This window comes from Gadus macrocephalus, chromosome 13, assembly GCF_031168955.1.
Source record: "Gadus macrocephalus chromosome 13, ASM3116895v1".
NCBI lineage: Eukaryota > Metazoa > Chordata > Actinopteri > Gadiformes > Gadidae > Gadus > Gadus macrocephalus.
Window position 1 is genome coordinate 5190643 of NC_082394.1, and position 67987 is coordinate 5258629.

Sequence of the window (67987 nt, forward strand, 5' to 3'; positions counted from 1 at the left end):
GTGGCAGTAGTAATGCAATATACTGTATATTATATAAAAACAAGTACTTCAGTACTTTTACTTAAGTAGACATCTGACTAGTACTTTTACTTGTACTTGAGTAAAATTTAGCAAGGGGTATCTGTACTTTTACTCAAGTAAGGAAGCTTTGTACTCTGTCCGCCTCTGCACGTTAAACACAAACATAAGTATAAAAAGGTTTTCTACCCTTTTGGTTCCGTTGTAAATGTACCAGAGATCAACCAGGTGGCGCTCACCCCAATGAACCAGAGAGATCCACCAGATGGCGCTCACCCCAATGAACCAGAGATCCACCAGGTGGCGCTCGACCCCCGCAGCCTGGATTCCCATTAACCACCGAGGAAGAACCATGTTGACGGCTACTGTAAGATAGCAGTAAATAGCAGGAATAAACATGGACAAGAAGAAACCTTTCAAAGTGACATCTTCTTCCGTGAGTGCCAACATAGATCTACTGCTGTAATATCTATACATGTCTGAATGTGGACAGAAACACTTGTTCTCTTAACGTGAGCGCTATGTTAGCTCCGTTAGCCTCAGAGCTCCTGCTGAGTGTGTCTCCTCCTGATTCCTCAGCTGGTGGACCTGAAGGCTGAACTCTACAGGAAGCAGGAGCAGTGCAAACACGAGAAACTTGGCCAGGAAAATGGAGCAACTGGCGTCAAAACCAAAGTCACTGTCAAGGTAGGTTCTCGGTTTAGACGACAATAAGCCCAACAGCCTCAGACCTGCTCTGCTAGTGTAAGGTGTTCTAAGATGATCTCATCTGGACCAGTAGAAACCCAACGTGTGGACCAAGCAGAACGAGGGTGTGTCTGAACGGAATCAGAAAGATGTGGAGCAGGCGTCCGAAGTGGAGATCAACCTGGATAAGTCGAGGTGAGAGTCACACAAACCTCCACTGTACACTAGATTAGTATTTAATCAACTAAATCCACTGTACACTAGCTATATTTAATAAACTACTTTCTATTGAAATCCATCCGTTTTTATGTTTGTGAATAGGAGCAAATTAGAAGAAAAGGCCAAACTCTACGAGCAAATGATCAAAGGAAACCTTCCAGGTGAGTCCATCCCCCATTCTAGAATGGAAGGATTTACATTAATAGTGTTTCATTAAGGGTTCAAACTGCTTGTGCTGGAACAACACAAGGTACAACTGCTTGTGTCTCCTTGTTTGTCCCACGTCAGATGAGGAGACGGAGGCCATGTTTCTGGTCGATTTCACCCAGAAGATTATCGACCGGAAGAAAGAAACCCGGGACCAGATGGAGAGGGAAGAAGAGGAGAGAACCATGGCCGCTCCCGTCCCGGAGCCCCAGAACCCGGGGGAGGAGTGGTGAGTCCAGACCAGCTCTCTATGAGCCGTAGCCGACCACAGTCCGTAACCTCCTTCCTCTTTATGGGGGTTTTCACATGCATGCATCAATTATATTCATAGCATTTACCTATCACAGAAAAATGATAACATTATTATAAAAATTAGAAGATGACCCTATTGTAATGGTTAATATAAACCCCTTGAAGGCTAAGAATGCCTTTTTGTTTCTCTGTAGGGTGGATTATGTGGACGGTCTCGGGCGCTCTCGGAGGTGCATGAAGAGAGATCTGCCGGGCTTCAGGAAGATGGATCAGAGTCTCACTGGCACAATGTAAGCAACTCCGTACAGCAGGTAGTGTGAAGGCCTCGTCCCTCTTCTGGATGGTCCTGAAACGCTGTGTTCTCTCCTCAGAAACATTCAGTCTTTACTGAATTCCAAAGGCAAGTTCTCAGGTGTACAACAGAATGGTGGATGTGAAAGCAGCCCGCCCACAGAATGATGGCAGCCAATAGAGTGCCTGCTTCACACAAAGCCTCCAATAGAAATACTACAAGGACCGACCAGAATAATAACAGTATACAATGAAACTGTTCGGTGCATTGAATCTTTCAGTGAACAGCAGGGAGTTTAAAGCAGACATTGATGATGGTTAGTGAGGTCCCCCCCTTCAATGTAAAGCGTCTTTGAGTGTCTAGAAAAGCGCTATAAAAATTCAAACAAATATTGCCGTTCATATGACTGAGGATAAAACCTGCTTTCCTTCTGATTGATCTTGACCTTTAACTCCTCCGCCCCGAGACCTGATGTCTCAGCAATGCTTCAGAGTTAAACTTAGGCTTGCGTTCTTTCCATTGAACCTATCCCTGTGGTGTTCTCCGTAGAAACACGTCCACAGAGAAGACCCTGCTGTCGGAGGACATGCGACGCGACCTGCAGCGACAGCAGTGGGAGCGGGAGGAGGAGGAGGCGATGAGCAGGCCCATCGGGCCCGTCCACTTTGAGGACATCAGGGAACAAGGTGGGTGGGAAGCCGCGCAATCGCGGGAACCTCTGGCTCCCTGTCCCCTTTGTGGTGACGTGTGAAGGACATTGGCATGGCGTGGGGACATGAAAGACGTTTCCTTTCCCTCTCAGAGGCTCGTGAGCTCGGCGTGGGCTACTTCGCCTTCTCTCAGGACCGGGAGCAGCGCGACAAGCAGAGGGAGACCCTGGACATGCTCAGAGACCAGGTAGGGGCTGGGGACACCGGGAGGTACCGGGAACGATAGTCCCTAATGAGTTCATTATTAAACACTTATCTGCTAAGTCCTGAGAGTCACATCCTCCATCCGTGCGTCAGACTCTGACGCACACGTCGGGTGGTACCGGTGTGTGCGTCAGACTCTGACACACGTCAGGTGGTACTGGTGTGTGCGTCAGACTCTGACACACGTCAGGTGGTACCGGTGTGTGCGTCAGACTCAGACACACGTCAGGTGGTACCGGTGTGTGCGTCAGACTCTGACACACGTCAGGTGGTACCGGTGTGTGCGTCAGACTCTGACACACGTCAGGTGGTACCGGTGTGTGCGGCAGACTCTGACGCAAACATCCGGTGGTACTGATTCCCGTGTCAGACTCTTGACACACCGTCAGGTGCTGGCGCGTGCGTGCTGCTGTGAACCGTCTCCCTCCTCGTCTCCCAGACCACAGAGCAGCGCGGTAAGCGAGAGCTGCTGAAGGACAAGAGGAAGGCACTCCTGCAGGCGCGCCTGGCAAAGGTGAGGCAGAGGAAGATGAAGGGGAGGCCCGAGGACGAGCTGAAGACGGAGGAGGTCGAAGGTCAGCGTTCAACACCCCTCCCGGCGCCCACACGTCCCCAGCTCGCTGTCGTAGCCACTAGTAAGGGTTCGCTGATTTTTTCCCGTTTCTTCCAGACGAGGGAGAGGACGCGATCGGCCCCTCGCCCGCGGCCCCGGAGACCCCAGTCGTCAGGCCGGACCGCCGAGTGGAGGTGGAGGTCCAGGAGAGGAAGGACACCAGGCCCGGGGTTCCCCACGTCAGGGAGTGGGACCGCGGCAAAGGTGAGCAGCTCCGATACGAACCGAGTTATGATGTCGAAGACTGGGGCGCTGCACCCCTCTTTAAGGGGTGGGGGGGAATTCTCCACCAAACCTCAGGTTATTGTTTGGTTGGTGGATGAAGTTCTGTTTGTGGTCCAGAGTTCATGCTGGGTGAATGGACGGACCGCCGGCGGCAGGAGAGGGACTCGGAGTTCGCTCCTCCGTCCGCGTACTACGCCGAGAAGAGGCCGCGGCAGGAGAGGTCCTCCGCTGGCGGGAGGTCCTTCGCTCAGGAGAGCACCTCCCGGATGTCCTTCAAGTGGTCGGGCGGCTCAGCAAAGAGCTCCTCCGGCCGGGAGGAACCGGAGCCTGAAGGACCCCCGGTCGGACCCCCGGCCGCCCCCCCTCAGCTCCGCCCCACGGCGCCCGTTGCCACAGCGCCTGTTGCCATGGCGCCCGCTCCAACGCAGAGCCGAGCGGCACCGCGACATGAGCCCCCCAGGCCTGCCGCTGCACCGGCCGCGCCGTCGAAGCCGCCGCCCCCGGCGGTACCCTACACCCAGGGCCCCGCCCCCTTCAGCTTCCCCTTCCCCGCGCCCCCACAGCGCTCTCCCTTGGAACCTCCAGCCGGACCCCCGGCCTACGCTGCTCCGCCTCGCCCCCCTCCCCCGTTCCCCCCTCAGTACCCTGGGCAGTACTCCCCTCTCTATCCCCCTCCCCCACAGAGTCTCCCTCAGCCGCCCCCCCCTGGGGAACAGCCACTGTACCCCCCTGGGAGTCAGCCACTGTACCCCCCTGGGGCCCAGGCCCTGTACCCCCCAGGGGAACAGCCACTGTACCCCCCTGGGGAACAGCCACTGTACCCCCCTGGGAGTCAGCCCCTGTACCCCCCTGGGAGTCAGCCACTGTACCCCCCTGGGGCCCAGGGCATGTACCCCCCAGGGGCCCAGGGCATGTACCCCCCAGGGGAACAGGCCCTGTACCCCCCAGGGGAACAGCCACTGTACCCCCCTGGGGCCCAGGGCATGTACCCCCCTGGCTGGCCGCCCACGGCCGGCTCCCAGAGCCTGGATGACATGCTCTCCTTCTACAAGAGCTCCTCTTAGAGTTCACCACTGAGCCCTTAGAGCTCATTCGAGTTCAGCGCTCTGAACAGTCAGAGCTCCTATAGAGTTCAGCGCTCTGAACCATGAGAGGTCCTATAGAGTTCAGCGCTCTGAACCATGAGAGGTCCTATAGAGTTCAGCGCTCTGAACCATGAGAGGTCCTATAGAGTTCAGCGCTCTGAACCATTAGAGGTCCTATAGAGTTCAGCGCTCTGAACCATTCGAGCGCATATAGAGTTCAGTACGCTGAACCATTAGAGCTCCTATAGTGTTCAGCGCTCTGAACCATTCGAGCGCATATAGAGTTCAGTACGCTAAACCATTAGAGCTCCTATAGTGTTCAGCGCTCTGAACAGTTAGAGCTCCTATAGAGCTCCTACACTCAACAATCAGTTCAAATGTGGACTTGTGCTTCTAAGATGCGAGTTGTTGTATCTTACCGAAACCTTCCCATAGGAAAGAGATTGAGTCTTCCTTTTGCTGTTTGAGCCTTTATTTAAATCTAACGGTGATGTTTACACAAGTGAAGTCCTTTGCAACTAAACATGTATATTATACATTTAGTCTTGAGGTTTTTGTTTCTCAAGTTTGCCCCACATTGTTTTTCTCATTAAACCTCTTCTCACCTACTTTTTGAGTATTTATTAATTGAATTGAATTGAAAATGTTTTTATTTCGAACAAGTAAATTATAATAATAGAAAAAAAGCAATAATAAACAAAATAAATGATACAAGTCGACAGTCACAATAAAGTAATATTTACACGCAATGAAATCCACAAAAGAAAATAAACTGTCTTACACTCGCTTTACCTGTTTATCTATAATGAGCATTAGCTTCCTTATTAATGATATAATAATCATAAAATAATTATTAATATATATTTTCAATATGATACAATTCATTACCAATTGTGTATTTATCTAATAATATCGTATTTATCTAATAATATTGTCAAGTTCTCTTTTAATATCTATTAAACATTCAATATTAAATAAACGTCAAATATATACAAATACATGCATGTAAACATGTACACAACGTTAAACACCTTCATCCCTGTACCTCGTAAAAATCAATTCTTTGTATTTTATTTTAATCTGGTTAATATTTGGACATTCCTTGATCTCCCCACTCAAACTGTTCCATAGTCTTACACCACACATTGAAATGCAAAACTTTTTCCTGGTCGTACAGACGCTGTTCACTTTGAAATTTAATTTTTCCCCTTAAATGATACCCCCCCTTATGATCACTGAATATTTTTTGTATGTTTAAGGGTAATATGTTGATTTTTGCCTTAATATAAGCCTTGTAATGTGTGATTTCCAATTGAATCTGTCGTCTATTATAATCCCAAGAAATGTATTTAACTCTTTCAATTTCAACTCCATTTATATTTAAATGTATTGGTGTGTTCAGTCTACAGTTACCAAATAACATTATTTTTGTTTTGCTTAAGTTTAATGATAGTTTTTTTTTATCAAAGCACGTTTTTATTTCGCCCATTTCCTTAGTGATGATTTTTTCTAGTTTTAAATTCTCCCCAGAACAGAAAATATTAGTGTCATCTGCAAACAAAACCAACCTCAAGATGTCCAAACATGTTGAAGTACTTAACTTCACAAACTGCTGCCTTTTGCTCAAATAGCTTTTAACCCAAACCAATTCTATCCCCCTTATTCCATACCTTTCCAATTTATTGAATAAAATGTCATGATTGATTTTATCGAAAGCTTTTCTGATATCAATAAAGGGTATCAATAAATAATTGAGATGAGAGAGTTCTGCGTTCGTCCACAGCATTCAAACATCTAAACCTTAACATCACGTTTAGCATCTGAAGAGCCGATCAACAGCAGCTGAAGAAGTATCTCTAAAATGCTGTCCAGGAGGCTGATAATTCAATATGGGTCTGCTAGTTTACTCCTTTCCTGCTGATTTAATTATTTGAATGCACGGATGAGTAAGACCTCAGCATTCTTGTCAGACGTCAGACCTGCAGAAGCTAAACCCACCTCCCAGAGGTATGGATGACCTGGGTGACCTGACCTGGGAAGATCGACCTCATATTCCTGCTGACGCGAGCCGGCCTCCTTCAGCTAGAGCCAGCAGAACTTCTAATCTCCAATCCTTCTCCGGAGCCCCTGCACGTACCACCTTCAGCCACCAGGGGGAGCCTCTCCTGTTGAGCCCGACGTGAGGTCGTCGCTCGGCCACGCTGAACCGTGTTCACACGCAGGAAGACTCATCTACTTCTCCGCACCAAGCTCGTAACCGCTTTGTGCGATAGCCGAACCGACATTAGTCTATCAAACCAGCAGTGGGATGGAGTGGTGGGCGGCCTAAAGCACGAGGGACAGGCGACTTGAAACACTCTGATCTCATCGCTGCCTGCTTCTCTCAAGGTCTCACTCCCCTCGCCCTGTTCCTGACTGCACACGTCTCCCGTCTGTCCACCAGAACATGGAAATCATCCCAACCCGAGGAGGGCCCGGTCCCACTCCCTCTTTCTGGGGAGACCCAGTCCCTCTGTAGACCCAGAGCCCGTCCCAGTCCCTCTGTAGACCCAGTCTGGTCCCAGTCCCTCTGTAGACCCACAGCCCGTCCCAGTCCCTCTGTAGACCCAGAGCCCGTCCCAGTCCCTCTGTAGACCCAGAGCCCGGTCCCAGTCCCTCTGTAGACCCAGAGCCCGTCCCAGTCCCTCTTTAGACCCAGTCCGGTCCCAGTCCCTCTGTAGACCCAGAGCCCGTCCCAGTCCCTCTTTAGACCCAGTCCGGTCCCAGTCCCTCTTTAGACCCAGTCTGGTCCCAGTCCCTCTGGCCGCGTCCCAGTCCCTCTGTCTGGGGAGGCAGTTTCCCGGACCAGTCACCTCTCCACGCCCGGAGCTGCCATCACACAGAGGTAGGGACAGGCTAGTTGCCATAGCAACAGTGTTCATCCCTCCTCTCATCCTCTCTGTATCCAGTCGGTCTCTCATCACCAGCTCCCGCTCTGGCCCTCGCCACTGGAGTAAGTGCCCCCCCCCCCCCCTCTAACGCCACGCCCCCGGAGCACCACGCCTCCTACTGCCACACCCCCTGACGCCTCCTCACAGGTGGTCCTGGGGTACAACAGGTGGGCTCAGCAGGGTGCCGTGTCCTGGTGGTCCTGGGGTACAACAGGTGGGCTCAGCAGGGTGCCGTGTCCTGGTGGTCCTGGGGTACAACAGGTGGGCTCAGCAGGGTGCCGTGTCCTGGTGGTCCTGGGGTACAACAGGTGGGCTCAGCAGGGTGCCGTGTCCTGGTGCCCTGGGGTACACATCCTCTCTGTATCCTCCACCCTGACGGCTCCACGCCTCTACCAATGGGCTGTGGGCAGAACACAGCAGACCAATCATCAGACCTCTGGCCCAGCAAACGCCACAACACAGCGGGTAGGAGAGGAGAGTTGGATGAACTGGGGGTTGAAGGGACGCTTTGGTCTCATTTCATAGTTCATATTTCATAGTGGTGATGACAGACCCCGTCTGTGGTAATGTAACGTCTGTCTGTCCGTGTAACACCTAGGGACATGGTCCCTTATGGTGAGGGGGGGGGGGTACTTCCTGTTGGGTGGCCTGCTGACCTCGTGACCTTCGTCTACTTTGTTTTTTCCCCTCTTTGTTTTTCTGGCCTTGGATGTGACCGGACAAGCATATGTAAAAATAAACACAGAGTTTGTGTGTGTGTGTGTGTGTGTGTGTGTGTGTGTGTGTGTGTGTGTGTGTGTGTGTGTGTGTGTGTGTGTGTGTGTGTGTGTGTGTGTGTGTGTGTGTGTGTGTGTGTGTCCCGAGTGCGTCACACAAAAGCAGTGGGTGATAGTGCAGGGACTCTATATCAGTGTGTGCACGTGCACGTGTCCCACAGTGGGGACCCCGGTACTCACAACGGTAAAGTAGCGCTCGATTGAATGAAGGTTACGACGGCGTAACTCAAAGCTCTCCGCTGTCCACGGTGGGCAGATGGCCGCTCATAGTTCACCCATGGAGGCCTTTCTAGAGCCCTGTGTGTTCCTGTAGTGAAGCGGGCCGTAGTCAGCGGCCGAGGGCGGGAGGACGGCTGGGGTCCGAGGCCCTTTGGTCACGAAGCCGCACTCAGCCTCGCGGACCTCCGTGTGAGCTGTCACGCGGAGGTCCGCGTGACGGCTGAGGCAGGTTGCCTCACGCCGCGAGGCAGGTTGCCTCAGCCGACCTGTGTGCGTGTGTTTGTGTGAGTGTGCGTGTGTGTGTGCGCCGAATGCCTGTGCATGTGTGTGTGTGCATGTGTGTGTGTGTGTGTGTGTGTATGCGCTCATGCATGTGCATGTGTGTGTGCGCACGCATTTGTGTGTGTGCGCACGCATTTGTGTGTGTGCGCACGCATTTGTGTGTGCGCACGCATTTGTGTGTGCGCACGCATTTGTGTGTGTGTTTGTGTGGGGCCATGCAGGGTGTCAGAGCTGTTCCTCCGAGTTGCCCGCTGTAACTCAGGCCCGGCTGTGAATCCTCGGTAGAGCCCCCCCCCCCCCCCCCCCAACATGCTGACTCGCTGGTCCCGGGGTCTAATCCGTCTCCCAGGACAGGGGGCGTGGCCCGCTGGCAGGCTGACCCCCTCCTGCAGGCCAGCCGGGATGAGAACCGGGATGAGGAGGAGAGATACGTCTTGAAGGGGTTCAGTTCTAATGTGAAGGGACGCATACTGCATGCTGATGTGTTTGGGAAATGATGGGACATTGATGTTGTATTGTTCAGAGTGGTTTATCTCCAGTAATCCAGCAGAGAGAGAGAGAGAGACACACACACACACACACACACACACACACACAGGTTGTTAGGATGCCACGCAGGCCGTGATCTGATCTTTCACAGTCAGGGGGGAGGATTTGAATACGCTGGTTGACATTTCTCTTTCGATACCCCTTTGGCTCCTGGGTGCCAGATAAGTCCTCCCTCTGTGAGGCCCCAGTCCAGGTCTCACCGCCAACAGAACACAAAGGAATGCGAGCGGTGGGCAACGCGGGACTAATCGACTAGGAAAGGACAGAAATGAAAACTAGAAGCGAACTCTCTTGCTGAGCAACTGGAAGTGAAGTATCATCTAGCATCTATATCAGCTGTTTTATGAGCTATACCTCCAGCGGGGTGGCATGGTGTTTAGAGTGCCGTGCTACGTTCTGGGAGCTTCTTACAGCTGCATTCAGCTGGTAGCTGCTCTGAGGTCAGCTGGTACCTGGTCTGAGGTCAACTGGTACATGGTCTGAGGTCAGCTGGTACCTGGTCTGAGGTCAGCTGGTACCTGGTCTGAGGTCAACTGGTACAGACCGATTTGCAGTCAGCTGGTACATGGTCTACAGTCAGCTGGTACATGGTCTACAGTCAGTTGGTACATGGTCTACAGTCAGCTGGTACATGGTCTACAGTCAGCTGGTACAGACCGATTTGCAGTCAGCTGGTACATGGTCTACAGTCAGCTGGTACCTGGTCTACAGTCAGCTGGTACAGACCTGTCTATAGTCACCTGGTACAGACCGGTCTACAGTCAGCTGGTACAGACCGGTCTACAGTCACCTGGTACAGACCGGTCTACAGTCACCTGGTACAGACCGGTCTACAGTCAGCTGGTACATTGTCTAGAGTCAGTAGTGGTACCTGGTAAGGAGCACATGGACGTTGGACAAACTGTCTTCACATCTTTATTGTAAGATTGAAGATAATTCGAGCCACATTGCTTTGGTCACCAGGTTGATTGTAGGAAGGAGGCCGCGTGCTGCTGGCCAAGGACAAGTACTGAAATAAAGGTTTGCTTAATCGCATGAGAAACATGCCAAAATGAACTGTGTGTGTGTGTGTGTGTGTGTGTGTGTGTGTGTGTGTGTGTGTGTGTGTGTGTGTGTGTGTGTGTGTGTGTGTGTGTGGGGCGGGCCTTCGGGCGGAGTCTCTGAAGGTTGGTGCGCTGGGCAGTAAAACTGATGGTGTGAATAACACATTCCCCCTCTGAAAAACACGACTGCTGTCCTCATCATGACGACCAGCAGGGTTACTGGGGGCGCTCACTGGGAGGCACTGGTCCGTCACAAGCGGCAACGATGCCTGGACGTCTGTTTACTTAATAGACCCTAACTCCAATATAGTTAATATACCTGACTTAATGATTCCTGCAGGGCTGTTCCTCCTTCTCCTGAGAGACTGGCAAGCAGTCGGGTCCCTGGGTAGGGTTGGGCCCCTGGATGGGTTGGGTCCCCTGCATGGGGTGTCGGCCCCTGGATGGGGGGGTCGACCCTGCATATACAATCCACCCTCCGGTCCTTGTGTTGATGGTGCCACTGTGCACACCTCCCTCACTTCTGAATCATGTTTCCATGTCCCTTGGCCACACAAGACATGATCCTCCCGGACCACGTCTGTTGTTCCTGGACCAATCTCCTTCCTCACGCTGCTTCTACGTATGATTGACGAGGCCGCTCACTTGAGCAGCCATACCATGTTCATGGTATGCCCCCCCCCCCCCCCCCCCCATGTGGTGGACCATCTCGACTTCATCTGGTCTTCAAAGCATATTTAGTCTGTGCAAATAAAAAAGACAGCCATTTTGACAATATGTAAGTCAGCAGAAACGTCGTACTTCAGCCATTTTCTTTCTACGAGTGGTTTAATTCGCTCCGCGCGACACAGTGGTCGGTTCCGTCTAGGAATCGGCGGGCCGTAAAGAGAGCGAGGGGCTGACACTTCAGCCCAGCCCAGATGTCCTCTCCCTCACTCTACCGCGGGCTGCTGCTGATCGGGGTACCGCGGCGGAGGCTGAGGGGCCGTTTGCACGGCGATGGGTCCTTTAGTGCGGGGCAAGGCGCTGCCGCTGAGGCGTTGGTCCCACCCCTCCGTGGCTCTGCACTCTGCCAGGACTCGGAAGCAGTGTTCTGCAGTGGAGTATATACAAGATAAACAGGTCTACTCCACTTCAACCCCAACAACCGCAGCACCACCACCACCACCACCACCACAACCACCTGCACCCCCCACCACCCCCACCCCACCACCAGCTACCTCCACCACCACCACCTCCAGCACCAGCACCACCACCGCCCCCCCCTGCTGCACCGTCATCACCACCTCAACCTCCACCACCACTATCAAACAACCACCTTAACACCCCACCTGCACCCCACAAACACCACACCGCCACCAACCGTGCAGCTTGTTACAGAATATATAATGATATGTACCGTATGCATGCATGAGCATATATGTGGTCATGATTTAAGGGTTCTTTCCTTGCTCTTAATGCAGACGTGCTCACTGCTTGGGTGCGTTGGGAGTTTGATGGATGTGTTTATGTCAATCGGCTTATCCCTATTCATGTTTGTTTTTAGGAGCACCTTGATTCGGCCACTTTGAGTAATCCTTCTCTGATAGAACAGGCTTCAGATGCACGTTTCCTTTCATTATGAGCTCATGCTGAGCCCGTCTTAGAGCTCTGCTCCTCTAATGACAGTATGGGGCGTTCGTGGTGTCACAGTTGTCCGCTGTGGGGATCATTACACGAACCAGCAGCACATTATGGACCCAGAACGACATCCATCACAGTGTCACTCGAGGAGCGTCTACTGTCAGAGTAGGAGGATGTGGGAGTGGTTCTCCACAGATGTAGCTTTAATCTCATCGGTTCCAACAACGCTACTACGACCAAAGACCTGTCTGAGTTAAACTAACGGAGCTTGCTCTGAATCAACAGCCGTTCATCATATGGAGATAGCATCCATGTGATGGCCAACTCAGCAGAAGGGAGAATTATTTTTGCCTTTGAGCAGATCTCTTTGGCTGATATAAATGCATTTAAAACGTAAACATTGAAGTTCATCCAGCTGGGCATTTTGTTTCATGAAGAAAATCAAAACGACCATTACCGTAAGATGTTTAAACTGAATATAGACAAGGGGGATTTCAAAAGAAGCAGACAAATTGTGTGTCATGCTTCAGTAATAACATCTAAACCACAGTACAAACTGTTCTATAGCTGTTGGGTTTAGGGTTCCGGTGAAAGGAATGCCTGCAAATACATGACAAACAACTTCCACCATATCCTAACATGGAGGCTGGAGGAATGTCCTTCAGGCCTCCACCCCTGGGTGGAGATGACCAGATCACAGCCCAGACCGGAGGACACTCCTGGACCCAGAGGGTAGGTCTCTGAGCTCCTGGGTTCTGAGTCCCCATAGGACTGATCCCACCGGACCGTCCGTGTTCGGACCGCCGTGGGAATGGAACAGACTTCCAAACCACCAGAGGCGGACACGGGAGGCTGCTGACGTCCGGCGCTGCTGAAAGCGTTCTCACAGAAGACGAAGAGGCAAGCGACGGCCGGACGGCTCTTCCCATCTGTGATGTCAGATGTGAGCAGGAGACGAGTCCTTTTCCTGCTCCCTGGGGGCAGGAATGATCGAGGAAGGAGGTAGCTTCCTGGTCCCCGATAAAAAACCAGCCCTCCCTGACTCTCCGTGACGCTAGAGAGATAGAGGAGAAGAGGGACAACAACATCCAAAACCCCAGAAGAACCCTGGAGGTGGTGGAGGCTCACAGGAGAACGCAAGCCCTTCCCTGGTCGCTCCCGAACAGTCACAGGAAGAGGTCCATCAAGATGGGCTGTTGTTCTACGTCACCTCATTGTTTAGAAGAAGGAGATCTCTTCCTAGAGCCCTTCTGTAGAGGCTCCTCCGAGCTCGGTCTGAATAATAAACGGAAAACGTGAAAGGCTACTTCTGAAATGATATTTTCAACCATCAGATGTATATCAGGAGTAGTTATTTACCTTCATCGTGTGTTCGTGGTGGACCTGTTCAGCTCGAGATACCCTTCATCATCCTCTCGGTGACCATCCTCCCCTTTATTGATCCATTATGAGAAGCAAGAAAGGGTCAAAGGTTTGGCCACATAATGTTTCTTTAATGAGCTAAACAATCTGCCCTGGTCACGGATGAACAACCACACCCAGATGGATTATCTAAGTGTAAAAGTATGGAGAACAGGAGGTATTATCGATTCTAGTTGGCCAGGAGGTATTATCTAGGGGAACAGAGGGTATTATCTAGGGGAACAGAGGGTATTATCTAGGGGACCAGGAGGTATTATCTAGCGGAGATCAGTTCAAGCCTCATCCCAGAGTCTGGAGAACCCGTTCTGAGCACCATGGCCTCGGGCTGCATGGGGAACGATCCCCTCTGGGCAGACAGGACGGGACCAGGATCAGGACCTGAACCTGGTCCCGGGGAACAGGACCTGGGGACTGGGACCTGGACGTGGGGACAGGGGGCTCGCCTGGCAGAGGGGCTCGCCTGGCAGGGGGGCTCGCCTGCCTCTGACCCATGAGCAAGAACACCCTCCTAATCCAACCCTTCGCTGTGTTTCCAGCAGGTTCCCTGGGGAGTCCAAATATCCAACAATGCTCCCTGGTCTGACTCAGCCCCCCTGGTCTCCCCTTGCTCCCTGCCCCCCCCCCCCCCCCCTGGTCTCTCCCCCAGCCCCGTGCTGAACCCGGGCCAGAGGAGGAACCAGCTCCTCTAACATGTTTTAATCCCTCTGCCTTTATTTGTTTCCTTGTGAGCAGAAGGTTAATTTGCTGATCCTGACTCTTACTGTGTGTCTGCTGGCTGTGATTCAGAGCCGAGCCCTGTGCTGCCGCCGCCGCTGCTATAAGTGACTACGGAAGTGGAGCTGGGCTGAGCAGGAAACTGGGAGGACAACTTCCTGTTATGTAAAAATACATTAAGGGGCCCGGTCCTCCACCAATCAGCCGTCAGGTGAGAGGAGCGGAAGGCGAGGTCTCTGCTCTCATCAGGCGGAGCGCGACGCTAACCTACTAGGGGAGATAGCGTCTCCCAGTTAGAATGTCAGCAGCGATGGGTGCTGATGTGCTCCTAGCCTCCTCTGATGGCTCCTAGTCTCCTACCCTCCTACCCTCTGATGGATCCTAGCCTCCTCTTGGCAGCAGTACATGAAGTGGGGGATTCCACACTAATGTGAAATGCTGCTGCATTGTGGGTTTTGCACATTATTGAGGATATAAATGCCAGCGTCCTGTCAGGGAGCAGAGAGCAGAAGGTGCTCTAAATATTGTTTACTTTAAAACTCATAAAGACAATCCTTAATTTAAGACTATTTGAGAATCCCCGATGATGGGTTAAATAACGTGGACTCAACTATGAACGGAAAAAGAATTAAAAGCAGTGTTACATTCCTTATTAATATTATATTATGTTGAGTTCATAGAGACTATCTACAAAGTAGATTGAATCCAGTGAGTTCTCAATCCCGGCGGTTAGCACGTACATCGCTACGCACGTCGATGGTCACTCACAGAGCTCGGCCTATGGTAAAGTTATGCTTGGACGTCGACGCAACGCATATGCGGAGCCGGGATGAGGAAGCGCGTAAACACTGGAGCTCTGCGCGTAAACACTGAGCTCTGCGCGCAACCAGGGCGCCAGACGCGCCCTCGGCATCGGACGAGGCTGACGCGCTCAGCCGATGAGAAACGCTCTCATCCCCGCGGAAGGATCATTTTCGGATCATCTTTTCTCAACAGGTTGTTTGGATATTTTCTCCCGTCAAACATTGTTACTTATGAATCGGAGCGGATGTGGGCAGTGATCCGTGGCTCACAATGAACACAGGTAAGATTTCGCCACTTTCAGTCCACTCGGATTATTCTGATCCACCGGCATTCTCCTGATCCGGTACCGGTGTTTATCGGTGTTTAGCGGTGTTTCTTGGTGTTTCTCGGTGTTGGCCGGTTGTTGGTGGTTAATGTTGGATAAAACGTGTCTTCGTGTGTCTTTTCGAAACATATGGAGAAGGCTGGGAATACTTGTACTAGGACGTTATACATAATGATCAAGCGGTTCCCATCTATGATAGTTATGTCGAGCAAATGCAATTATTTTATGGTATTACGTTATTATTACAGAGGTACTTGTTTGTATTTATTGTCTTGGTGAAATGTTCATGCATGAATGAATATTCATGATTTTGTATTAAAATGCCTGCATTTGTTTTTTCAGTTATTATTATGGGTTTTTAGTAAGCTTCATCATCGTGTTTGTTTGTGTATCCTCTAAATCCATATAAACGAGCTTGTATTGTTTTCTGACCTTGTGCTTTACTCCTTTCCCATATTGTCACAGGCTAGTTGTAAAAATAGTCTGAAAAGGTCTCCTCTGCCTGAATCACAGGAAGTGAGTCAGGGAAATCCCTTAAAGTTGAATGTTTTGTTCTTGGGGTTAGGTACTTTAAACCAAAGTACCCTAAAAGACAAGTATACTTTTTCATTTGAACAAAAAGCATGAAAAGTGCTCCATAAAAGCATTTCCATTATAGCCCTGACTGCCATATAGGTTAACACATAATAATGAGGTTAAAATACGGAAAAAGCCCAAAAAGGCTGAAGAGTGAAATGATTAACTGATGATTGACATCTGTTTTGATTTGATGTTTTTTTGTCAAACATGACCTTACTACCTCTTCCTCTTCCTGTGTGTCGGCTTCAGGCAGCGCCAAGCCTCCTGTGGCTCCCAAACCCGCGCTCCGTGGTGCGGCCGGATTCGGACTAGCCTCTCCCCTCATGCCCAGAGCCGGCTCCTCCACAGCGAAAGGTCCCAAACCGGCGGTAGCCCCTAAACCCAGGGTTCGGCAGGACCGCGACCCCAGAGAGGCAGAGTGCTGCCCCGACCAGAAGACCTGTCCTAATGGCGGCCCTCGGGCCCTGGACCGGGGCAGCGGGTCGCGGCACTGGGCTGGAGCCGAAGGGGAGGTCCGAGCGAAACCGGACCCCCGTGTCCAGGACCTCCTCTCAGAGGTCACGGACCTCAGGGAGAGAGACCCGGGGAACGCCTCCCCGGCGCTGGACGCAGGCGGGGAATCAGCCGAGCGAGCGCCGGAGGGCGGTACGATGCGGGGCGGCGGCGAGGGACGGCGGTCGACCGACGCCAGCGCTCTCCGGGACGAGCGGGGGTCCCCGGACTCGCCGGGGGCCAGCCACGCCGGCCTCGCCGCTGGCATCTCCGCCGCCAGCGTGGAGATGATCGACACGGACACGACGGAGGACCTGACCTCGGAGGGCTGTGACGCCGGCGAGGCCCTGGCCGACACGGACGGCGTCTCCCTGGGGGACTGTTCGTTCTCCGTGGGGGACTGCTCGTTTGAACTGGGGGACGCTTCCTTCGAACTGGGAGACGGTTCCTTCGAACTGGGGGACGGCTCGTACTCCGTCGGGGACTGCTCCTTCGCCAGCGTGGACGAGGAGGAGCTGGCCCTCTCCTCTGTGAGGGGACCGAGGCCTCGGGACGAGGAACCGCTTGAAGACGGCCGGGAGGACAGTGAGGTTCGCTGTACAGCAGACCCTTTAAAGGTCAGGGCAGCACAAGACGTGAGACCCGCTAACGGCGACGGCGCTAAGTACATAGCTAATGTACCCAGCGTGGAGTGCAGCCACGGCAGCTTACAAGGAGCTGGGAGCAGGGGATCCGCTCGGAACCAGAACCGGGTTCTCCTGGAGGTACAGACTAAGCCCGAGCCCAACTACATTTCCTCCGAGGACGTTATTGACGCACGGCAGATACTGATGGATCACAAAGTTGCTCTGTTGTCAAGAAGTCCGGTGATTCAACATAAACACTTACTGGGCGACAGCTCAGTGGTGTTACCCAGTAAGTACCGGTGCATCACAGATAAAGACTCCCCCTTCAGCAGCTGTAGGAACAATGAACCCATAGAGTCTTCCGAGGATCCCCTGGACGTAGATGACGGTGTCGAGGAGGACAAAGACGAGGAAAGGAGACACAACAGGATGAACGTCAAGAGTGAAGACCATAAAACCTGGCTCATGAACGCTGCTCTGGACTGCCGCCCGCAGTTCAGACTGGTGTCGTTCTCCGTGCCTCCAGACCCGGACACCTCCCTGACCTCCTCCGTCTCTGAGGGTCAGCTCACGTCCCCACAAGCCTTGTACGGGGTCCGAGGCGAGGACACCGGAGACCGACACGCGGTGCCGTTCCTGGACGACACCACGGACACGGAGCAGGACCTGAGCGAGGAGCACGTCTACGAGGAGACGGGGCCGGACCTGGGGGAAGGCCCTCCCCTGGAGAGGAGGTCTGTGGGGCCGGGCCCGCCGCCATTCTCAAGGCCCCACCTCTTAGACCCGGCGGCGCCGGCCCTGACCAGCAGCCCCATGCTGGGCCCCGTGCGAGCCAGGTGCTACCCCCGACCCCCCGGCCTGTCCCACTGCCCCCGCTCTGTCTCCGTGGAGGGGCAGGAGCTGACCCTGCGTCGGTGTCAGGAGCGAGACGCCGCCTCCAGGGAGCCGGGGGACGACGGGCTCTTCCTGTCCCACGCCTTCGGGTCTTCCGGGAGCTTCTCCCGCTGCCCGCCTCGACCAATCAGCGGCCTGGCCACGCCCACGTCCCTGCTGGACATCCCTCCTCCGTTTGAGCTGGCCTGCATCACCAAGAGGCCGCTCACCAAGAGCTCCCCCTCGCTGCACACGGACGGGGAGAACAACAAGAAGAAGTCCTCCATCAAACGCTTCCTGATGCTCAAGTTCAGGAAGAAGTCGTCCGACAGGAAGCCCGCGGCGGACCTCCCCTCGCCCTCCTCCAGGTCCTCCTCCGAGTCCATCAACCACCTGACCGGCCGGTCCCTGGAGACGGAGCGGAACGCCCTGAGCCACTTCTCTCTGGTCAACGTCTGCTCCTCCGGCTCCCCTCGCAGCGCCGCCAGGCTCCTCCCCCCGCTGGCGTCCTACGGCGAGGGGCAGCGCGACCGCCGCTCGCTGGCGTTCCTGAGCCGCAGCGTGATCCGCGTGGAGTCCTTCGAGGAGCGCTCCCGGGGCCCCCTGGCGGCGCTGGCGGCGCTGGCCCTGACCAAGCCCCGCTCCATCTCCTTCCCCAGCGCCGACTCCGCCTCCGACTACGAGAACGTGCCCCCGCTCTGCTCGGACTACGAGAACGTCTCGGTGCCCCGCCCGCCGCCGCCGCCGCTCGGCCCCGAGACCTTCCCCGAGTTCTTCGAGCGGCCGTGGCGGGCGCGGTCCACCGCCCACGACACGGACGGCTACGTGGACATGAGCAGCTTCCCAGGGTTCGAGAGGAGGACCCGCGCCCCGCCGGAGGAGACGGAAAGGTACCCTGAAACCGGCCTCTAAGGGGTATCTGATACAACACACTAACAGAGAGGGAGAGAGGGAGGGAGGGGGAGAGGGAGGGAGGGAGGGAGAGAGGGAGGGAGAGAGGGAGGGAGATGGGGAGGGAGAGAGGGATGGGGGGGAGGGCAGAGGGGGTGAGAGAGGGGGGGAAGAGGGAGGGGAGGGTGGAGAGAGGGGGGAGGGAGGAGGATAGGGGGAAGAGAGGGTGAGAGGGGGGTGAGGGAGGGAGATGCTAGGGGAGAAAGGGGGGAGGGAGGGGGGGATGGAGAGAGAGGAGGGGGGAGAGGGAGAGAAGGAGAGGGGGGGGGGGGAGAGAGGGGGGGGGGAAAGAGGGAGGCAGAGAGAGAGAGAGAGAGAGAGAGAGAGAGAGAGAGAGAGAGAGAGAGAGAGAGAGAGAGAGAGAGAGAGAGAGAGAGAGAGAGAGAGAGAGAGAGAGAGAGAGAGAGAGAGATTGCTGACATAGAGAGATGTGGCTGGAGCCCATATCGCTGATCCCTTCCTCCTTTTACACAGAATAGCAGCGTTTTATGATGGGTTTTCCACTATGTTGCTCTACTACCCTCGGGGGTAAGGGATTTACAACACGTATCATGGATGCAGGGGGGGGGGGGGGGGGGAGGGAGTTGCATCCCTAGGGCCCTGTACCCAGGAAGAGGAGTTAATTCTTATTTATTTCTAGATTACACTATTCTGACACATTTGGTGGCCGTTAAAAGAGGCTCCATCTCCCCTCCACCAAGCTGCTCTTACTCTGAGCCGTGTAGCCCCCCCTGCTCTCAGCCTGCTGTGAAGAGCAGGCCGTCTTCGCCTCAAACCATCCCCCTACTGGTTCACTCCGCCGCTATCATGCACACCTCTCAGGATGATTAATAGTCACACAGGGTTCAGAGTTGAGAGTCGCTCCTCCGCTCTCTAACCAATCAGAGGAGCCGGCGGAGATAGGATCTCTGTGTTGTAGTCAGCAGTTGCTTGGACCAGCGTGGCCGGCCGTGGTTAACATACGGGCGAAGGCTGGACCCACAGCAACCCACCAGCACACGACTGGGAGAGGTCCAGGCAAAACGCCTGGCCAGAAGTGGAGATATGACACTGAACCATCATGAATTGGCTGTCATATTTAAATATGTACCTTTATTACGCTTCAAATGTCATTCATATGTATTACATCAATTTTAACGCAATGCACCCAAGATTAATATATATGAATCCTCTCCATTCTGTCGCTGTATCACTACATCAATCCTCTCCATTCTGTAGCTGTATCACTGTATATAATCAATCCTCTTCATTCTGTAGCTGTATCACTATATATATATGTCATTCCTCTCCATTCTGTAGCTATATCACTTTATATACCAATCCTATCCATTCTGTAGCTGTATCACTATATCATCCTCTCTATTCTGTGTCTGTATCACTATTTCTGTATCTATCAAGTCCTAGTCAGCGACACTACCACCCTGGTGATAAAGCGCTCCACTCTTGGCTTACTGGTATTACTAGATTGCGATTGATGATTGGACAGAACACTGTTGAAAGAGGCTATCTTTGTAGTGCTCATAGAGCTGCGCTGCCTCTAACCAGTGAGGAATCGTCCCAGCAGCTCTACGCTGACAGGGTGAACGGGGCATCAAAGACATGAGGCACGGTGTACTTCTGTGTGTGCTATGGGGCTAATGCCTTAGCCCTTCTGCCCAACGGAGCGCTACACAGCAGCAGGCCTGTGTCCTGTTCCTCCTGTTCCTCTGAGACCCATAGGTTAACGGGTCTGTAGGTTCCTCACGTGGAAGAGGCAGGATGGATGGTGATTGGCTAACCGGGAACTCCCTGTGGTTGTGCTTGGAGGCAAACTATTTCCATATAGAGTTATCTTATAGCTCTGGCTGAGACGTGTTGTATGAGGCTAGCAGATGAAGCTATTAGCATACTCATCAGCCTCTGCTCTGCCCGAAGAGGTTCCAGTGGATCCTCTTCGCCTGGCTGATGAGCATGCTAATATGCTAATCGAATATGCTAATCTGTTAGCATGCTCATCAGCTTCTGCTAACTAGTGACCTGCACTGGAGATCATGTGTCTTCAGGTCCTTCTATCAGCATCTCCAGCCTCAGTTTCTTTATATCTTGCTGTAAACGTAGAGTTATTAGGGTGATAGGAATACAGAGGAACATAACCCTGGAAGAGATTTATATGATTTAATTTGCTCTTCTCTGAACCAGCTTTATGTGAAGTATTATTAAATCATTATGCGCCATAACACTGAGCCACTGGGCCGACGGGTGAGGAGGTCTGAGACAGTCTTTGGACGGACAAGGACAGCGTTTGATTGTGGAACATGCAAAATGAATGCTATCACTGCTAGCTGTTCCTTCGTAAGGTACCTGCTGCTGCAGAGGTTTTACCCACAAGGCATTGCTTTAATGCTAATAATTCAGCAGCTTTCGAAGTTTACCTTTCAATATAATGGCACTGCCTGGCTCCGGTAATACATGAATAGATATATACAATTTTAATCTCAGCAGGGATTCAGTATTGTATGTATATATTATGATAATTTTATTGTACGGTTGCAGGACATTAAAGTACAAACTTAATATCGATATATAGCGGTCCAAAAGCACATGCCAACACATGCAAATCATTTCTTTCTCACCTACAGTAACTACATTGGAATTTAAATATATATATTATAAAATGTGTTCATTTAATTCAAATGGAATCGCTACATTAATTTACAATACATATATGTTTATAATTCGTCATACAATATGATGATTAATCAATTAGTAATCACCCATCCCGAGTGGTGTGTGTGTGTGTGTGTGTGTGTGTGTGTGTGTGTGTGTGTGTGTGTGTGTGTGTGTGTGTGTGTGTGTGTGTGTGTGTGTGTGTGTGTGTGTGCGTGTGCGTGGCAGACAGTTGGTTTGACCTTTGACCTTTGTGTTTCCCAGTGCCTACACTGAGGCCTACAAGGTGTGCTCCATGGCTGTGGGCCCCCCTGCTGGACTGGAGGGCCTGGGGGGCGCCGAGGGACCAGACCCTGGACAGACGTCTGAGGACGAGGACAGAGGGGCCGACGGCAACTATGACCGACCGGTTTGTACTCAGCCTCCACCTGTAGAGCAGTACTCAGCCTCCACCTGTAGAGCAGTACTCAGCCTCCACCTGTAGAGCAGTCCTCAGCCTCCACCTGTAGAGCAGTCCTCAGCCTCCACCTACAGAGCAGACCTCAGCCTCCAGAACACCAATAGAGCGGTACTTATACTAATACTAATTAAACACCCTTTGTTTAGCCTGATGGCCGCTCCAGAGCCTTCTACATTGCCAAAGAGCTGATGGACACAGAGAGACTGTGAGTAAATGCTTACTTTCCTTCGACTAATTAAAACATATAGTATTCCACTGTAGTGGAAGCGCTGTTTGTTGATCCCTTGTTCCTCTGCCCACAGGCACGTGAAGGCACTCAAGCAACTGCAGGAAGTAAGTGTTGTGTGTATGTTCTTTATTGTTACTGCCTCAGAGCTGCGTTGAGAGAGGCGATCCTCACCAACGATCGAGGCTGAGGTCTCAGTCTGCAGCCCTCAGGGCATGTGGGGCAGACCCTTCTCTCCACCAGCTTGTTGTGGTCAGGACTAAACCATGTGGCCTGAAAGGAACGGAGACCAGTTATGGAAAATAGGCTCATTTGAATGAGTGTGTTTGTTTGTCTTTATGTGGGCTCAAACGTGTGTGTATGTATGTGTGCATTTGTGTGTGTGTGTGTGTGTGTGTGTGTGTGTGTGTGTGTGTGTGTGTGTGTGTGTGTGTGTGTGTGTGTGTGTGTGTGTGTGTGTGTGTGTGTGTGTGTGTGTGTGTGTGTGTGTGTGTGTACCTACGTGTGTATCCATTGTTCATGCATGTTCGTGTGTGTGTGTGTGTGTGGGGGGGGGGGGGGGGGGGGGGGTTGTGTGTGTGTGCGTGTGTGTGACAGCATGAACATGTATGTGTGTGTGTGTGTGTGTGTGTGTTCACATGATGAACAAGTCAATTGATATCATTACTCAAGTCATCCCTGATATCATCTGATTGGCCCACTACATGCAGTGGGGGAGGGGAAATGACTTGGGCTCATCACATGACCGCCTCCATTTTGGAAGCACAGGAGCAGTGGAATGTTAGTTATTATGCTGTAGTAACAGTTTGGGACTTTGTTCAGTATTATGCCAACAATCCAGAACCCCAGAACCTTAGAACCCAGAACCCCAAAACCCAAGAACCATAGAACCCTGAACCAAGAGTCCAAGAACCTAGAACTCTAGAACCCAGAACCCTATAAACTAGAACCCCTGAACCAAGAACCCTCAACCAAGAACCCTGAACCCTGAACCCAGAACCCAAGAATTCAGAACCCAGAATCCTAAAACCCCAAAACCCTAAAACCCAGAACTTAGAACCCCATCAACTAGAACCCAGAACCCAATAACCCAGAACCTAGAACCCCAAAACATATAACCCATAACCCCTGAACCAAGACATCAAACCCCCAAAGCCCCAAAACCCAACACCCTAGAACCCAGCCCCCCAGCCCTGTACTCACCCCAGATCACCCTCTGTGCGTCAGGACTTCCGGGAGGCGGTGTGCTCGGCGGTGGGGGCCGACGGGGAGAGGGTCCTGGGGGACGAGAGGCTGAGGGAGATCCTCACCGAGCTGCCCGACGTCTACAGCCTGCACCGCAGGATCCTGGGCGAGCTGGAGGACCGGCTCAGACACTGGTACAGCCTGGACACCCACCGCAGAGACACACACACAGAGACGCACACACACACAGAGACAGAGACACACGTGCACACACACACACACACACACACACACACACACACACACACACACACACACACACACACACACACACACACACACACACACACACACACACACACACACACACACACACACACACACACACACACACACATCCATGCACATACATTCATTCAGGTACACACATACACACCACATGAAATACACACAGACATGGAGGGACATAAATCATCCCACGCCACAGTTGTCTGCCACGTTTATCTTTTCACACGTTCCAGTGAATAAACACATTAATGCTTCTCAGCTAAGCTACATCTGTCTCACCCACTCCCCTCTCCCTCTCCCTCTCTCACTCTCCCTCTCCCACTCTCCCTCTCCAACTCTCCCTCTCACGCTCCAGGGAGGAGAGCCAGAGCATTGCTGACGTCATCCTGTCCAAGAAGGCAGACTTCTTCGTCTTCACCACCTTCATCGGTCACTACGACCGCAGCGTCAGCCTATTGGAGGACAGCTGCCGGAGTTCTCCCGCCTTCGCTGCCGTCGTGAGCCAGTTTGAGGTAGGAACTAACTCCTCCTCCCCTTAAAGGGGCAGTGTGTGGGACTTAGTGGCCTCTAGTGGTGAGGCCGCAGACTGCAACCAGCAGAATCCCCCCCCTCACCCTCCCTCTCCACATCTACGTTGTCCTGTGTTGCGTGAGGTGTCCTGTATTGGGCTGTACAGTGGAAGGTGTCCTGAACTGGCCTGTACTGGCCTGTGTTGTGTAAGGTTTCCTGTAGTGGCCTGTATTGTGGAAGGTGTTCTATAAGGTGTCCTGTACTGGCCTGTACTGGTCTGTATTGTGGAAGGTGTCCTGTACTGGCCTGTACTGTGTGAGGTGGCATGTACTGGCCTGTACTGTATTGTGCAAGGTGTCTTGTACAGGACTGTGTTGTGGAAGGTAAAGGCCTGTACTGGCCTGTACTCTATTGTGCAAGGTGTCTTGTACTGGCCTGTGTTGTTGAATGTTCCAGTAGGTAACTCCAAAATGATGTTATTGTGTATGTGAGCATCGAGTAGCCAACTGTGGAGTGATGAGGTTCCTTGATGGATTTATAAATTGCCTTAGTTATTTAGTCGGTAAAACTATAGTGCACAGCTAACGATCAAACGTCTTAAATGAACAACGGTTCCTCTCAAGGGAAGTTGGTTGGTTCCGGGCTGCCATAGAAACATCCTCCCCATGTAGACATAAAGGCTCATTCTAATTTACCGAAAACATCATTCTTATTTTCAGGGGATTATACACTAATTAAAACAAACATGAATATTTTAATCCATATCTGCCAAGTCTCTAGATGCAACTAAATACTACACACTGTTAAGATATTCAGCATAGGAACAATTACTTTGGACTCAACCAAGCATGAAAGGGATATGCTTAAATGATTGAACAAAGATCACATATCTCTATATCGCACTTCTTCTCTTTTCCAATTCCCTTTGGTTGTAAAAGCTGTGTGTGCATGCAAGTGTGTATGCTTGCATGTGTGTGTGTGTGTGTGTGTGTGTGCGCCCATGTGTGTGTGTGTCTGTGTGTGTCCGTCTGTCTGTTCTGTATATCTGTACGAGTTGTGTCCAGTTATCTGTTGTGTTGATGTCAGCGTTGTGGTGATGGTGTTCTCTTGGTCAGCAGCAGAGTGTGGCGTGTGAAGGCGTGTCTCTGAAACATCAGCTCCTCAGAGTCATCGTCCGCGTGGCTCAGTACCGCATGCTGCTGACCGGTGAGTCCCCGTCCATCACTGTACAGTACACCGTAACCACGGCGACCAGTCCACACCCACTGTACAGTACACCGTTACCACGGCGACCAGTCCACACCCACTGTTCAGTACACCGTTACCATGGCGACCAGTCCACACCCACTGTACAGTACACCGTAACCACGGCGACCAGTCCACACCCACTGTACAGTACACCGTTACCACGGTGACCAGTCCACACCCACTGTACAGTACACTGTAACCACGGCGACCAGTCCACACCCACTGTACAGTACACCGTTACCACGGCGACCAGTCCACACCCACTGTACAGTACACCGTAACCACGGCAACCAGTCCACACCCACTGTGCAGTACACCATAACCACGGCGACCTGTCCACACCCACTGTACAGTACCATGTAACCACGGCGACCTGTCAGTCAACTGTACAGTACAACATAACCACGGTGACCTGTCACTCTCAACTGTACAGTCCAACGTAACCACGGCGACCTGTCACTCTCGACTGTACAGTACAACGTAACCATGGTGACCTGTCACTCTCAACTGTACAGTACAACGTAACCATGTTGACCTGTCACTCTCAACTGTACAGTACAACGTAACCATGGTGACCTGTCACTCTCAACTGTTTCTCTTGTAAATGGAGTTCCGTTTCCACTTCCTCTCCAGATTACCTCAACAACCTGCGGCCGGACTCGAAGGAGTATGAGGACAGCCAAGGTACTTGAGGAGTCCTCTGGTCCTAGACCGTCACAGGGTGTAAACGTTGTCTTGGTAACTGGCTCGGTGTTCATGGACCATAGATGTTCCCTGTGAACACTGTGTAAGAGTGTTGTTCATGGGGACAAGGACCTCGCCAGGACAGCAGACCCCAGGTCAGATTCAGCTCACACCTCTGAGCAGAGACCCAGCCACACGCTGGGAGGGTAGACAGAGGAGCTCTGTTCTCCAGTGGGGAGAACCTTCCTCTCTGAGAACCAATGAAGCATCAACTCCTCTCATGTTGTCTCGTTCTGACTCTCTCTCTCTCTCTCTCTCTCTCTCTCTCTCTCTCTCTCTCTCTCTCTCTCTCTCTCTCTCTCTCTCTCTCTCTCTCTCTCTCTCTCTCTCTCAGCTGCGGTGGCAGTAGTGTCCGACATTGCAGACCAGGCTAATGACAGTTTGCAGAATGGAGTGAGTACCTGAAGTACAGCCTGTGGTTTAACACATCTGTCCGTCAGTGTCTCTGTTTCAATGTGACTTCTCCCTACCTCCTCCTGTCCCCCCTCTCTGATTGGTTGATGTCCCTCCTCCCTCTCTGATTGGTTGATGTCCCTCCTCCCTCTCTGATTGGTCGATTTCCCCAGGAGAATGTTCTGCGTCTGGTCAACATCGAGTACAGCGTCCGCGGTCAGAAGGACCTCCTGCGGCCTGGCAGGGTAGGTCTGGACCCCCCCCCCCCCCCCCCCCCCCCCTCTCACTGTACCCCCCCCACCCCCCCAGTGTATCTGACAGCTCAGGAGGGATCGTGGCCCCTGTCTGAGGTTCTCTCGTTGTCCCCAGGTCTTCATCAAGGAGGGCACCCTGATGAAGGTCAGCCGGAAGAGCTCACAGCCTCGCCACCTGTTTCTGGTAAGCTCACTTCCTGTCTGCCGTCACTTCCTGTTTACTGTGGTCCTCCTGTCATCCAGCGATGCATTCATGGACAAGAAACACACTGTTTCTGCTTTTATCATTCCCACAATATAGTTACGAGAGTTTTGTAATGCCTGAAGAAGTGTGTTTGTGAAGTCTGTTCACAAACTCCCTCACTTCACACGCGTTCTGGTGAAGGGTTGTTAAGCCTTTTGTTTTCATGCTCCTTCAACACCCTTATGACCTTTATCACCAGCAGACGGCTTGTGAAGTTCACTCAGCTTCCAGGAGTCAGCCCTCGATGGGGCCCGAAAATGCAATTTCAGAAAATCATATAAAACCGTCTCCTAAGGAGCTCTGACTATACAGTGTATTAATATGTAAAACTTTATATAATATGGGTCTCTAGACTTTCATTGGTCGAAGAGATCCTTATGATTCCCTTTGTAATAATCATGTTCATGATGTGTTAGCATTTGATTAGTCATCTAAGTAAATTATTCTTTGGGAATCATTCGTTCCTGATTAACGATTAATAAGTTATTAATAAGTTAACGATTAATCAGAATCAGAATCAGAATCAGAATTCTTTATTGTCATTGCACAAAGTGCAATGAAATTGGGGAAGAGGCTCTCAAAATAATAATGAGTACTACGTAGAAAGTGTCCATGCAATGAGCTACGGCATCATTGTAGAAATTCCACCATGATGTGCCTCTTCTCAATGTTGTCATGTTTTTCCCTCTCACTCTGTGCTCCACTCTCATACTCATATCTGACCCTTAACTGGACCTGAGAGTTGAAGTCTCCTCCTTTTGTTGGCGCTATAACTCCTGACCCGCACGCTTCCTCCTCAAACCCTGCCTGGTGACATCAACCTCATGGATAAGAGCATGGATCTATTATGTCTGACGGTCCTGGGATTTGTTCCTGGGTTGTTCCTATGACTCCAGACCTATTGAGGGCCAGCTTCCTGACAGGATGTAGCAGTCTCCTGGCTTCCTGTGCCAACCCTACAGACGGCACAGGGAGGGTCCACAGTAGCCCTCTGACGATTGGCCGGCTCGTTATGACATAATGAGTTCTTCACCCCCTCGGGCTGAGCTGACGGAGGCCCTGAGATTGGTGCCATGGGTGTGTGTGTGTGTGTGAGTGTGTGTTTGTGTTTTGTTCTCCAAGGCAGCAAGGTGTGTGTGTGTGTGTGTGTGTGTTGTTCTCCAAGGCAGCAAGGTGTGTGTGTGTGTGTGTGTGTGTGTGTGTGTGTGTGTTTTGTTCTCCAAGGCAGCACTGTGTGTGTGTTCTTCTTCAAAGCAGCCCTGTGTGTGTGTGTTGTTCTCCAAGGCAGCAAGGTGTGTGTGTGTGTGTGTGTGTGTGTGTGTGTGTGTGTGTTTGTGTTTTGTTCTCCAAGGCAGCACTGTGTGTGTGTTCTTCTTCAAAGCAGCCCTGTGTGTGTGTGTTGTTCTCCAAGGCAGCACTGTGTGTGTGTGTGTGTTGTTCTCCAAAGCAGTAAGGTGTGTGTGTGTGTGTGTGTGTGTGTGTGTGTGTGTGTGTGTGTGTGTGTGTGTGTGTGTGCGTGTGCATGTGTGTGTTGTTCTCCAAGGCAGCACGGTGTGTGTGTGTGTGTGTGTGTTTGTGTTTTGTTCTCCAAGGCAGCACTGTGTGTGTGTTCTTCTTCAAAGCAGCCCTGTGTGTGTGTGTTGTTCTCCAAGGCAGCACTGTGTGTGTGTGTGTGTTGTTCTCCAAAGCAGCAAGGTGTGTGTGTGTGTGTGTGTGTGTGTGTGTGTGTGTGTGTGTGTGTGTGTGTGTGTGTGTGCGTGTGCATGTGTGTGTTGTTCTCCAAGGCAGCACGGTGTGTGTGTGTGTGTGTGTGCATGTGTGTGTTGTTCTCCAAGGCAGCACGGTGTGTGTGTGTGTGTGTGTGTGTGTGTGTGTGTGTGTGTGTGTGTGTGTGTGTGTGTGTGTGTGTGTGTGTGTGTGTGTGTGTGTGTGTGTGTGTGTGTGTGTGTGTTGTTCTCCAAGGCAGCACGGTGTGTGTGTGTCACAGAGCAGAGCACACAGGAACACACATGCCAAGGAAGCTGAGCCAGGGGCAGCGGCTACGGGGAGGGGCAGAGGGCAGAGAAGGTCATCCTTCAGACACGCGCCCATAACGTCCGGTCGGACCCCGGCGGAGCACGTCGTTCTCCTCTATCGGACGGACATCGCTGGGCGGTGGCAGCGCAGTGCTCAGACCCCACAGTATCAGGGAGAGAGGGCGTAGCTATGGGGGAACTACAGCCAAGATAAATAACATCAGGATGAATTCCTCTTAGGGCCACAATGTCAGCGTAGTCAGAGGCAGAAAGTGACGTTCAGTGGAGACTCCCTGTGAAGCCAGCCCTGCTGGTGTGTTTCCCCGTGGGTCGGCTCCTAAAGGTTTGTCCCAGAGGACAGCATCGTTAATGTTGGCGGAAGAACTTCGGTTTGTTCGTCTGCCGAGGAGAATGTTATCCCTGTCCCCCCCACAGAGTCAGTGCGAGAGGAAATAAAGCGGCCTCATCGTCTTCACAAAGGTCTTGAAGTACAGAATTCATGCACCCAACATTGTGTCGTTTTGCAAGATCCTACAAGCAGCAAGAGTAAAATCACAGCCTAACGGCCCATATTTAACTATGCTGTACCTGCTGTCCTTGCCGCCCTCTTCTCCGACCCTTTACTGCCACCAGGTGGTCACTCCCTGCGTCTACAGATGCATAGATTGACCTGTGATCTCTGAAACTTTTATTTACCTCCTCCATCATCCGTGTGGTGCTTCCTGCTGACAGGGGACATCTGTGTTTGATTCCAGATGAACGACGTGCTGCTGTACACCTACCCACAGCAGGACGGGAAATACAGACTGAAGGACACTCTCTCCCTCTCTGGGATGAAGGTAGAGCCTCACTCACTCAGCCTATTGATCACTAGCCACTCATCCCCCATATCCTGGAATACTGACCTTAAACATACACGTAAAGACACAAAAGGACACACACACACGTACACACACACTAAATCACTCTTTCACTCACTCACTCACTCACTCACTCACTCACTCACTCACTCACTCACTCACACACGCACATGGCACAAGATCAAACTCACCCCATTGGCCAGAACGGCAGTCAGCAGGACTTTTTAACTTTGAAGGTCTTCGTTTTGGGAGAACCAAACTTTATATGTTTTTAGTCAGAACCTCACTGGTCATGAAGTAAGAAAAGTTACTGGTTTAATGTTACTGGTTCCCAGGTCACCAAACCCAGCTCGGAGGAGACGCATAACGGCCTTAAGATTGAAGTCCAGGACGTGTCCATCAGCCTCTCAGCCAGGTTCCTCTAAACGTCTCCACTCCTCAATGTCTCCTCACGCTGCTGTCTACCTTCAACGATGAATACAAACCAGAAATTGACGATTATTATCGTCAGTGATTGATATAAGGGTGTGTTTATACATTATAGATGAGAGATAGGACTGGTTCTAATGTGTTCTTAATGTTGACCCCTGACCTCAGCTCCAGCAGTGAGAGAGATGACTGGTTCTACACTCTGAGCCGCACCGTGGCGGACCACAGCCGGGGGGCGCCAGCGAGCACGGCCGGCCATGGAGAGGTGAGAAATTACAAGATATGGGAATACATGCTGCATGTTGAACACACACACATATATATATATATAGAAAGAGATAGATTTAGATATAGTAGGAAAGATAGATACAGAGAGATAGATGGATAGATAATGTATATAATATTTTTCTCCTATTTGTGATTGTTTGTGTTTATGTGTGTGCGTGTGCATGTGTGTGTTCATGTGTGTGTTTGCACACGTGCTTGCGTGCCTGCGTACGTGTGTTGTGCCTACATCTGCGTGCGTGTGTGCGTGTGTACTTGTTTGTCTGTATGAATGCGTGTGTGTGTGTGTGTGCGTGTTTGTGTGTGTACTTGTTTGTCTGTATGTGTGCGTGTGTGTGCGTGCGTGTGTGTGTGTGTGTGTGTGTGTGTGTGTGTGTGGCAGGATGAGGACTACCCCGGGGGGGCCCTGGGCGAGCGCCCCCCCAGGCCGGTGTGTGCGTCGCAGGTCCTGATGTGCATGAACTGCACGTGTGACTTCAGCCTGCGTCTGCGCCGGCACCACTGCCACGCCTGTGGGAGGGTGAGGCTCCCATTGGCTCCCCCACTATGACCCGCTCCCATTGGCTCCCCCACTATGACCCCGCTCCCATTGGCTCTCCCACTATGACCCGCTCCCATTGGCTCCCACACTATGACCCGCTCCCATTGGCTCTCCCACTATGACCCGCTCCCATTGGCTCCCACATTATGACCCGCTCCCATTGGCTCTCCCACTATGACCGGCTCCCATTGGCTCTCCCACTATGACCCGCTCCCATTGGCTCTCAGACTATGACCCCGCTCCCATTGGCTCCCACACTATGACCCCGTTCCCATTGGCTCCCACACTATGACCCGCTCCCATTGGCTCTCGTACTATGACCCCGCTCCCATTGGCTCTCCCACTATGACCCTGCTCCCATTGGCTCTCCCACTATGACCCCGCTCCCATTGGCTCTCCCACTATGACCCCGCTCCCATTGGCTCTCCCACTATGACCCTGTTCCCATTGGCTCTCACACTATGACCTGTCGCTCAAACATCTCCTTATAAGGGAGACCGAGGCAGCAGCTGAGCTAACAGACATTTACATGAATCACAGAGTGTCACATGACCAGATCAGGGAGGACAACCGCATGACTTTATTACATCATGTAAAAAAAAAAAGATTCCACATCCGAAAGTTACAAACTAAAAGAAAAGGGCTTTTCTTTCTATAAAAACAAATACATACTTGAAGCTAAAATGAAGGAAAACAATATGAATACGAAACAAAGTGGTAGAAAACGTTTGAGGATCAATACAAGCGCGATAATATGAAAGGTAACCTTAGGCAGAGTCATCCGACATTAAACCTTCTTGTTTTGGTCACAGATTGTTTGTCGCAGCTGTTCCAGAAACCGCTGTTCTCTGAAGTACCTGAAGGGTCGGATGGCCAAGGTGTGTGACCACTGCTACAGCCAGCTGCACGCAAGAGGTACCCACTCTCTGCCACGTCCTCTGGATAACACCAGAGAACCACTGCTCTCTGCTCTGTCCTTCATCAGACCCTGTGCTCTCTGTGAGGGGCTCAGGGCTTAGTTATGGTTCCACGTTGACCCAACGCAATGACCACGCAGTCGCTTCTTCAACGCAGTTTTGGTTTAGTTTATTTGTGTATAGTTTTGTGGACAGTCCCCATTTGAGAAGGAGCAGCTTTAGCCTATTTGGCTTATTTACAGCTGTAGTCCCCAGCCAGTTGTCAGTAGGCAACCTACAATGCATAACAGTAAAATAAATTTAAAAAGGTTTACGCCAGGTTTATGTTAGAGCACGTATCACAGCCCTTGATGCTGCGCCGAATTGACGGAAGGTTAACATTTACGGGGGGCGCATGTCAAGCTCTTGTGGTGGATGCAAAGAGGGTCCACAAGGACGTTATGGGTCCGTAAACCCCCTTGCGTTGGCGTCAACGTCCAAGCATTCCTCTACCCTTCATGTGTCATTAGAGCGGTCCTCAGACCCCATCTTCTCTCTCTGCGTTCAGGGGCTCCTGGGTCCGCCTCCTCAGCCCCCACCAGCCCGCGCACCGGCCGCTCCAGGCCTCTCTCCGCCGTCTTCCAGAACATTCACCCTCCGAACCTCTGGAGACACCGCAAAGGAACCGCCTCCTTCACCCCGGTATGCCCATCTTTAACCCCACTGCCCTCATCATCTTTCATCCAATCAGCACACAGACGATTTGCTGTCTGTCGGTCCTCATCCGACCAGCAGTGTTATCTAAGGTGCAGTGTTGTGCTCCCACCACCAGGGGGCAGTGTGGGAGGAGGGCGCCATCAGCGGCAGTCTGCAGCGCAGCAAGAGGAGCAAGCAGCACTGGAAGAGGCTGTGGTTCCTCCTCAAAGACAAGGTGCTGTACACCTACCGGGCCCAAGAGGTGAGGGGCAACCGGTGCTCCCCTTAAGCCTAAACCACGCTATCCTACACACTATCCGACACATTACCCTACTCATTATCCTACCCATAATTCTAATCATTATCCTACACGCTATCCGACTCATTATCCTTCTCATTATCCTACTCATTATCATACTCATTATAATATCATACTCATTATAATATCCTACTTGTGACATTATCACACACCGGCGCTTCGGCGCCGGTGTGTGGCCGGCTTTAGGCTGAGGAGGTGTCACGCGCTGTTCGACACATGCACGCGCATTTGGCCCCCCCACCTCTGAAATCATTCCGGCACCACAAATTATGTGGTGTACTTGTTGATGGCGTGAAGTGTGGGTTTCCTGTTTTTGTATAGACTACGTTTTATCTAACTCTCTGTCTCTGTCTCTCTCTCTCCCTCTCTGTCTCTTTATCTCTGTCTCTCTCTCTCTCTCTCTCCCCCTCTGTCTCTCTCTCCCGCCCCCTCTCTGTCTCTTTATCTCTGTCTCTCTCTCTCTCTCTCTCCCCCTCTGTCTCTCTCTCCCGTCCCCTCTCTGTCTCTCTCTCCCGTCCCCTCTCTGTCTCTCTCACTGTCTCTCTCTCTCTCTCTCTCTCTCTCTCTCTCTCTCTCTCTCTCTCTCTCTCTCTCTCTCTCTTTCTCTTTCTCTCTATACCTGTCTCCGTATATCTCCCGCCCCCCCCCCCCCTCTCTCTCTCTCTCCCCCTCTCCCTCGCTCCCTCGCTCCCCTCCTCTCCCTCTCTCCGCTCTCTCTCTCTCTCTCTCTCTCTCTCTCTCTCTCTCCCCCCCCCCTCTCTCTCTCTCTCTCTCTCTCTCTCTCTCTCTCTCTCTCTCTCTCTCTCCCCCCCCCCCCTCTCTCTCTCTCTCTCTCTGTCTCTGTCTCTGTCTCTCTCTCTCTCTCTCTCTCTCTCTCTCTCTCTGTCTCTGTCTCTCTCTCTCTCTCTCTCTCTCTCTGTCTCTGTCTCTGTCTCTGTCTCTGTCTCTGTCTCTGTCTCTGTCTCTCTCTCTCTGTCTCTGTCTCTGTCTCTGTCTCTGTCTCTCTGTCTCTGTCTCTGTCTCTGTCTCTCTCTCTCTCTCTCTCTCTCTCTCTCTCTCTCTCTCTCTCTCTCTCTCTCTCTCTCACTCTCCAGGAGAAGGTGGCGTCAGAGAGCTTGCCTCTGCTGGGTTTCACGGTGAAGCTGGCCGACCGCGAGCAGCTGGACGAGGCCAACCTGTTCCAGCTGTACCACAAGAAGACCCTATACTACAGCTTCAGGGCGGAGGACAACTGCACGGCCCAGAGGTGAAGAGCACTGCCGCACCAGGCTCGAGGGGTCACTGTACCGTGTGGGCAAGATGTCCGCTCAGAGATCTAGGGGTCACTGTACCGTGTGGGCAAGATGTCCGCTCAGAGATCTAGGGGTCACTGTACAGTGTGGGCAAGATGTCCGCTCAGAGATCTAGGGGTCACTGTACCGTGTGGGCAAGATGTCCGCTCAGAGATCTTGGGGTCACTGTACCGTGTGGGCAAGATGTCCACTCAGAGATCTTGGGGTCACTGTACAGTGTGGGCAAGATGTCCGCTCAGAGATCTAGGGGTCACTGTCCAGTGTGACCGAGGTGTCTGCTCGAGGTGTCACTGTACAGTGTGGACAAGGTGTCCGCTCAGAGCTCCAGCATGAGCAGCATTAGTAGTAGTAGTAGAAGTAGTAGTAGCAGCATCAGTAGTAGTAGTACTAGTAGTAGCAGTAGCGTGAGCAGTAGTAGTAGTCGTAGTAGCAGCAGTAGCAGTAGCAGTTGTAGTAGTAGCAGTGATGGTAGTATAGTAGTAGTAGTAGTAGTAGCAGTAGTAGTAGTAGAAGCAGTAGTAGCAGCAGTAGTAGTAGTAGCAATAGTAGTAGTAGTAGCAGCAGTAGTAGTGTGCTAGTAGCAGCAGTAGTAGTATTATTGTGCCATCGCTCTGAGTTGATACTCTGTCTGACTCAGCGTCCCGTTTGATTCCAGGTGGGTCAACGCCATGGAGGAGGCCACCGTGCTATAGGACCCCCCACCGGCCTATAGGAACCCCCTCCCCATGGGGACCCTGTATCGTCCTATAAGACCCCCCATGTGTTCTAGGACCCCCCACGTGCTATAGGACCCCCCTCCCCCAGTGGGACCCCCCAGCAGGAACCTGCTGAGCGTTGAGGGGAACTCTCCGCTCCCTCCCTACATTGAGAAGAACCTTCCGGTTCCGCAAGTTCCTGGAAGACAAACCGCAGCCTTTAAACCAGAGTTGGCCGGAGGTATTGAGTCAGGAGGACAGACTGTTCCTCTCTTTGTGGTCCTGAATAGAGGAAGTGTTTCTGAGAGCCTCTTGGTTCCCCTTGCTGTGTCCTTGACCTGCTGCTAGGCTAGCTAGGTGCTAGAAGCCTCGCAGTGCTGGCCTAGATACCCAGCATCAGCCTGGACTCAGACCTGGCCCCGGACTCAGACCTGGCCCCGGACCCAGACCCCCGGACCCAGACCCCCGGACCCAGACCCCCGGAGTCAGACCCCCGGACCCAGACCCCCGGACCCAGACCCCCGGACCCAGACCCCCGGACTCAGACCTGGCCATGGACTCAGACCTGGCCATGGACTCAGACCTGGCCATGGACTCAGACCTGGCCATGGACTCAGACCTGGCCATGGACTCAGACCTGGCCATGGACTCAGACCTGGCTACGTGTGCTTGATGGTCAACACGTACCCTCTCTCGCTGTGCAACGGAAGGATTTAAACCGTTTAGCCATCGCATACAACAAGCACATGAACCACTTAACAAATAATATTTAACAAAATCTTTTTGAATCTTATATAGGTGTTCAAAATACCTACAAGTCTGAACGTGAGTTAAGTAATGATTAATACGAAGACCTGCATCTTTATTTTGATACCTGGCTGTACTCAGTAAACACTGCCTGCATTAATGGATGAGGACGCCCTTGTTGATTGTGTAGAAGCTTGACCTTGTATTTCTGGAGGTGATTGGCAGTAGCTTGAGGATGTAAGATGTGGTTTCATTAACTGAATTGCTTTATTTGCACCTATCTATAAGAGGAGAATTTAACAGTGGAAGGGAATGTACCTTTACCTCTCCATGGGGGAAAAATAAGTTTTCCGTTGTTTGGACATTGCCAAATACCTTTATGTCAAAACATTTGATAAACTCAATACTTTAACGTCTATTCATATTTGTAAAAGCTATGATGTACAAAGACAGTGTCATGGACTCTGAAATGTAGCTTACTTGACATATTATTACATCCAATTTACACAGTGCTGTTAATGAATTAATAAAAAAAAACAGTAGCTCAAGTTTGGAGTGCTTCCTCGTTCTTGTTGTTATTACCTCTTGCAGCCTCTAGGTGGCAGAACGATTCCCTATGGAGCAATAACAAAAAACCCCAGTCAAGCCTCGGTTATTTCCTCGTCCATGCCTCTGCCACTCAGGTTCACCAGCACGCGGTTTCATTTTCAAATGCTGGTGACCAGTGATGCTACAAAACTTCCACTGCGTAGCAACATACCTGATTCACTCATCACTGCTATGAGACTTTGTGCCTTGCGAGTGTGACGTCAGCCTGGGCTTGCGATGCAGGCGGTGGCCTACTTTAGAGGACAACACGGCCATCTGATTTGGAGGCTGCTTCATGAACTGCAGCCAGAGTCCCAGTTAGAAGCGTTTCCCCGTCAGGGGGTGTTCTGGCCGGGCAGGCTGGGGCCAGCCGAGGCTACTGAGGGCCAGCCCAGGCTACTAAGTGACATGTACAGCAGAGGGCTTGAGATATGGCCAAGCTAAGGCCAGGACTGCTCTGTTTCCCCTCCTCCCTGGGGGATGGCTGACCCAGAACGATATCAGGGAGAAAGTTAGCGTTCTGTGGGCTTGTGAAAGTTGCCAACACCTTGTCCTATATAGAGGACGGGCCATTCATCATGATGCTGCTACCTATAGCCCCTTTCCCTCTCCCCTACCTGGGCCACTTCCCTGGGCTCAATATTCAGGCTATCTTTACTCCATGCTCGCAGAGCCTACTTCAGTCTTTATGCATCAATGCATGGTCATTTTCTCACCGGTAGTTCCCCTTGTTTCCCACAGACGATTGTATCTCCTCACGCATTGTCATGATGGTCCGACATCTCTCAGTGCTTTCTAGAAACACTGCTTAGCAGGGACGTCACTAGGATTTAGAGGCTGGGGGGGCTTAGCCCCTAGCAGTGCCCGAAATGCATGCGAAAAATTTTCATCACATCTTTAAAGGGGTTCTTCAATTCATATTTTGGGGGGGCCTAGCCCCCCCAAAATAGGCCTAACGACGTCCCTGCTGCTTAGTATGACTGCCGCAGCGTGTGTCCGCTTCCTGATACAGCTCAGACCCTCCGCCTGCAGGGGTCATGAAGAGATCATCTCAGTCCTGCTCAGTCCTGCTCCGTCATTTCTCGTTTTTGCACTCTGATGATAGATAGATAGATACAACTTTATTACGATGACTCGGACAGACTGCTTCCCGCAGAGGACAGGAGCGCCGCTGAGCTGGCAGGATGCGGTGTTGAAACGGTCTCGTGTGTGCTACTGTTGTGGTATCGATTCAAACCAACCACAGCCGGCGCCGGTGGACGGTCTGTCGTGCTCCCTCACCCCTCAGCCCAGCATATGGCCACAGGCGGTGGACACATGCAAACAAGCAATCGATGCCGCGGAGGACGGGCCCTGCTCAATAGAGCTACAGGCTGTGGTTCACTGAGCAGCCTCTGATGGTAGCACAACGTCACCCAACAGATATGTAACAGTGAGCCAAACATCCTGACCTTTGACCCCTGAAATGTTGCGCTGGATGTAGACCCTGGATACAACACAACAGGGCAGAACGACGTCTCTTTGTGCGCTGGTTTTTAAAGATAAAGTCGGCAGCACCGTGTGTCTTCTTGACTTTGTCCCGACAGTTCTGGGTCTGCGCCCGTCTGGCTTCTCCTGGGAGGGGGGGGGGGGGAGGCAGTGGGCAGCAGAACACACGCTCCTCCATGGCCCACTTTCACAACTCTTCCTAGCCTCCAAGTTCTAGCGCTACACCTATAGCCGCCCCCTGATGTCTGGAAATAGCCCACCCTCGCAGAACGCAGAGAACAAACAGCACGCAGCACTCTCAAGCCTGACGGTCATCTTCAGTAGAGCTCATCTTCGTCGTGTCAGAGTTCATCTCGGCACACGTCAGAGCAGAGAGGAACGGGATGGATGTCAGTCACGCCTTACTGGCACCTGTCAGGAAAGCAATGACATGGATGCCATGGACAGTGTTGTAAATTAAAGACATGAGACGACCTTAATGTCCGCAAATGGAAGTTTGCAGACGAATGATAAACCTGAAGTTTTGAATCAATCTCAGGTCACGAAAGGCCGGACCCCAACCTTTAGGACCCTATTCCTAGCTCTGAAAATGTTTGTGACCCCAACTTTAACTAGTCAAATCTGCCAAAGCCAATCAGACATGAGCTTGCAGATTCGTCTGGTTCCAAAATGAAACGCTGCGATTGGATAACAGGAACAGCCCAGTAGTATATGAGATGATGTCACCACTGAAGTGAAGAGAAGCCTATAACTTTATATAACTATGGGAACACACACACACAGACACACACACAAACACACACGCACACACACATGCACACACACGCACACTCTCTCTTTTTAGTCGCTGCCATCACATCGCTACCTGTTCAGCCATGCGAGGGAGGAGCAGACACACCTGTCCGTCAGACACACCTGTCCATCTCGGGTTTCACTTTACATCGAGTCTTACCTCCGCATACTGAGCTGGCAGTGGGGCATACCTTGAAGGATTACCCGAAGACTGCTTCTATTATTAATTACTCGCCCTGCGCAGGTATTTGTCAAAGCCACCGAGGAATGCATTTGTTGAGAGGCCCGTTGCAGTTTAATTTGGAACAAAGCGCGTTAATACGTTCGCTTGGCTTTACTTTCTGTGTGCAACGCAACAGGTGGAAAGAGGTCGGGCCTCGGGGGAGGACGAGGAAGAAAGCAAGAGAATCTTTCTTCTCCGGTTCAGTTCCTCAGGAAAGAAACAAAACTAAAAGCATACGTGAAATTATCCTCCCACACAACGCAAATACCCCCGCACACTGCCGCACGATAATCCACGCACGAGAGAGAGAGAGAGAGAGAGAGAGAGAGAGAGAGAGAGAGAGAGAGAGAGAGAGAGAGAGAGAGAGAGAGAGAGAGAGAGAGAGAGAGAGAGAGAGAGAGAGAGAGATGGTAATATAGGACAGATACCAGCAGCAATGCAGAACAAGCGCTCAGCTGAAGTCTAAACTTGTTGGTTGAGTGGATTTGATCCTTGTTCTCTTCTTTGATCTCTTGTTGTGTTGAAGCTCTTAAAATACATGCAAGAATTAATTATATCTATTAGTAAGACTCTTTTTCGAAAGTGAGATAGTGTGCGTCTTGTGTGCGTGTGCGTGTGCGTGTAGGCGTGTGTGTGTACACGGCAGAGCAGACGTCACGCTCCGAGCAGTGGGCGCGCTCCACTTCCTCTATCCGCTGAGCAGCAGACGGAGCTCGATTTGAGCTCAGAAGAACGACCTGAGAGGTGAGCGGTTACCTTTAATCTCCTTACGGATCACCCATATGAACACATCCGAACCTCTGTTTGTCTGCCTCAGGGGGGTTTTGCGGAAAGCGGCCAAAAGTTTCGGAACATATTTCGTTATCAGACTTGAAGAAGACGGAAAGTCGAAAGGCTGTTTCTGTTCGGAGGTTCTCTGGTGTTCTAACAAGCGTTTCTGTTCTGTTGGTTCTTAAGTGTTCTTCTCTGATCGTTTCTGTTCTGTTCGGAGGTTCTTTAGCCTGCTTCAAATTTAAGAGTTGTTACATATTACCAAAGCTACTATTTCTTTGTGTACTTTTACTCTGTACCAAATTGAAGTGGGTCTTGGAGATCTGCGGAGGATATCTCGGATTCAGGATACTGTATCCGAGACAACGTAACGCAAAGTTACTTAACGTGTAACGTTAACTCTTAACGCAAAGTTACTTAACGTAACGGGATGTTACTTAAAGTGTAACGTAACGTCAGGCCAGTCCAAAGAGGAACACGCGAGCATCATGTCAGAGGACCTGTCACTCAGAGGAGGGGTCTGTAACTCAGAGGACGGGTCTGTCACTCAGAGGACGGGTCTGTCACTCAGAGGACGGGTCTGTCACTCAGAGGACGGGTCTGTCACTCAGAGGACGGGTCTGTCACTCAGAGGACGGGTCTGTCACTCAGAGCATGGACGACTCCAACCGAAATACAACCACATCCTATTGACACACAACCAGAGACACGCAATCTCTCTCTCTCTCTCACACACACACACACACACACACACACACACACACACACACACACACACACACACACACACACACACACACACACACACACACACACACACACACACACACACACACACACACAGTGACTTTATGTTTAGATTTGATTGTCCAGACCCCTGTGTGTTTCAATGGTTTATATCACCACTCCTTTATAATACATGGCTTACACGGCTATACGCTTAATGCTAGGAGTATTAAGGGTATATTGCGTATTATGTATTTTCCCAGTTGCTCTCTCTGGTTGTATCCTTGGAGATTAGATTAGCAGACTGATATCCTGCAGAGGTTCGATCATCAAAGTAACAACGCTTCTTTGTTTTGGCACCGCAGTGGTGGAACGAGCTCCATGCCGACCCAAGGACTGCAGAGTCGCTCACCAGCCTGTGCGAAACACTCAGGACTTACCTGTTCAGAGTTCACCTAGACTGCATAGCCACCCCCTTGTATGTTGTGTGTCCTGGCACATAATGTACAAACTTATTGCATGTTGTATTTAGTTATAGTACTTGTGTAGCATCCTATCCTAGCTATCTTTGTTGTATACGGGGAATGGGTTAACCTAGTGATTGTTATTGCTTGGCACTTGGTTAGACTATGAACATCCTTTCTGTACCGACAGCGATATATTTCTTCACTTTCTTATGACAAATGTAGTTATTGTAAGTCGCTTTGGATAAAAGCGTCTGCTAAACACCCTAAACATAAAATGTAGGTTGTCCGCTAGCTTTGGTTCTCCCGCTCAGTTGAACAGTTCTCCCGCTCAGTTGAGCGGGTTCCCCCGCTCAGGGGAGCAGTTCTCCGGGGAGCAGTCAGCAGTGAGCCACTCACAGTTCCCAGTGTGTTGCTGGAGCAGAACGAGGCAGAGATGCTGACCTACTAACGGTCCGGACGTCTGAGAGACCCCGCTCCTCTGAGAGGTCTGCAAGGCAGGAGGCAGACCTGTGGGTGTTAACCCGTTCTCCATGATACTCTGACAGGACACACTACCTCTGTTAGTTAACCCCTATCTTCTGGATCAGGACACACTACCTCTGTTAGTTAACCCCTATCTTCTGGATCAGGACACACTACCTCTGTTAGTTAACCCCTATCTTCTGGATCATGGCACACTACCTCTGTTAGTTAACCCCTATCTTCTGGATCAGGACACACTACCTCTGTTAGTTAACCCCTATCTTCTGGATCAGGGCACACTACCTCTGTTAGTTAACCCCTATCTTCTGGATCAGGACACACTACCTCTGTTAGTTAACCCCTATCTTCTGGATCAGGACAAACAACCTCTTACTCAACCCCTATCTTCTGGATCTTCTGGATCACAGACACACTACCTCCGTTAGTCAACTCTTATCTTCTGGATCTTCTGGATCACAGACACTCTCCCTCTGTTAGTTAACTCTTATCTTCCGGATCTTCTGGATCACAGATACACTTGCTTTGATCGTTTGCTTTGTCATGGAACTGTAAAGAAAACGTAACATACCAAAATGTTATGTTAAAAATGTAGATTCTAGACTAATCATAACTCTGAAGCTTATTTAGATTCCCCAACATATCGTATGTTAAGAGAGTATTGGTGTTGGAGCTGAGAGGGTGGTGTTAGAGCTGAGATGGTGGTGCAGGGGTGGTGTGTACTAGAAGGTCGGGGGTGGAGGTGTTGTGTACCAGGAGGGTGGAGGGGTGGTGTTTACTAGGAGGGGTGGAGGAGGTATTGTCTGGGGTGGTTGAGGTGGAGGGGTGGTGGTTGTGTGTCCTAGCAGGAGGGGTTGTGGTGGAGTTGTTGTGTACCAGGAGGAGGGTGGGGTTGGAGGGTGAGGTGAACCAGGAGGGTGGGGGTGGAGGCTGGGGTGTCCCAGGCTGTCAGACATCAGATGGTATGTGTTGGGACTCGTTGAGCTCAGCAGTGCAGAGCAGAAATCCTCCAGTATCACGGGAAAAGAGAGCAGGACAGCAGCTGGAGCAGACGCACACGCACATACACACCTGAACCACATACCTGAACCACACTTTACACAACCTGAACCATAACACACACACACACACACACACACACACACTACACACTACACACACACACTTTACACAACCTGAATCATAACACATGCACACACACACTCACACACACAAACAGACACACACAGAGTCACTGACACAGAGACAAACAAGCAAACGTTTGGCTCTGCGTGAGATGAGTGTGTGACCGTGTGTGACCCAATGTCACAGCACCAGTCTGAAAGGTTCTCAAAGGCGTGTGGTCCTGTCATTGCCCGGAGCTGCCCTGTTATCCCGGGCCTAACCCCTGAGCTACAGCCCCCTGTCCCAGGGTCTGTAGCTCCCTCGGTGGGTGTGGCCGTGTGAGAAGTCCCTGGAGTGACTCAAGTCGTCGGTACAAAGTTCAGACGCAGCAGGTTTGAGCCGGTGAACAAAGGCTGAACACACAGCGACGTTCTTTAGGCTGTTAAGGTCGACAACACGTTGTTTACCCATAGGTAAGACGGTGAGTTTACGAGGAGTTTGATAAGATAGCTGTTCATTATCGGATCGTAATCCACCATTTATTTGGCGAACCAGGCCTTTATGATGTCTGCCAGACCGGTTTAACTCTTTCATACCTGATACTATGGTCAGAGGTATCTTTGTTCCTCAGGCGATAGATGCGGGCAATAAAAAATAATCTGAACAATCAACCAGAGAGCTGCGTGCAATGCATATCTTTATTTCTCTGGAACGACAGCAGGAGAATCAAAGGTGAAACAAAGAGAAAGTGTAGCTCTATGTGGAGAGAGCAAATATCCTTCAGCTCTAATGTCTTTTAAAACAGTTGTTTCAGTCAAATTTGAGTCACAAATTCTAGATTGAAATCATAACCTGAGTCAACAAGCTGTCAACAGGAGAGTCCCAGCAGCTTTGGAATCTTATCTGAGTTTCTTGTTTCTCCACCTCATCATCCATTAGCTGATCAGGTCATCAAAACCCCTCACAGGAGAGGTCGCATATTAGCATTGATAAAGACTCAGTCTTTACGTCTCCATGGAAGCTAGAGCTGCTCGATTATTGGAAAAATCAAAATCCCGATTATTTGGTCAATGTTGAAATCACGATTATTCAAACGATTATTGTTTAGTTTTAAAACATGATGTATTTATTCAGCATGTCTCTCTCAAAAACACTTAGTAACTGAGGACTTGGACATTTCCCCTTAAAATATACACAAAATGGTCAAAATGAAAATGTGCAAATCTAACATAATGTACTGATATGTATCCAGCTATTCTTAATCCTGCACTTTCTATAAAACATTTAACAATAAAAAATAAATAGAAAACTCGATTATATTAGTTTAACACTAATATCGAAATAGAGATCGAAATTCGATTAATCGCCCAGCCATTGGAAGCAGACTTCAACAAGTCATTTTTTTGTGACTAAATATACAGATGTATACAAGATATACAACTAAAAGTGTCTTCAATCTTTTCTATTTTATGATGACAATGAATCAGTTTGTTGTGGTATTGTAAAGAAATGTGATAGGATGTAAACATAGCCTTAATCCATCAGTCTATCCGTTACTAATGAGGAGCAGCATCATGCATGTCGTTGGTCTTCATAACTAGCCACTCCATCTGTCGTCCTGCAGATAATGAGTAGAAACATCATATCGTTGGTTCATCCTGTGTTCATATAGACTGCTTCCCTGCTGTGTATGATTCCCGCTGTTGTATGAGAGGTGGTATTTAACCCTCTTATGTATTTGTATGCATTTTTATGTACTGGTCTCTGTTATTTGAGTATTGATGGTGTTTCCATCACTAACTCTTATCTTAATCTGTGTCTTGTTGTTGGTGTGTTTGTTAATACCTGGCTGCATCCTAATCTCCCCTAGTGGGATAATTGTGTTTGACTTGACTCGACCTGTAGCCCTGCGTGTCTAACGGTTTGTCCTGGTGGTGCAGGTGAGCCCGGTCACCCGTCAGCACCATGGCCCCCTTCCTGAGGATCGCCTTCAACTCCTACGACCTGGGAGCCCTGTCAGCAGGGGCCGACAGCCCCTTCTGCGCCATCAAGATGAAGGAGGCTCTGACCACGGGTGAGGGGCTGATATCCCCTGGGGGTCAGTGTGTGGTGAGGGGCTGATATCCCCTGGGGTTAATATGTGGCAGTTGTTCCTCTGATATCCCCCGGGGGTTCAGTGTGCTGATAGATCACTGGGGGTGTGAACAGATTTCTTTGTGTGTATAGAGTATTGCTCGTCGTTTCACACGCTGAACGAGTTTCAACCTGTTTGACTCCCTGTTACCGTGGGAACCAATGGCAGTCTCACTCCGTTGTGTCGGGGGTTTCAACGGTGGGGTCGGGGGTCACCCTAACGCCCCTGACCCTTGACCCCTGACCCTCACGCTGCAGAGCGGGGGTCACCCTAACGCCCCTGACCCTTGACCCCTGACCCTCTCGCTGCAGAGCGGGGGTCATCCTAACGCCCCTGACCCTTGACCCCTGACCCTCTCGCTGCAGAGCGGGGGTCACCCTAACGCCCCTGACCCCTGACCCTTGACCCTCTCACTGCAGAGCGGGGGTCACCCTAACGCCCCTTGACCCCTGACCCTTGACCCTTGACCCTCTTCCTGCAGAGCGGGGGAAGACCTTGGTCCAGAGGAAGCCCACCATGTACCCGGCCTGGAAGGCCAGCTTCGACGCCCACATCTACGAGGGCCGCGTGCTGCAGGTGATGCTGATGCAGACGGCGGAGGCGGCGCTGGCCGAGGTCACTGTGGGCGTGTCCGTGCTCGCAGAGCGCTGCAAGAAGGCCAACGGCCGCGCAGAGTTCTGGGTAAGGGTGATCTATTTATCTATTGTCTATCCATGGGTTGAACATCGATACATCTTGTCATGTTTAGTTTTGGTTTTCTTTCTGTCCTTCAGGCTGAAAGGACTTTTTCTTAGTTTTCTGTTTTTATTGTTATGCTTGCTTTTTGTTTTTTCTTCAGTTTTAGCGCAGAGGATTGTTAAATGTGTGTGTGTGTGTGTGTGTGTGTGTATGTGTACCTGCGCTTGTGTGTGTGTGCAGGTTGATCTACAGCCCTCAGGTAAAGTCATGATGGCAGTGCAGTATTTCCTAGAGGGAGCGGATTCTGGTGAGACCACGTTTTATTCATTTCCCTTTTATTTACATTCTTCCTTTAAATGTTTTTATGCAGCTCGTGCTGTCGCCTCCACAGTCCTACACAGGACTGTGGCTCAAATGTACTTCGACTGATTCCTTGATCATGGACCTTGAATCCCTTTCTTTTATCTTGTGAACTGAAGCAGCTCCTTCCATGTATTAAATAATTCCTCTTTTTAAAGCTAGTCTGTTGTCAGTCGTTTAAGGGGAACTACGGATGAGTCACCCGGCATTTCGCTAGCGTTGCTCAATCGCCGTAGCCTTCGCTCTGGAGGTCATGTGATGTCCGAACTTGAATCCTTTTCTTTTTCCTTGTGAACTGAAGCAGCCCCTTCCATGTATTAAACCATTCCTCTTTTTAAAGCTTGTCGGACCAGTCCGTCTTTTAAGGGGAACTCAGAATCAACCGGCCCGTCGCCATGGCCTTTGCCCAGGAGGTCATGTGATGTCTGACCCCCCCCCCCCCCCCCCCTCTGCTCCCCAGAGAGCCGGCCGAGCGCGAAGGAGGAGGAGGCCCCCACCATCAACCGCCGACGAGGTGCCATCAAGCAGGCTAAGATCCACTTCATCAAGAACCACGAGTTCTCCGCTACCTTCTTCCGCCAGCCCACCTTCTGCTCCGTCTGCAGGGAGTTCGTCTGGTTAGTCCACCTCCTGGCCTCTCTAGACCACCTTTATAGAACCCTATTGTTGTTAACCATGAACTGTTGACCACTAAAACACTCATCTGATTTACACCCGGCGTTAGATTGGGTCCAGATTTATGGATTGGTAGGATTAATTTTGCGGTATCCTAGAATCTGATAGTATCTGATAGATGACTCTGGTGTAGACTCGTATGAACATATAGAAAGCAGGTCACCCTAATGCCGCATTTCCACTGCAGGGTTCGGTACGGTTCGGTTCGCAAAGGTGCGGTACGGATTGCGTTTCCACCGCCAAAAGTGGGCGTGACCCGGACTGAGCCGTACTCGTTTTGCCCTCGTCTTCAGTACTCCTCCGTTGGGGTACTGAGACGCCTGAAAGGGTGCCGGAAAATTCGAGCTACACACCCCCTCCGTTGATTGGTCGACAGAATCGTTACTTCCGGGCGACGTGGGGATAAAAACAAACAAACAGTATCCTCGAGGTATTATTCTTTACAATGAACATGTCGCGTAAAACCCTTGCTCGAAACGCCACCAGAGGCCAAGGAGGTGGAGACGTTCGTCTGCATTCTTGGGGAGGAAGACGTTGTTTACAATGTTTACGTAGCTGCCGCAGCGATCGACATCCGGCCTACCATACTGAGCTGAGCTGGGCTATACCGCCCCCTCCCTACCGGACTGAGGCGAACCAAACCGTACCGCACCTTGCAGTGGAAACGCGGCATTAGGGTCATACCATCTACTTGCTGGCGGGGGGGGAGCGGTTGTTTTAAACCTGGGGGGGGGGGGAACATGGTCCCAATGCCTCCCAGACCCCCTGCTGGGCGTATCTCAGGATATCCAGACCACGACAGGCGAGGCTTTCAGATGAAGGCCCCTCACAGATCCCCTCACCGTGCCGAGCGCTCTGCCTCAGCGCTCACTGGCATCATCAGTCCATCACAGTCAGGAAGGTAATCTCCCTCTCTGTTTCACACAGGGGACTCAACAAGCAAGGCTACAAATGCAGACGTGAGTATGAATCGGGTCCTACAGAGGGCGGTGTCCTCGGCCGGTTCCAGCAGAAGGTCCGCGCGCCCCCTCCACTGTTCACACCTCTCCTCTCCGTCCCCCAGAATGCAACGCGGCCATCCACAAGAAGTGCATCGACAAGATCATCGGGAGATGTACGGGCACGGCGACCAACAGCAGGGAGACCATGGTGAGTAGCGCTGGTCCTCTCGGGTCACACCCCCCCCCCCCCCCCCCCCCCAGGTGAGGGGCGGGGCCTACTGCTCCACCACCTCACCTGGCACGGAGGGCATCTTCTAGAGCAGGGGTCACCAACACAGTGCCCGCGGGCACCAGGGCGCCCGCAAGGACCGCATGAGGCGCCCGGAGGCCTGTTCTAAACGTAGCACAGCTCATTCTGGAACAACTCTTTCCCACCTTTTTTAAGTCATTGTTGATACTTATTGTGAGAAATCGTTAACATGATCAGTGTCTTCACATAGATGACAGGGCTCTCAAGTCTCACGCATTCGGCGTGAGACACACTCGAGTCAACCCATGCACACGCTCACACGCCACACTTCGTATGCCTCACGCAGAGAAATGACCAGGATAGCGCCCACCAACTTGCGCCGCTATTTAACAGTGGAACAGGTAGGAATCAAATGGGTTCCCCGTACGTAGGGTGACCAGACGTCCTCTTTTGCCCAGACACGCCCTCTTTTTGAGACACTTGAGAAAACAATGTGTCCGGGCGGAATTTCAAAATCGTCCGGGATTTTATTAAAGCCTCATACATGTTCACATTGAATTTGCGTTGCGTTCCTCTGGGTCGGTCACAAACTAGTTAGGCTACGCCCTCCCCTGCTCAGTTCTGTTCGCTTTGCATTGGTGGAAGTGAGTAGGGGGAGTGGTTAAGTAGAGCCTTCAGACTATTTTTTTACCATTATTGTTTTATAGGGACAAACATTAACAAATTTCTTATACAGGGGATTGATCAAGTTCTATCTATTGAACAGAAAGAAACACTTGGTCATACTTTGCACACTTTACCACAGCATTGGCCTACTGAATGCCACAGATATATTTTAAGCATTGGACTGAATACCACATAAATATATAATTATGTTTTTGCACGTTTGCAACGTTTAAAAGTTCAGGGAAAAGTATATGCCTCTACTGGTGTTGCTTAGGCCAATATCGTTTTGAGGCAGTGTTGTTTCTGAATATTAGTGTTAAGGGCCAATACTGCTTACTATCATACATTAGTCACCATGTCTGTGGACACATTTGTATGCAGTCGCATGTTAATATACCCCCCCCCCCCCCCGCGCCGCCGACAAAATCTCACTCGGAACTCAGTTCAAAACTTGAGAGCCCTGAGATGAGTATCATTAATCATTAATAATAATACATAACTAAAGGGAAACTGAGCAAATTTGTTATTTCAGAAGAGTGTATCAAACTGGGTGCCCTTCGTCTGACTCCGTACCCATGAAGTAGCACTAAGGTTCAAAAAGGTTGGTGACCCCTGTTCCAGAGGCTTCAGCAGCCAATGAGGAGAAGGCTCCTCTGACTAGTCAACTGGCCACACGTGTTTACTCGTTGTTAACCTATACTCCGACCTCACCTAACCTCCGACCTCTGACCCCAGCTGACTTCCGAACCCACCTTACCTCTTACCCCGACCTAACCTCTGACCCCACCTGACCTCTGACTCCACCTGACCTCCGACCCCCTACCCCACCTGACCTCCGACCCCACCTGACCTCCGACCCCACCTGACCTCCGTCCCCACCTGACCTCTAACCCCAGCTGACCTCCGACCCCACCTAACCTCTGACCCCACCTAACCTCTGTCCCCACCTGACCTCCGACCCCCTACCCCACCTGACCGCCGACCCCACCTGACCTCTGCCCCCACCTGACCTCTGACCCCGCCTGACCTCTGGTTGTGTGTGTAGTTCCAGAAGGAGCGCTTCAAGATCGACATGCCCCACCGCTTCAGGATGCACAACTACATGAGCCCCACCTTCTGCGACCACTGCGGCAGCCTGCTGTGGGGGCTGGTGAAGCAGGGCCTCAAGTGTGAAGGTACGGAGGCTCGGGGGCGGGGCTCCCCTGGGGGCGGGGCTCCCCTGGGGGCGGGGCTCATGTGGGGGCGAGGCTGGCTGGGGGGGCGGGGCTCATGTTGGGGGGCGGGGCTCACATGGGGGCGGGATTCATGTGGGGGTGGGACTCATGTGGGGTTGGGGCTCACATTGGGGCGGCACTCCTGTGGGGGCAGGGCTGATATGGAGGTGGGGTTCCCATGAGGGTGGGGCTAATGTGGGGGTGGGGCTTGCATGGGGGTGGGGCTCATGTGGATGGGGGGCTCATGTGGGTGGGGGGCTCACCTGGGGGCGGGGCTCACCTGTGGCGTTCTCCTGGGGGTTCATGTGCTAACGAGCTTTTGTTCTTCTTGGTTTTTGCAGAATGTTGCATGAACGTTCATCACAAATGTCAGGATAAAGTGGCCAACCTCTGTGGAATCAACCAGAAACTATTAGCCGAAGCACTTGACCAAGTCAGCCAGGTAGGTCACCGTGTGTCCACACACACACACACACACACACACACACACACACACACACACACACACACACACACACACACACACACACACACACACACACACACACACACACACACACACACACACACACACCCATTCAGAGAGCTGAGCGAGGCGCAGCGTTGTGCGCTGGAACCCGAGCCGCCCGTCTGTTGTGCTTAAGGACAGGAAGTGGCTCTGGTGGCGTTTCGAGTTCCCTCGTCCTTATTTATACGCGGTGCGTGAGAGCTGGGCCGAGAGCAGCAGGACGGCTGATCTTCAGTGGTTGAAGAGGAGGTTCGGATCGTGGACCAGAGCTGCCGTCTCTCTCACTGTAAACAGAAAAAGGTTTTGGATGGATGTCAAAAAACAAAGCATTGCTCAGTCTGACGTCCCTGAAGACTAAATCCGCTGCAACCTAAATTAAAAGTCGGATTTCAGAAGTTACATGCAGTCTTTGAAGGAACATCTACATGAACCACAAAGACCTAGAATGAAAACCACAGGGAACCAAAATAAGAGCTCGTACTCGTCTCCAGTCCACTGGTGTCATACTGACCCACAGGTCACTGGGGTCACACTGGTCTACAGTCCACTGGTGTCATACTGACCCACAGGTCACTGGGGTCACACTGGTCTACAGTCCACTGGTGTCATACTGACCCACAGGTCACTGGGGTCACACTGGTCTACAGTCCACTGGTGTCATACTGACCCACAGGTCACTGGGGTCACACTGGTCTACAGTCCACCGGTGTCACACTGGTTACAGCACTGGAACTGGCTCACACTGGCTCCCAGTCTGTGTCTTATTGATAGGCAAGTTTCATCTTGTTTGTAAAAAGTTTGTTTTATAGCTAAAAAAAAAAAATTGGATCAACTTAGCATATTGTTTTCTGTCCCATCAGCGTACCAGCTGTACTTCTCTATGTACAGCATAGTAACCCTCTTTGTAAAGCGTAGTACTCCTCTGTTTACTGTAGGACCAGCTGTACTCCTTTATTTACATTGTAGATGTCCTCATGTTTCTGTGTCTGTTCCCAGAAGTCGACCCGGCGCTCGGACCCGAACAGCCCTGATAATCTGGACGACATCGGAGTTTATGAGGAGGTGAACAAGAACGCCAACCTGGATGTCAGCGGTCAGTACATCTCATATCGATGTATCTATATCTATATATCTATATATGCGTACATCTTATCTATATATCTGTACATCTCATATCTATATATCTATATCTGATCATACGGGGACACACTTGGTCCAGCAGAGGGGGGGGGGGGGGGGGGGGGGGACTGGGGTCGTACTGGTAGGGGTGTGTTCGAATTGGGGGGCAGTGGGCGGCAGATCGTTGATCACAGGTCCTGTGGTTCCTTGTGTCCCAGACGGGGGACAGTACGGTAAACTGTGGGAGGGGTCCGGCCCGCGGCCTGTGTCCCGGGTGGACCACCTCAGCCGCGTCAAGGTGGACAACTTCATCTTCCACAAGGTCCTGGGCAAGGGCAGCTTTGGGAAGGTAGGCCTAACGAGACATCGGGACGGACTCATGCAGATCATTGCTGTTTATCCTTTAGGTTCTCTGTGTCTTTTCCGATTGCTGAATGTAATCACTTATTCCCTTCTCTCATCGTGTCTGCTCTCCCATCATCTCTTTTCTCCTCTACTCCTCTCCTTTCATTTTAATTCTCTCTGCTCCTCTCCCCTTCCCTTCGTCTCTCCTCTCCTCTTCTCCTTTTATCTCTCTCCTCCTGTTATCTCCTCTTTCCTTTCCTCCTCTCCCCCCTCCTCCTCTCCTCTCCCTCTCTCCCCCTCCTCCCCCTCCTCCCCCTCCTCTCCTCAGGTCCTCCTCGCCGAGCTCAAGGGGCAGGGGGAGTACTTTGCGGTCAAGGCTCTGAAGAAGGACGTGGTTCTGATGGACGACGACGTGGAGTGCACCATGGTAGAGAAGAGGGTGCTGGCCCTGGCGTGGGACAACCCCTTCCTCACCCACCTCTTCTCCACCTTCCAGACCAAGGTACGACCCCCCCCCCCCCCCCTCCCCTGTACATCAGCCCAGCTCCTGTGATGCCTGTTTTGTCAGTAACGCTCACACTGTGTCGTCGTAATTGCGTCCTGGTCGTCTCGTTCCCAGGAGCATCTGTTCTTTGTGATGGAGTACCTGAACGGAGGCGACCTGATGTTCCACATCCAGGAGAAGGGCCGCTTCGACCTGTACCGGTCCATGTGAGTGCCCCCCCCTCCCCCTCGAGTGCCCCCGGCCGCTGAGCCACAACAGGAGACCTGCTGACATAACAACCCGCTGTAGTGCCAGAGCCCTCCCCAAGGCACGCCGCTCTCTGAAGGAAAGCAGGCGCGCTGGTGGGGCTCACCGCGGCGGTCCCATTAGCTCCGGGCTGCTCCTCCATCTGCCCTTGTAAGGAGCAGGCTGCCTTTGTGTTAGCTGTGTGTGTGTGTGTGTGTGTGTGTGTGTGTGTGTGTGTGTGTGTGTGTGTGTGTGTGTGTGTGTGTGTGTGTGTGTGTGTGTGTGTGTGTGTGTGTGTGTGTGTGTGTGTGTGTCCTCGGCGGGATGCATTTCACTAGTAAACGAGGGATGTTCAGAGTAAGACGACAAAGAACACGCTAGATTGCAGCCGTGATACAAGTGGCATATTTAAACCCCCCAGGATAGGTTGAAACGCTAGAACGATTCTGTCTCGATGCAGATAATTTTTTGCCTGCTGCAACATTCTGTTCGCCAGAGAGGGATAATTTTTGTAATTTTAAAATTATTGAATTTGTCTTCAGGGTGTATTGGCCAATCTGATTTGTCTTGACACGATTGCGATGCAGCCTACGCATAGCATGCGCGCAAACTCAAAGCCAGACAGACAGATTTTTTTGCATGCTTCCATATTGTGTTATAATGCAAGCTGCATTGATTATTGCATTGTTCATAGAAAGTCATATTTGTGACAAAGGCTTCCTCTCTTATGAAATATTTTATAAGTTAATTCATCTGTTGATGTCTTTAATGATCATCACAAAAGTAGGAAGTGATTAGCAAACTAGTAGCAAACCCAGTTGTATATATACATTTTTGAAAATCACTAATATAAAAAATATTGTTGCATCGATAATCGCTTCAGAATCGAATCGTTGACCTCATATTCGGAATCGAATCGAATCGTGAGGTGCCAAGAGATTTCCACCCCTACAATGCACGCTGCCACCGGACCGGGGGGTCTGTGGCGAACACGGTCGTTAGGGCGGTGACCTGGTCGTCAGGGGGGTGACCTGGTCGTCAGGGGGGAGACCTGGTCGTCAGGGGGGAGACCTGGTCGTCAGGTGGGAGACCTGTTGGAGGACAGCCTTATGAGGAGGCTCTGTGACACCAGAGCCTCTCCTGGCAGCTCTCCACCCTCCGTCGCTACATGGAGCTCAGGGAGAGCTGCCAGCGGTGCTCTGCATGTCATCACACAGGGCTGCTCACAAACACAGACCACGGAATGCCCACAGGCATGCCCGTACGCGCACAAACGCACAACGCGCGCACACGCACTGTGCTCCAGTGTTGTGCTCCACTCCACTCCCCCCCTCCCCCCCCCCCCCCTGGACAATCGATTCGTTGAGAGCCAGAAATAATGCAACAAGAGAAACATGATATTGACGGTTTGCAACAACGTTAATCATTATGGTTTGAGCTTTGTTGGGGACCGGGGTGTGTGTGTGTGTGTGTGTGTGTGTGTGTGTGTTATTAGAGACCAGTGTGTGTGTGTGTGTGTGTGTGCATGTTAGGGACTAGTGTGTGTGTGTGTTTGTGTTAGAGACCAATGTGTGTGTTTGTGTTAGTGTGCGTTTGTGTGTTAGGGACCAGTGTTAGTGTGTGTGTGTGTAGGGACCAGTGTGTGTGTTTGTGTTAGGACCAGTGTGCGTTTGCGTTAAAGACCAGTGTGCGTGTTTGTGTTAGTGTGCGTGTGTGTGTTAGGGACCAGTGTGCGTGTCTGTGCTAGTGTGCGTGTGTGTGTTTGGGACCAGTGTACGTGATGGTGATAGTGTGTGTGTGTGTGTGTGTGTGTGTGTGTATTTCCTCCCAGCGCCGCCAAAGAGCAATGGAAAGTGGCTCCTGGTTTGGGTTTCCTGGTTATGTAATCCTTTTCCCTGGGCACTGTCTGAACTCTAGAGTTTCCACTGCGCCTGATTCAGCACAAAGGCCCTGTTCTCTGTGTGGCTGGCTGCCACAACCTGTTGACCGACTGCACACATCAGCTGGCCCCGCCCCTCAACACAGTCCAGGGCCTGTCGCCACACTGTCACACATCTGGAACTACTCACAGAACTTCCTGGCTTTAATATATACTATGTCTGATGTGCAGGTGTCCTTTACTGATTGTGTGTGTGTGTGTGTATGTGTGTGTGTGTGTGTTTGTGTTTTTTTATCTTGATCACTTCATTAGGTTTACTTTGACATATTTACTCCGTTCTGTTAAGACAGTTTGTTCTGTTAGGACGCAGTTTGTTCTGTGAGGACGCAGTTTGTTCTGTGAGGACGCAGTTTGTTCTGTGAGGACACAGTTTGTTCTGTTAGGATAGAGTCTGTTAGGATAGTCTGTTAGGACACAGTTTGTTCTGTGAGGACACAGTTTGTTCTGTTAGGATAGAGTCTGTTAGGATAGTCTGTTAGGACACAGTTTGTTCTGTTAGGACACAGTTTGTTCTGTTAGGACACAGTTTGTTCTGTTAGGACACAGTTTGTTCTGTTAGGATAGAGTCTGTTAGGATAGTCTGTTAGGACGCAGTTTGTTCTGTTAGGACGCAGTTTGTTCTGTTAGGACGCAGTTTGTTCTGTTAGGATGCAGTTTGTTCTGTTAGGACACAGTTTGTTATGTTAGGACACAGTTTGTTGTGTTACTGTCCGTCCACACCAGAAGCGAATTGAGCGACCAAATCGCCGGAAGTCATTCACTTTCTATGGGCAAGAGCGACCAAAGCGACCAAAGCGACCAACGCTACCAGCGGCCAAAGTTGAGCGACCAGAGCGTCAAAAAGAAGTTGAAAACTTTTTAACTTTATGCAAATGACTATTATTCGCTTCAGCGGCCAAACACTGACAGCCAATCGGAATGTAGACGCTCTTCGCTTGCGTGGATCCCAGGGAACATCGGCAGGCACTTTGGTTCCTACCTACCTTTATTCACTCACTGAACAAAATGTCGGCTGAAGTATTAATCGCGGCTGTAACTGGGCACCCGGTGTTGTACAAACCCACCCTTTTTCAGTTCAGAGATCGAAACGCCGTAGTGGTTTGGATATCAAGTGATGATAAGCGGGAGTATTTATAGGCTACATCTAGAACGTTCGTATTTGAGCGGGAATCATTTTAATTTGCTCTCCATGCCACCAATCTAACCAACCAATCGCGTGTAGCATGCTTTAAGGCCTAAAAAAAAAAATTGTTTGGTTCCGGTTTCCGACCGACCCTGTCAATTTATGTGCGACCCAAATTATTTTATGAGCTTTATAAAAAATAAAAAATAAATAATAATAATAATAATAATTTTGATGCAAACTATAATTACGTTTTGGTACAGCACCTCTTCATTCTGTACAAGGATGAGCGAATTTTCTCGTTTTTAAATGAAAACAACCTACCTATCATTCGCTGCCGCTGGAAAAAATAAAATAAAAAAATAAAATAAATTCCCTACCTACCCATGACCTCAACTGACAACCAACAGGAACCAAACTTTTTTTTTTTTTAGGCCTAAACAAAACCAAAAAAGTTTTTGAAATCGTCACATAAACAAACTAATCGACAAGACGAGGGATAAATGACAAGGGATATATCTAGTCTAGATAGATAGAAAGCCTAGTCAAGTCTTTATTAATACCAAACGACACAAATCGTCGGGAATCCATTTAGGTGGTTCGGCCCACACAGGACAGTAGCCTACAAGACCACACAGAACAAGTCTGACTGGACATACACACAATAGGCCTACATCACATTAAAACTAGACACGCGTTGATAGATAGATAGACAGAAAAGCCTAGATAGATCGATATGTTCCATTATTTGCCTTGCAGAGCCAACCAGTCCTGTGCACGTATGCAAATTAGCCATGTGCGCGAATGTCTATTTGTTTTGAATGCAACGAATGAGTGCAGATCATGATTTGCAGATCCAGATCAGTGAAACATATTTTAACTACTACAGCACGCAGGGTTTTTTGTTCTCGGTTGTAATTAGCCTACATTTTAGGATTTTTTTTTGTATTGGGGGGAATCACTGTCCTACTTGTTGTCGAAGCACTTTATCGAACAAGCAAAACCGTCTCGGCAATATGGCCAAGGTGTATGGGAGAGTTCACTATTTGATATGGCTGTCTGTAGGGCCTACTAAACGCATACGGCTCCTTTAAATGCGTCTGCATAATTGAATTGTACGTCATGAGCGACCAAAGCGAACAGAAAAATTCGCAGCGAAACTTTGTGAGCGACCAAAGCGTCTTTGGTCGCTCCTGGTGTGGACGTACAGTTAGGATAGTCTGTTAGGAAGCAGTTTGTTCTGTTAGGAAGCAGTTTGTTCAGTTAGGACGCAGTTTGTTCTGTTAGGATAGTTCGTTCTGTTACTGTCCGTCCACACCAGAAGCGAATTGAGCGACCAAATCGCCGGAAGTCATTCACTTTCTATGGGCAAGAGCGACCAAAGCGACCAACGCTACCAGCGGCCAAAGTTGAGCGACCAGAGCGTCAAAAAGAAGTTGAAAACTTTTTAACTTTATGCAAATGACTATTATTCGCTTCAGCGGCCAAACACTGACAGCCAATCGGAATGTAGACACTCTTCGCTTGCGTGGATCCCAGGGAACATCGGCAGGCACTTTGGTTCCTACCTACCTTTATTCACTCACTGAACAAAATGTCGGCTGAAGTATTAATCGCGGCTGTAACTGGGCACCCGGTGTTGTACGAACCCACCCTTTTTCAGTTCAGAGATCGAAACGCCATAGTGGTTTGGATACCAAGTGATGATAAGCGGGAGTATTTATACATCTAGAACGTTCGTATTTAAGCGGGAATCATTTTCATTTGCTTTCCATGCCACCAATCTAACCAAACAATCGCGTGTAGCATGCTTTAAACAAAACCCAAAAAGTTTTTGAAATCGTCACATAAACAAACTAATCGACAAGACGAGGGATAAATGACAATATATCTCTTGTCTTTTATCCCTCTATTCCCCACTATTCACGGAGCCTGAGGTGAATAATTCTTAATTAAATAGATAGATAGATAGCCTAGTCAAGTCTTTATTAATACCAAACGACACAAATCGGGAATCCATTTAGGTGGTTCGGCCCACACAGGACAGTAGCCTACAAGACCACACAGAACAAGTCTGACTGGACATACACACAATACATCACATAAAAATAGACACGCGTTGATAGATAGATAGATATGTTCCATTATTTGCTTTGCGGAGCCAACCAGTCCTGTGCACGTATGCAAATTAGCCATGTGCGCCAATGTCTATTTGTTTTGAGTGCGACGAATGAGTGCAGATGGAGATCAGTGAAACATATTTTAACTAGCCTACTACAGCACGCAGGGTTTTTTGTTCTCGGTTGTAATTAGCCTACATTTTAGGAGTTTTTTTTATATTGGGGGGAATCACTGTTGTCGAAGCACTTTATCCAACAAGCAAAACCGTCTCGGCAATATGGCCAAAGTGTATGGGAGTTAACTCTTTGATATGGCTGTCTGTACTAAAAGCAGATGGCTCCTTTAAATGGGTCTGCATAATTGAATTGTACGTCATGAGCGACTTGAGCGACCAAAGCGAACAGAAATATTCGCAGCGAAACTTTGTGAGTTTGTTCTGTTAGGACGCAGTTTGTTCCGTTACGCCGCACGGTTGACAAAAGAAGCCGGTTATCGCCCGGTTAATCTTTCCATTGGCGGCAACTCTCGTGTTTCAAATTATAAGCTCGCTGTTCAGCCGCCCCTACTCTGGACAAAATGTTGTCCTCAATAATTTATGTCCACGCCGTGCAGAGATACGGTGGTTCTGGGTCCTGTCTGCGGAGTGGTAATGACGATGTTCTCACTCCCTACTAGGTTCTACTCGGCTGAGATCATCTGTGGCCTTCAGTTCCTGCATTCCAAGGGAGTCATCTACAGGTCAGAAGACACTCTCTCACCCTCACTCTCGCACTCTCAAACTCACATTATCTCACTCCCACTCTCACACTCTCACCCTTACACTATCACACTCTCTCACCCTCACATTCTCAAACTCTCACTCTCACTCTCCCACTCTCACTCTCTCATTCTCACACCCTCACACTCTCTCCCTCTCTCACCCTCACACTCTCTCCCATCTCACACTCTCTCCCATCTCCTACTCTCACACTCTCACACTATCTTAACTCTCACATTGTACATTTAGGGGTCTAAGATGAAGACAGCTGTTTCCCATAACGAGGTTCTGCTCTTCTTCCAGAGATCTGAAGTTAGACAACGTGATGTTGGACCAGGACGGACACATCAAGATCGCAGACTTTGGCATGTGCAAGGAGAACGTGTTTGGAGAGAACCGGGCCACCACCTTCTGCGGCACCCCGGACTACATCGCTCCAGAGGTACAGAACAACACGAACCCCCACGAGACCCCCTAAAGCGCTGGGGTCTCCAGGTCCACGCTAGGCATTCCCCTGTGACGGTGATGATGATGAGCTCTCATGTGATGACGTCATCAGATCCTGCTGGGACAGAAGTACTCCTTCTCCGTCGACTGGTGGTCCTTTGGGGTCCTGCTGTACGAGATGCTGATTGGCCAGTCTCCGTTCCATGGCGATGACGAGGATGAGCTGTTTGAGTCCATCCGCATGGACACGCCCCATTACCCCCGCTGGATCACCAAGGAGGCCAAGGACCTCATGGAGAAGGTGAGCCCCCCCCCCCCCCCCCCCCCCCTCAACATGGGACCTCTCTCCAGCATGACTCTCTCTAACTCTGTTCTCTACTCCCGTCCACAGCTCTTTGAGAGAGACCCCACTCGCAGGCTCGGCATTGTGGGTAACATTTGTTCACACCCCTTCTTCAAAACCATCAACTGGACGGCTTTGGAAAGAAGGGAGATAGACCCCCCCTTCAAGCCCAAAGTGGTACGTTCCACATCGTGGTCAATCAGCTGGTCCTTCAGGATGACGTCCTACCGGTCATTAGGTTCACTGACCCTTGTTTCCCTTTAATCATAGAAATCTGCCAACGACTGCAGCAACTTTGACCGGGAATTCCTGAGCGAGAAGCCGCGGCTGTCCTTCAGCGACAAGAACTTCATCGACTCCATGGACCAGACGGCCTTCGACGGCTTCTCCTTCATCAACCCCCACCTCGAGCACCTTCTGGAAAAATAGTTCCTGTGGAGCAGGAAGCGAGCGGTACAGGAAGTGAGCGGTACAGGGAGCTGCTGTAAATAATCACGGCTAGGTTTGTCAAATCAGGCAAGGAGATTGATAAAGTGTACTAGTATTTATGGTCCAAAAGGAGTCGGACCTCACTGGGTACTTCGTTCTAATTATTATAATAAGAGTAACATTTGCCAGAGTCGGCCCTTGTACATATAGGTGTTATATTTCTATGCATGCTAAATGGTCCTGTTCGAGAATGTACCAGAGTACTTGGAATGGTGAGTTTGTCCTTCTTGATGTAAAATCGATTCAGTTCTACTAACATGCCACACGTCATGTTATGGTGATTTAGTGAGCTTTTGCCATGTATTAGAATAGCAAAATAGTGATTTAACTTTCGATATGGCGTTGTGCGTGGATGTGTCGATTTGTTGACTGCATGTTAAATTCTCAGACCAAATAGGAACATCTTGTATCCATTCCACACGGCCATCAATTTATCAATGCTATTTTTGTAAAGAAACAAAATATGTATATTGTATGTTTTTCTTTTCTTTTTGCTTCTTGCTTTTAAAATAGCAACATGTGATTTTAGCTCAGACGGCCTTGGAAAGAATACGCTTCAACTGCTATTATGTTGTTTTAAAGCCAGAATTACATTCTAATGATACGAATGATCAGAGTACAAATAGGCAGAATAATTAGAATTGAATTGAATTGGAAAAGTTTTTATGGCGAACAAGTAAATAATAATAAATAAAGCAATAATAAACAATCAAATAAATGAAACAAGTGGACAGTTACAATAAAGTAATATTTACACACAATGAAAACCACAAAAGAAAATAAACTGCTTTACCTGTTCGAATGATGCTACTGTAGAAAAGGTACGACCTATCCAGATACTGTATATACATAGTGCGTATGTATATTGTTCAAGGTGTATATTGGTTTGGTATGGATTTATTTTTTACTGTCCCATCGTTTGCATCTTATTAAAAATCCATCTACTGTAAAATATTGTATACATTTCTTCTACATTTTCATTGGACAAAGTCACCAAACTATAGGTCAAACTGAACATCTATTTTCCATAATCTCACAATCTCTAATCAGATTCAAATGAAATACCAGAAAAGGGAATATAACATGTTTCATTATGTGCAGCCTAAATGTCTGATCTGCAATGAGGGAATATTTTTCCCTAGAAGGATTGAATGACAATTATGTAAAGTCTTCTTTGGCTCTTCTAAGAACAATCTCATTAATTAAAATGTGTCTCTATTCCTGACATCAGACCTAGGATTTCACCCTGATCAAAATACAAGATATAGAGACTGACTTGACCTTAATGATGTATATGTTGAAATGTCTTTGGTTTCTCTTGCTTAGTGACACAATTGTTGTTTCAAGATGTTTAGACATCTTAAATATGCACTTCTTAAATATGCACCAACCGAAATAAATGTAATTGACCTAACCTTTGGTTTGTTATCTTAGTGTGGTTTTAGTGTGGTTTTCCTATGAAACAAACAAACCCACAGAAGAACGTCAACGCCCCCTGTCGGCGTAGCGGAGAGTGACGCTGGCCCCTCTATGTTATCACGCAGAGTTTCCTCCACGTCATCACGCAGACTGTGTACGGAAGTGGGGACTCCAGTCTCCTGCCCACATTCATCCACACAGGATAAGTCATTCATCACTGCATTACTTTATGACTTGTTTAGAATATGTCCGTAGTATATCTTAATTTTTTTTCGAAATGTTAGAGCTGTGAGTCTTCACTAGACCCAGCGTCCACCTATCTCTCAGGTGAACCATAGGATGAGCTCTCAGGATGTCCTCCAGGACGCCTCCACCCTGGCGTCCTATAACGTACTGCTGCAGGTAAGTTAACACCGTAGAATATATATATCCCATTGATCGATAAGTGTCATAGATAGATAGAGCGTTTAGACCGGTCCGCTCACCATCGACGCGGGTTCGCTCTGTACTTCCAGGTGATGTTCCGCGCGCTCACCTTCGTGATGAACGCGTTCACGCTGCGGTTTGTATCCAAAGAACTGATTGGGGTGGTGAACGTGAGGTAGGCTGTCTGATTGTCTGTCGCTGGAGCCGATAAAACAAACATGATACTGTGTGTGTGTGTGTGTGTGTGTGTGTGTGTGTGTGTGTGTGTGTGTGTGTGTGTGAGAGTGTGAGTTGATCTGGCTCCGCTTCTCCTATGTTAACCTGTTTTACCGGTGTTCAGGTTGATGCTGCTGTACTCCACGCTGGTCTTCCTGTCCAGAGAGGCTTTCCGGAGGGCGTGTCTCAGCGGGGGGTCTGGACCGGGCCGGAGCTGGAGGCAGACCCTCAACCTGCTGTGGCTGACGTAAGCTGGACGTCCTGCCGCTATTATTATACTACTCTTCAGATTCTTTCAGTTGAGTTCACCTATCCTTGTTTTGCTTCTCTGTTTCTGTCTGTGTGTTTCTGTCTGTGTGTGTGTGTGTGTGTGTGTGTGTGTGTGTGTGTGTGTGTGTGTGTGTGTGTGTGTGTGTGTGTGTGTGTGTGTGTGTGGGGGGCGTGTGTGTTTCTGGCTGTGTGTCTGTGTCTGTCTCTGTATGTGTGTGTGTTTCTGGCTGTGTGTGTGTGTCTGTGTCTGTCTCTGTATGTGTGTCTGTGTTTCTGCCTGTGTGTGTGTGTGTGTGTGTGCTTGTGTGTTTCTGTCTGTATTTCTGGCTGTGTGTGTGTGTGTGTGTGTGTGTGTGTGTGTGTGTGTGTGTGTGCTTGTGTGTTTCTGGCTGTGTGTCTGTGTCTGTCTCTGTATGTGTCTGTGTTTCTGCCTGCGTGTGTGTGTGTGTGTGTGTCTCTCTCTGGCCCCAGCCTGCCCCTGGGTGTGCTGTGGGGCTCCCTCCTGGTGTGTGTGTGGCTGTGGCTCCTGGAGGCCCCCGACCCCCAGGCCGTCCCCCACTACGGCCCGGCCGTGGGGGTCTTCGCGCTGGCGTCGCTGGTGGAGCTGCTGGGGGAGCCCCTCTGGGTGCTGGCCCAGGCCCACCTGCTGGTGCGCCTGAAGCTGGGGGCCGAGAGCCTGGCCCTGGGGGCCAAGTGCCTGTTCACCGTGGGGCTGGTGGTCCTCGCTCCCCAGGGGGGGCTGTACATCTTCTCAGCGGCTCAGGTAAAGAGGTCCGGGCCTGCTGTGGGGTTCACAGGGGGTCTGTGGGGTACACAGGGGGTCTATGACTGTGGGGGTCTGTGGGGTACACAGGGGGTCTATGACTGTGGGGGTCTGTGGGGTACACAGGGGGTCTGTGGGGTACACAGGGGGTCTATGACTGTGGGGGTCTGTGGGGTACACAGGGGTCTATGACTGTGGGGGTCTGTGGGGTACACAGGGGTCTATGACTGTGGGGGTCTGTGGGGTACACAGGGGTCTATGACTGTGGGGGTCTGTGGGGTACACAGGGGTCTATGACTGTGGGGGTCTGTGGGGTACACAGGGGGTCTATGACTGTGGGGGTCTGTGGGGTTCACAGGGGGTCTGTGGGGTACACAGTGGGTCTATGACTGGGGGTCTGTGGGGTTCAGTAGGGGGGTCTGCTCTGTCGTTCAGCTCAGGGCCGTCTTGAAGCAGGGCGTCTGCTTGTCTTCCAGCTGGTGAACTGGGTGTATGTGCTTTGTCTTCCAGCTGGTGTACACCGGCTGCCTGGTTCTCTGCTACCTCGTCTATTTTGTTCGCTTCGTGGGATCTGAGGAAGCGAACAGGAAAGGTTTTCCGATAAAGACGGTGGGAGCTCTGCTGCCCCGCTCGGCCCCGGGAGAGGTATGGCTGACGGCCATCATTATACACATTCACCAGGGTACTACATCCATCATTATACACATTCAGCAGGGTACCTCATCCATCATTATACACATTCAGCAGGGTACCTCATCCATCATTATACACATTCACCAGGGTACCTCATCCATCATTATACACATTCACCAGGGTACCTCATCCATCATTATACACATTCAGCAGGGTACCTCATCCATCATTATACACATTCACCAGGGTACCTCATCCATCATTATACACATTCAGCAGGGTACCTCATCCATCATTATACACATTCAGCAGGGTACTACATCCATCATTATACACATTCAGCAGGGTACTACATCCATCATTATACACATTCAGCAGGGTACTACATCCATCATTATACAAAACCCATTCACCAGGGTACAATGTCTACATATTATGATAATAAGAGTTATTTTATTATTAAAGAAAGCTTGAAACTTGAACAAACCCATTTTCTGTGAGACCATGTGTGTCTCCTAAAACCCTCCAAATGTACTGTTGGACGTAAGCCTGAAAACACCAGACCAATTAGCGAAACTATGAAAAATAAGGTTTCACTTCTGCATGGTAACAGAATTATTGGTAAGTAGCAATGGGTCACAGGGCTTAAGGCGTCAGGGCCTGTCCCTCAGGGGCCCTGGTTCCTGAGGGCCTCTTCCTCTGGGTCCTGGTTCCTAGGGGCCTCCCCCTCTGGGTCCTGGTTCCTAGGGGCCTCTCCCAAGCCCTAACCCCCAGGTGTCCCTCAGGGGTCCTGGTTCCTAGGGGCCTCTCCCTATGGGCCCTGGTTCCTAGGGGCCTCTCCCCAGCCCTAACCCCCAGGTGTCCCTCTGGGTCCTGGTTCCTAGGGGCCTCTCCCTCTGGGTCCTGGTTCCTGGGTGCCTCTCCCTCTGGGCCCTGGTTCCTAGGGGCCTCTCCCAAGCCCTAACCCCCAGGTGTCCCTCAGGGGTCCTGGTTCCTGGGGGCCTCTCCCCAACCCTAACCCCCAGGTGTCCCTCTGGGTCCTCAGCCGGCGGTGGACTGGGCGCTGGCCCGGCTGACGTGGAGCTTCTTCAAGCAGTCGTTCCTGAAGCAGCTCCTGACGGAGGGCGAGCGGTACGTCATGACCTTCCTGAGCGTGCTGAGCTTCGGGGATCAGGGCGTGTACGACATCGTCAACAACCTGGGCTCCATGGTGGCCCGCTTCCTCTTCCTGCCCATCGAGGAGAGCTTCTACGTGTTCTTCTCCAAGGTGCTGCGGAGAGGCGGCGACGCACGCAGCCAGAAACAGGTACGGTCTGAGGAGTGCGCAAGTCTATGCGCTGATCCGTCGGAAAAAAACATGGATGCTCATGCTTAACTACAAGAATACAAATGTATCATTATAATTATAGATTATAAAGGTTAAGGATCTAGTCCTGGAATAAAAGATTTGTCGACAGTGAGTTGACCAACCATACATCTCGGTCATCGTAAGAGAACCCTTCTATGAGAACAAATGCTAATAGTAGTTACAATGCTAGGTGCTTTATGGGTATAAACAGGTATCGGCCGATACTCGAGTTCAGGAATCGGAATCGGTATCGGGAAGGAAAACAGTTTATCGGAACATCTCTACTGTGAACTTGAGCCTCCGTTCACCTGCCCTCCAGTGTCTGACCGCCTCCCCCCCCCCCCCCCCCCCAGGAGGACGTGTCGGTGGCGGCCGAGGTGCTGGAGAGCCTGCTGAAGCTGGTGGTGGTGGTGGGCCTGGTCATCACCGTGTTCGGCTACGCCTACTCCCACCTCGCCCTGGACCTCTACGGTGGCGCCCTGCTGAGCGCCGGAGCCGGTCAGTCCACCGCCGGCTAGAGGACAGGACCCGGCCTGGACCCGGGTCTGGACCCAGTCTGGACCAGAGTCCTCTGTGGGCTAGAGGACAGGACCCGGCCTGGACCCAGGCTTTGACCCGGGCCTGGTCCTAGTCAGTCCACAGAGGGCTAGCAGTCTGGTCCTCAGAACTGGTCCCGGGCCTTGGTCTGGGTCTGGACCTGGGCCTAGACCCAGTGCCTGGAGCCCCGGCTTGTTCCTCAGTACTGGTCCTCAGTGCTGGTCCCGGCCTGGTCCTCAGTACTGGTCCCGGTCTGGTCCTCAGTACTGGTCCTGGTCCTGGTCCTCAGTGCTGGTCCCGGGCCTGGTCCTGGTCCCGGCCTGGTCCTCAGTGCTGGTCCTGGTCTGGTCCTCAGTACTGGTCCTGGTCTTCATGGCGTGTGTCTCTTGTCTCCAGGGCCCGTCCTGCTGAGGGTCTACAGCGGCTACGTCCTCCTGCTGGCCGTCAACGGGATCACCGAGTGCTTCGTGTTCGCTGCCATGAGCCAGGAGGAGCTGGACCGGTGAGACTCACTCACTCACTCACTCACTCACTCACTCACTCACTCACTCACTCACTCACTCACTCACTCACTCACTCACTCACTCACTCACTCACTTATTCACTCACTCACTCTCTCACATTCACACACTCGCCAAAGTATTACCAAATTAAACTACTGCATAATAACTTCATCTGTGTGTGTCTGTGTTTGCGCGTGTGTGTGTGTGTGTGTGTGTGTGTGTGTGTGTATGTCTATGCCTGTGTGTGTGTGTGTGTGTATGTCTATGCCTGTGTGTGTGTGTGTGTGTGTGTGTGTGTGTGTGTGCAGGTACAACGGGGTGATGCTGGCCCTCTCCGTCTCCTTCCTGCTGCTCTCCTACCTGCTGACCGGGTGGCTGGGCGCCGTGGGCTTCATCCTGGCCAACTGCCTGAACATGGCCCTCCGCATCCTGCACAGCCTGCTCTACATCCAGCGCTACTTCCAGGCGGGCCCCTGGGGGCCGCTGAGGGGCCTGCGGCCCTCCCCCGCCCTGCTGCTGGCCCTCGCCCTGAGCGCCGTGGTCACGGCTCTGTCGGAGGTACCGCTCGCCACCGCTACCCCTCTGCAGTCTCCTAGAACACGCCTCTATCTCAACGTCGCAGTCGTTTACCTACGAGGATCTATCGATCGTGCATTAACATGTATTTTACCTTGTACCCTCTCTGCTCTCCTCTCCTTTCTATCTCTCCTCTCCTCTCCTTTCTATCTCTCCTCTCTCCTCTCTGCTATCTCTCCTCTCTCTCCTCTCCTCCTCTTTCCTCTCTCTCCCCTCTCCTCTCCCTCTTCTCTTCTCTCCTCTCCTCTCTCTCCTCTCTTTCTCTTTCTCTCTCCTCTCCTCTCCTCTCCTCCCTCCTCTCCTCTCCTCCCTCCTCTCCTCTCCTCCTCTCCTTTCGTCTCCAGTCCATGTTCTGCTGCTCCAGCGGCTGGCCTCTCCGTCTGGTCCACGTTGCCGTGGGCGCCGTGTGTCTGTCCGGCGTCCTCCTCACCGTCCTCCTCACCGAGACCCAGCTGGTCGCCTTCGTCAGGACCCAGCTCCGCCCCGGGACCCGGGGGAAGAGGACGTGAGCCGCGGGGGGCCGCTGGCCAGACCGCCTGCTGGGCTCCAACATGAAGGACTGAACACCAACCCAGGGACCGTTGGCATGACTACAGTGGACCGTTGGCATGACTACAGTGGACCGTTGGCATGACTACAGTGAGGGAGGGGCTAAACACCAGAGAGGAACTGGTTCCACACAGGCCAGAGCGGACTGGACCGGTTAGGACTGGACTACAGTGGGACTGGTTCCACATAAGCCAGGCCAGTCCAGACCGGTCTGGACCGGATGGACTGGACAGTTGGCGGTACGGTGATGTGTTACAAAAGGTTGTTTCAGGTAGATTAGTTCTGGTTACTAGTGGTTAATCAATCCTGAGAGAATAACGACTAATTAGTGATAAAAAAAGATTGATGAATATGAATGTAAAATTATGCCTTGAAGATCAGTTGGCTTTGATCAGTAGCAAAAAGGACCAAATACACTTTATTAATTTGTACTTTTAAAGTTGTTTTCTTTGTTTAAAAAAATCTATAATTATTTTATGCCTCTCATGCCTCTGAACTCTCGAATGAAGCCTCTGCCTTATTTCATGGTTTAAAACAATCTAATCTATCCTCAAATTGAATAAACTTTTATTTTTTACATATTCCAGGAACCAATATCTTACTATAAACCTTTAATATAGTTGTTCGTTTTGGTTGGTTATGGTTAGTTAGTTTACTCATTAACTTAAACTCTTAGTTATGGTAATTTAGTTTACTCATTAACTTAAACTCATAGTTATGGTTAGTTGGTTACTCAGAAATCCTCATAAGACGCCGTCCCCCTCCATAACGGTGACATCACGATGAAGACAGAACAACACGCTGTCGTAAAGCTCCTCTCCCAGATCAAAGGTCTGAGTATCTTCTGAGGTCACTTGAGTCACGTAAACAGGCAGCTGGTGGACTTTATCCACCGCCTCGCTCCCGTAGACGTCAGGCGGGGGGGAGATGTCCCTCCGTGACCGGACCTTCAGTGATGTCACCTCATGAGGCAGTGGAAGGAGGAGGCTCTGAGCCTGGCCAGTGAACCAGGAGGAGGAGTCCTAGAGCGGACCCACCAACAGATTTATAGAGTCTGGAGAGGATCAGCGGAGCAGACTTGAGGAGACGCAGCCGAGCCGGTTTGGAGAGAAGAATTCATCTCAGGACCTTCTCAACTCGGCATGTCGCAGGTGAGCCGAGCACCAGACGAGGACGTGTTGTTGAGGTCGCTGCTCTGTGTTCCTTGGTGTTCCCCCCCCCCCCGTCCCCCCCTGGTGATTTCCCCCTGCCTCGGCTCTCCTCAGCAGGGGGAAGACGACGGCCAGGAGCAGCGTCTTGCCGTGAGGGATGAGGACCTGGTGGAGGCCAAGGACAAGCTGGGCACCCAGGGGCCCTTGAAGAGCAAGACCTACGAAGTGATGGCAGAGTGTGGTGAGCTGGGGGCCTCAACAGGCTACTGTATGTGGAACATCTCAGACCTATGAAGTGCTGGCAGAGTGTGGTGGTGGAGCAGGCTGCTCTATCTGCAACATCTGAGCTGACGTTTCTGGAGCGGGGGTGGGGGGGTTTACTGCTTCTGAATTTCCACTCCATATACAGAGAAGTCCGGGATTTT

At 50.9% G+C, this 67987-nt stretch overlaps 5 protein-coding genes and 2 long non-coding RNA genes across 9 annotated transcripts in view; 6 read left to right on the forward strand and 1 right to left on the reverse strand.

The window, feature by feature from the left end:
* The first annotated feature begins 269 nt into the window (after positions 1 to 269).
* Positions 270 to 5120, forward strand: ccdc174 (coiled-coil domain containing 174). Its single transcript, XM_060068420.1, has 11 exons — positions 270 to 454; positions 598 to 705; positions 800 to 900; positions 1027 to 1085; positions 1213 to 1360; positions 1578 to 1673; positions 2225 to 2361; positions 2478 to 2572; positions 3029 to 3164; positions 3260 to 3406; positions 3545 to 5120. The coding sequence occupies exons 1-11, from the start codon at positions 416 to 418 to the stop codon at positions 4489 to 4491; spliced, it is 2013 nt and encodes a 670-aa protein (XP_059924403.1). The 5' UTR covers positions 270 to 415; the 3' UTR covers positions 4492 to 5120.
* A 9921-nt stretch (positions 5121 to 15041) lies between these two features.
* LOC132470094 (FYVE, RhoGEF and PH domain-containing protein 5-like) lies at positions 15042 to 35470 on the forward strand. 2 transcript variants are annotated; one of them, XM_060068240.1, is made up of 21 exons: positions 15042 to 15154; positions 16028 to 18659; positions 21631 to 21775; positions 21973 to 22031; positions 22129 to 22159; positions 23280 to 23431; positions 23881 to 24037; positions 25154 to 25241; positions 25917 to 25967; positions 26362 to 26420; positions 26594 to 26665; positions 26790 to 26858; positions 29689 to 29772; positions 30129 to 30208; positions 30391 to 30487; positions 30890 to 31027; positions 31861 to 31963; positions 32513 to 32646; positions 32777 to 32902; positions 34054 to 34205; positions 34907 to 35470. In XM_060068240.1, the coding sequence occupies exons 1-21, from the start codon at positions 15145 to 15147 to the stop codon at positions 34941 to 34943; spliced, it is 4476 nt and encodes a 1491-aa protein (XP_059924223.1). In that variant the 5' UTR covers positions 15042 to 15144; the 3' UTR covers positions 34944 to 35470. The 2 variants fall into 2 exon arrangements, with proteins under 2 accessions (XP_059924223.1, XP_059924224.1); XM_060068241.1 differs by having other exon boundaries at positions 32777 to 32875; positions 34907 to 35469.
* An 8783-nt stretch (positions 35471 to 44253) lies between these two features.
* Positions 44254 to 60123, forward strand: prkcda (protein kinase C, delta a). Its single transcript, XM_060068414.1, has 17 exons — positions 44254 to 44406; positions 44948 to 45147; positions 45385 to 45451; positions 45965 to 46121; positions 47107 to 47138; positions 47243 to 47328; positions 49082 to 49211; positions 49592 to 49692; positions 50755 to 50851; positions 51096 to 51226; positions 51551 to 51724; positions 51842 to 51933; positions 57811 to 57873; positions 58196 to 58334; positions 58452 to 58640; positions 58731 to 58859; positions 58953 to 60123. Exons 1-17 carry the CDS (start codon positions 44298 to 44300, stop codon positions 59109 to 59111), a joined length of 2055 nt encoding a protein of 684 aa, XP_059924397.1. The 5' UTR covers positions 44254 to 44297; the 3' UTR covers positions 59112 to 60123.
* Positions 52188 to 52824, reverse strand: LOC132470227 (uncharacterized). Its single transcript, XR_009528613.1, has 2 exons — positions 52732 to 52824; positions 52188 to 52674 (listed from the first exon to the last, which is right to left on the reverse strand). It is a non-coding gene; the product is annotated as an uncharacterized LOC132470227 (long non-coding RNA).
* LOC132470219 (uncharacterized) lies at positions 52905 to 57801 on the forward strand. 2 transcript variants are annotated; one of them, XR_009528605.1, is made up of 3 exons: positions 52905 to 54603; positions 56234 to 56305; positions 57586 to 57801. It is a non-coding gene; the product is annotated as an uncharacterized LOC132470219 (long non-coding RNA). The 2 variants fall into 2 exon arrangements; XR_009528604.1 differs by having other exon boundaries at positions 52905 to 54591; positions 56242 to 56305.
* Positions 60124 to 60711: 588 nt separating the features above from the next.
* Positions 60712 to 66992, forward strand: rft1 (RFT1 homolog). The gene is made up of 10 exons (XM_060068453.1): positions 60712 to 60992; positions 61106 to 61191; positions 61357 to 61479; positions 61974 to 62265; positions 62776 to 62910; positions 63944 to 64204; positions 64600 to 64744; positions 65180 to 65285; positions 65595 to 65844; positions 66207 to 66992. The coding sequence occupies exons 1-10, from the start codon at positions 60930 to 60932 to the stop codon at positions 66369 to 66371; spliced, it is 1626 nt and encodes a 541-aa protein (XP_059924436.1). The 5' UTR covers positions 60712 to 60929; the 3' UTR covers positions 66372 to 66992.
* Positions 66993 to 67305: 313 nt separating this feature from the next.
* The window catches only part of mustn1a (musculoskeletal, embryonic nuclear protein 1a), a 2375-nt gene continuing 1693 nt past the window's right edge, over positions 67306 to 67987 (forward strand). Inside the window, exons 1-2 of the mRNA XM_060068572.1 lie at positions 67306 to 67562; positions 67677 to 67803. Of these exons, the coding sequence (XP_059924555.1) occupies positions 67554 to 67562; positions 67677 to 67803 (136 nt within the window). The 5' untranslated portion in view covers positions 67306 to 67553. The remainder of the gene's footprint in view (positions 67563 to 67676; positions 67804 to 67987) is intronic.

What these genes read in the sequence shown, in the direction of transcription:
- ccdc174 (XM_060068420.1), top strand. Translation starts at nt 416, where the DNA reads ATGGACAAGAAGAAACCTTTCAAAGTGACATCTTCTTCC. An exon ending in TGAGGACATCAGGGAACAAG is followed by an intron (nt 2,362 to 2,477) that starts GTGGGTGGGAAG and finishes TTTCCCTCTCAG; the next exon opens with AGGCTCGTGAGCTCGGCGTG. An exon ending in GGAGTGGGACCGCGGCAAAG is followed by an intron (nt 3,407 to 3,544) that starts GTGAGCAGCTCC and finishes TTTGTGGTCCAG; the next exon opens with AGTTCATGCTGGGTGAATGG.
- LOC132470094 (XM_060068240.1), top strand. An exon ending in GAGGACCGGCTCAGACACTG is followed by an intron (nt 23,432 to 23,880) that starts GTACAGCCTGGA and finishes CTCACGCTCCAG; the next exon opens with GGAGGAGAGCCAGAGCATTG. An exon ending in ATGACAGTTTGCAGAATGGA is followed by an intron (nt 26,421 to 26,593) that starts GTGAGTACCTGA and finishes CGATTTCCCCAG; the next exon opens with GAGAATGTTCTGCGTCTGGT.
- prkcda (XM_060068414.1), top strand. Translation starts at nt 44,298, where the DNA reads ATGGCCCCCTTCCTGAGGATCGCCTTCAACTCCTACGACCTGGGAGCC. An exon ending in CCTAGAGGGAGCGGATTCTG is followed by an intron (nt 45,452 to 45,964) that starts GTGAGACCACGT and finishes TCTGCTCCCCAG; the next exon opens with AGAGCCGGCCGAGCGCGAAG. An exon ending in CGGACTACATCGCTCCAGAG is followed by an intron (nt 58,335 to 58,451) that starts GTACAGAACAAC and finishes TGACGTCATCAG; the next exon opens with ATCCTGCTGGGACAGAAGTA.
- rft1 (XM_060068453.1), top strand. Translation starts at nt 60,930, where the DNA reads ATGAGCTCTCAGGATGTCCTCCAGGACGCCTCCACCCTGGCGTCCTAT. An exon ending in CCTGCTGAGCGCCGGAGCCG is followed by an intron (nt 64,745 to 65,179) that starts GTCAGTCCACCG and finishes TCTTGTCTCCAG; the next exon opens with GGCCCGTCCTGCTGAGGGTC. An exon ending in AGCCAGGAGGAGCTGGACCG is followed by an intron (nt 65,286 to 65,594) that starts GTGAGACTCACT and finishes GTGTGTGTGCAG; the next exon opens with GTACAACGGGGTGATGCTGG.